The 72,089-nt window shown below is 43.6% G+C and overlaps 2 protein-coding genes across 2 annotated transcripts; both read left to right on the top strand.

The window, feature by feature from the left end:
- The first annotated feature begins 3,861 nt into the window (after nt 1–3,861).
- On the top strand, nt 3,862–5,687 carry LOC132097447 (fibroin heavy chain-like). Its single transcript, XM_059503163.1, has 4 exons — nt 3,862–4,044; nt 4,274–4,417; nt 4,580–4,807; nt 4,898–5,687. Exons 1-4 carry the CDS (start codon nt 3,951–3,953, stop codon nt 5,557–5,559), a joined length of 1,128 nt encoding a protein of 375 aa, XP_059359146.1. The 5' UTR covers nt 3,862–3,950; the 3' UTR covers nt 5,560–5,687.
- Nucleotides 5,688–19,314: 13,627 nt separating this feature from the next.
- Nucleotides 19,315–44,688, top strand: LOC132098245 (protein qua-1-like). Its single transcript, XM_059504422.1, is given in 5 exon segments — nt 19,315–19,474; nt 32,182–32,301; nt 32,584–33,123; nt 42,186–42,653; nt 44,576–44,688. Coding segments are annotated over 5 exon segments (1,335 nt in total). The 5' UTR covers nt 19,315–19,380.
- The last annotated feature ends 27,401 nt before the right edge of the window (nt 44,689–72,089 follow it).

Here is a 72,089-nt window from a genome sequence, read left to right on the forward strand (position 1 = left end):
ACGGGGTTTCGTTTTCAGCGGTGTCTGCACCACTAACGCCTGTTTTGTCCGTCTGCATCTTTCTTGTGATTTTAGCGCCAGTTTGCCCTCCTGTCCATTATTTACTGCCGTAGTTTCCAGGGAGCGATTTATTTTTTTTATTTTTATTTTTTTTTACTCAGTAATTAATGTGTTTTAAAATGTAGCGAAGTACAATACTTCAAATAAAATATACTTAAGTAAAAGTAAAACTACAGATTTTAAAAATTACTTTAAAAAGTATTAGTACACAAAAAAGCTACTCAATTACAGTAACGCGAGTAAATGTAATTCGTTACTTTCCACCTCTGGCTAACTGCCATCTGTGCTTTAAGTTCCTCTCCTTGAGACCTGTTCCTTTAGCCAAGTATTGCATTTCAGCCTGAGCCCTATGGGCCCCAACTTAAGACATCGGGACAGTTTTCACGTCATAGCTCAGACGTGGGTGGGGAATCGGGGTTGTTTTGTTCTTCCTTGGATCTATGTTTTTAAATCTCCATCAATTATGGTGACGAAAAGGATTGCCCTCACTGGTAGAAACGACACCAGACCTATACCGCAACTGTCAAGAGAGGCTCGACTGTGATTGGTGTCCAGCAACAGCAGCGAGTGCTGGAAGAGTTCCACATAAAAGCGCACGCAAAGCTTGCCGCAAAACCCCAGCAAGTTAGAACCATAATGTGTCGGGGCCAGGGGAAAAATTATATTTGCTGAGTTTCGGTTAGGTTTTGTGAAGGGCTTTTGCTCAAAACTTGCAACGTATGCCGGTATTGTAAGTGCTCTAAAATAGAGTCTCTACATTAATGTAATTGCTCTTATGAGCAAAAATGATGGTTGTTTCCACTGTAAGGAAAAAAATGCAAATGATTTTGCTTGGCGACTCCTAGTCCGGCAAAATGGCTTTAAGCTTTCACTCTCTGCACAAACTATTAAATATGCGCCTAATATAGCACACATCTATATAGGTTAAATGTTTAAACTAACATTGTGATTAAGTATTTTATGTATAGATTTTATTTTGGTTAAGTAGTGAGTGATTTGAGAAGGCTAAGTTGATCAAACATTGGTTAACTCACTGGCCGCTTGGTCGTTCGGCTACTTGAATATACAAAAGCTTGAATTTAACAAAAAATGTTCCAAACATAATTCTTAAAGTTCTGGAGAAAACATTGGCTCTGAGGCATCATTTTTGGAAGACTTAAGGCTTTCTCATAACCTTCTTTGTGCTTCAGCTTCATTGGAGAACATGTATCCTTCTGGAGCTCCCCTGCACGAGACAGACTCTTCTGATGTTCCTCTACAGAAAAATTGTACTCGGAAGCACTCATTTGAGTTCCTCTACATTATACTTATTTGTCTGTGTGACGAGTGGGGCGGGGCCGAGGGACATGGGAGCGAGGCCGGTGGAGTGATTGGAGATGAGCTACACCTGTTCGACCCACCGGTCTCGAGGCCCACGGAGGAGATGGAAGGATATAAAACTGGAGCGACGACAATGAAGGACGAGAGAGGACCAGGCCTGGGCGTTATTTTAGGTTTTGGTTTCATTTTGTGCGCACCAGTCGTCCGTGAGGGGCTGGTGCGATGTTTTGTGTTTGTTTTGTAATTAAAGTTTCATTTTGATTGTCCGCCGGTTCCCGCCTCCTTCCCTCTTCCTTCTTCCGGATGAATACAAAGGTTTTATCGTTACAGTGGTGCCGAAGCCCGGGAGAAGGAGGGACGCGCTGCTGAAGATCCCTCGCCGCTGTGGTGAATCCGCGGTGCCAACGAGCAGGCGAGGAGTGTGCCGCCATGGACGCTCGAGGCGGTGGGCTGGAGCGAGTTGCCAGGGACGGGCGAGCTCGCTACCGGCCGCCCACGATGTGGAGAGACGGCTGCCGTCCGTGAGGGAGCGGAGGAGTCGGCGCCGTTCGCCAGGTGGCCGGAGCCTGTTGCCATCCGCCGGAATGGGGAGGAGCAGGGAACGGGGGACTCCTGCCGGCTGCCCAAAACCGGAGGAGCCGTCGCCGTCCACCGGGCGGCGGAGGAGTGTCGTGCCGTCCGCCGAGGGCCGCCCAGTGCCACCGCCCAGTGCCACCGCCAGGCACCGCGGAGGAGATCGCCCAGCTGGTGGAGGGCCGAGCAGCGGTGCCTCTGGGAACCGGAATTTTTTTTTTTTCTCCTCTCTCCCCTCTCTCGTCTCTGTCGCTCCTCCTTCCATCTCCTTTTCTCTCGCCTCGCCTGTCCTACCCCCAGGTTCCCGCAGGTCCCCGTGAGCGGTCTGACCTCTACTCCCCCCCCCCCTCCCTCCGGGGGGGAGTAGAGCGCAGTCTCGGGAGTACCCCCCGGCCTGCGAGGGGCGATGGGGGTATGTGACGAGTGGGGCGGGGCCGAGGGACATGGGAGCGAGGCCGGTGGAGTGATTGGAGATGAGCTACACCTGTTCGACCCACCGGTCTCGAGGCCCACGGAGGAGATGGAAGGATATAAAACTGGAGCGACGACAATGAAGGACGAGAGAGGACCAGGCCTGGGATTTTAGTTGTGTTTTGGTTTTATTTTGTGCGCACCAGTCGTCCGTGAGGGGCTGGTGCCACAAAATAAAACCAAAACACAACTAAAATCCCAAATCCCATGTCCCTCGGCCCCGCCCCACTCGTCACAGTCTGGAGTATGTTTTCAAAAGAAACATCCTTCTGAAGGAACGTCTCTGTATGCTGGGTTCAGTGTCGTACCTCACACCTTAAAGCCCCCCGCAAAGAACAAGATGGCCCCCCCCACCAGCAGTAATGTCATAGTTATTGTGCACCTGCTGCAGGTCTCTTCCATTTACATAGCTAACTGACTTATCAGTCGTGAATGTGGTGAATAATCAGTTCAAACAATGTCCTAAGACTCGCTAACTGTCAAAAAAAAACATAATTAAATGAATAACTATATGTGCTAAATTTTGAGAAAAATGAAATTTCAATATATTTACATGGGCATTTACATCCGCAAGACGTATTATTTAGAGTGTTTGCTCATCTGCAATATTGGATGTTTCCTTTTAGATGTCAAATATATATATATTTCTTTTTTGTAGAATAAAAATAGATGTCTCTTAGAAGTCTTTAAGATGTTTATGATTTAGAACGTATGTAAAACTGACATCTGAAAGACATCTGTCAGATGTTTGTAGACAGCAGATGCTTTCCAGATCAAGAGATCTTTAACAGACATCTAGCAGACGTACATGTGCTATAATGTTTGTAAACATTTAGATTTGACAGTATTTTAGCCTCTCAAAACAATTTTTTTTAATCTATGCAGCAAACATTTTAAATATCTTGAAAAATGCTTTAATGTCTTTAAAGCTTTGGCCATTTTTTTCTTTCTTTTTTCTCTCTCGTTTAAATCTGGCCAAAATCTAGAAAAAAATGATGCTGGCTATGACTAAGTGCAATTTAGGCTAAGACTCTCTTTGTTTTTTGTTTTTTGACACTATGAAAAAATGACGCCAAACATCTTTTCTACTAAAACGGGTTTCGGAACAGTAATACAAAGAAACGCACGAATAGAGATGGTAAAATACAGATTCTGCTCTGAGTGAACCGATATTTCTTTCTCTCTTTCATTTTTAAGCCCTGCCTACAGCATATGGAGCAAAAAAAAATAGGCTAATTATTATGGCATGGCGTGAACACAGCATTTAGCTCATCCAACCCCAATCAAACAAACCTGAACAAGCTAATCAAGGCATTCAGATTACTTGAAAGCTAGAGGCAGGTGAATTTGATCAGGGTTGGAATTGACCTGCTCTCCATGGATCTTTAAAACCCCATTTTACTGAGGTAGATATTACAGCACCACTTATTCGTTTGATTGTTGTGCGCTTCGCTGTCCGCTTCTCCTGACGCACCAATTCAGCGCGTTTTCCAGCAGAGATCGTTGTGAGATCTCAGGACGGGAGGATGACAGCTCGAGTGTATTTCTCGTTGATTGCTGTTTTATTGTGTCTGTTCGGATACTTGAACCTAACTCACGCTATTCAAAGACGAACCACAGGTGAGAAGACCTGTTGACTTTAAGATTATTAACACCATTTAGGAATGAGTAGTAGGTTTTAAAGGATGGCTTTACAAAAAAAATAAAAGAAAAAGCAGTATAATACTTAGAACATAATTCACTCTGTAGGTAAAACCTGCAATTCATGCTTCGAGTGTTTCATGTTGTATTCTGAAGTGGCATACTGTCTATATGCATAAAGTAAAACTGACTATCTGTGTCCACACAGTGAAGCCGGGTCAATGTCCAATACCGGAGATGATTCCACTGTGTGCTAAAAGCTGTTTCCATGATGGCCAGTGTCCGACCCGACAGAAGTGTTGCCCAACCACTGGTGGCTTTGCATGCAGTGAACCATGTGGCCAGGGAAGAGGTCAGGGAAGTTGCCAGGGAAGTGGACAGGGACAGGGAAGTGGCCAAGGACAGGGCCAGGGAAGCGGTCAGGGACAAGGCCAGGGACGGGGCCACAGACAAGGCCAGGGTAGTGTTCAGGGTCAGGGACAAGGCCAGGGTAGTGTTCAGGGTCAGGGACAAGGCCAGGGTAGTGGACAGGGTCAGGGACAGGGCCAAGGTCAGGGACAGGGAAGCGGTCAGGGACAAGGACAGGGACAGGGAAGCGGTCGGGGACCGGGCCAAGGTCAGGGACAGGGAAGCGGCCAGGGACAGGGCCAGGGACAAGGCCAGGGTAGTGGTCAGGGACAAGGCCAGGGACAGGGTAGTGGCCAGGGACAAGGTCGGGGACAGGGTAGTGGCCAGGGACAAGGTCGGGGACAGGGTAGTGGCCAGGGACAAGGTCGGGGACAGGGTAGTGGCCAGGGACAAGGTCAGGGACAGGGTAGTTGCCAGGGACAAGGACAGGGTAGTGGTCAGGGACAAGGACAGGGAAGGGGACAGGGACAGGGCCAAGGTAGTGGACAGGGTCAGGGACAGGGCCAAGGTAGAGGACAGGGTCAAGGACAGGGCCAGGGTAGTGGCCAGGGACAGGGTCAGGGACAAGGACAGGGTCAGGGACAGGGAAGCGGTCGGGGACAGGGCCAAGGTCAGGGACAGGGAAGCGGCCAGGGTCAGGGACAAGGCCAGGGAAGTGGCCAGGGACAGGGCCAGGGTACTGGTCAGGGACAGGGTAGTGGCCAGGGACAAGGTCAGGGACAGGGTAGTGGTCAGGGACAAGGCCAGGGTAGTGGTCAGGGACAAGGTCAGGGCCAGGGTAGTGGTCAGGGCCAGGGAAGTGGCCAGGGACAAGGACAAGGCCAGGGGAGCGGTTATGGTCAGGGGAGCGGTTATGGTCAGGGAAGCGGTCAGGGGAGCGGTTATGGTCAGGGAAGTGGTCAGGGGAGCGGCCATGGTCAGGGGAGCGGGTATGGTCAGGGAAGCGGTTATGGTCAGGGAAGCGGTCAGGGGAGCGGTTATGGTCAGGGAAGCGGTCAGGGGAGCGGTTATGGTCAGGGCCAGGGAAGTGGTCAAGGGAATGGTCAGGCATGTGGCCAAGGAAATGGTCAACGCCGTGGTCGTTGAATTGTTAATAGGTATTCTGCCTAATACTTATTGGAGATCTTTTCAATTCTATGCTCTATTCATATGGCATGTTTTCCCTGTTCACTCGAACAGTTTAGAAATGTGTCTGCCCCCCCCCACCTCAAATAAAAAGAATTGCGTGTTTTGAAGAGTTGGTGTTTTTGGTATTATTTGGCTGTTTTCTCGCATCGCTAACTGCCATCTGTGCTTTAAGTTCCTCTCCTTGAGACCCTTTCCTTTAGCCAAGTATTGCATTTCACCCTGAGCCCTATGGGCCCCAACTTAAGACATCGGGACAGTTTTCACGTCATAGCTCAGACGTGGGTGGGGAATCGGGGTTGTTTTGTTCTTCCTTGGATCGATGTTTTTAAATCTCCATCAATTATGGTGACGAAAAGGATTGCCCTCACTGGTAGAAACGACACCAGACCTATACCGCAACAGTCAAGAGAGGCTCGACTGTGATTGGTGTCCAGCAACAGCAGCGAGTGCTGGAAGAGTTCCACATAAAAGCGCACGCAAAGCTTGCCGCAAAACCCCAGCAAGTTAGAACCATAATGTGTCGGGGCCAGGGGAAAAATTATATTTGCTGAGTTTCGGTTAGGTTTTGTGACGGGCTTTTGCTCAAAACTTGCAACGTATGCCGGTATCAGTGTTGGGGAGTAACTAGTTACATGTAACGGCGTTACGTAATTTAATTACAAAATTGTTGTAACTGTAATTAGTTAGTTACTAAGAAAAAAATGAGTAATTAAATTACAGTTACTTATGAATTTTTTTACGATTACAAAGGGGATTACATTTGAATATTTACACACATCCACATACAGATTTAACTGATTTCTTTCCCAAATTGCACTAACTATTCTGAGACATACCGCCCTAAAAATTTCCGGGATGCGGAAATACAGTCTGGTTCGTAGAATCCAGTCATAAAAACGAAATGCCTAACGCGGACGGAATATGCCACATTTTGGATGACTAAATCAAAAGTAGGTCAGTACACTTGAATCAAAACATGACATCGACTAGTGTCTGTGAATATAAAGCCCCAAAAATGCAATATATGACTTGCACATTCTGCGTGTTTGTGGAAATCAGGCGCGGACTGGACACCGGGAGAACCGGGACAATTCCCGGTGGCCTGGCAGCCGATTTTGCCCCACTATTTAATATCATTATTGTATAATTGCCTGCCGAATGTACTAAAGCGATCATTTGCGAATCCGCCATTTGATAATTAAATATCTAATAAGTCATGAATTGTTAGTCATGACTCACGCGCTCTCCGCGCCTCCGACAAACGGTTTGGATCAGACTCTGGTTACTATTGGTTAACTGTGACAACCAAAAATTGTAATTGTAAAAGTATTGTAGAAAATGTATTGTAAAGTATAGTTTTGTTCAATCTTGAGTATTAAAGTCATGAGAGAGATGGATAACAGGGCAAAATAAAGAGACTGAAGAGAAAAATGGAAGTGAAGGTGCAGTTCAGGAGAGAACTTTGCATGTCCCCAAATTAAAGATTTAAACCTTTTTTTATGTCAGGTCCCTACAAAAAAATAGTTTTGTCCATGAATTTGTTTGTATGAGTTTGAATTTTCCAGTCTGAATTTTTTTCCCAGTCCGCCCCTCCTGTAAATTAATGGCAAAGACATGGTTTCATTTACTACACATAGGCCTACTGAAGCTCACAGTGTTTTCAACCTCTGCCGCCTCAATATAGGAGTACACGGGCACATAAACATAATTTCTAGAACTGCTCTGTGTCACTTCATGTGCATTTTACTTATTTTGAGAAAACTATCATCATATACAGAGACAGCAGTTTCAAAAAAACACCAATGTTTCAGGAGTTTATTACACAGAATACGTCACATCCCAGACAGCATGGTAACATTGATTCAATGTTGAGTTTTGGTCCAAACCATCATTTTGGTTGACATCAAAATTTCAATGTTTAAAGTGTGTTGGATCAGCATTGAAATTTTGATGAAAGGGAACAGCACACATGGGTGAAGACAGTGACATTGTACTAACATTGAGTCTTAGTTCATGAGCACAATATCTTGCAGGCATGTATCTGTGCAAAACACTACTGGGTGTTTCCCAATCAGTGGGGCGTTTCAGTTTATGATGGGCACTTTCAATGGTGTTACCTCATTTGCTCTAATACACTGGGGGTTTGGTTTAGTGGTGGGCCCTCATGATTTTAGGAAGTCTTTTGAAAAATGGTTGAAAAACCAATTGTAGTTTGACCATTGGCACTTATTGGTATACGCCCATTTTGGTTTTCCATGTGGGCTTCTCAATAGTTAATTGATGCTTCCTTATTGAGAGAAAACACAAGGTGCATCCTATACGGAAGTCTTGACATGCATGACCTCTCTGAGTTTCTCTCTGGTGCATATAATTAATTTCTGTTTTTAGCATGCTTTTTACTTGCATTTTATTTATTGTTACTAAATCTACTAACATACATTAATTTTCAAAGTAAGTAAAAAGTGTTGAAATAAATTGCACAGTAGCATGGGGACATTGATACAATGTAGTGTTTTCATCCAAAACATGTTGAATCATCATTGATATTTTGATTAAAGGCAAGAGCCAAAATGGAAGTGGGTGATGAAAAATGATCTCCAATTCATCTTTAGCCTTGATTGATAAAATTCTACAATATTTAGCTGACTCTAGGAGCTCATGAGCATGAATATTAAACTTGACATAGCTTATGTTTCTGTTACTCTACAATTACTCCAAGGCATTCAGTAGGAGGGGTTAAGACTGATGAGGATGGATAATTAAAGAAAAGAGAAGCACACCCTTAATCATGCTGACATTGATCATACATTGAGTTGTAGTCCACAGCATAACTGCTTGTCACAAGATTGGATTGTATCCCATCTCCTGCTAGCAGATTTATTAGGTAAACATTCATATTCCTGAAAAAGTATCAAACGTAACAGTTCTAAAAGGTACAACTCAAAATCAAAGATGTTTTCATGTGATATTCAAATAGATTAATGGTTTAGCATTAGGTAAATCTGCAGCTTTAATGAAACAGCTTTATAATTAAGCTGTTCCCACAAACTAAATTCAGAACATTTCACTTGCTACAATAAATAGGTTCTTGGTAAATTAGGTGCAATAAAATCTACAAACCGTCAACATACTGAAGTCTTGTGTATTATAGCTCTTCCATTTGCAAATGTTCAAAGCACTAAATGTAAAATATATTGAAACAGTAATAGAGTTTAGATTATTTTAAATCCGTGATACTAAAATCATGTTCTAACTGTCTGTATTCATAAATAGTTAAAAGTAAATGTTATATTTTCAATATATTTTTTCAATATTCAATATTTTCAATATTTTCAATATATTTTTTATGTGACTTTATGTATGTATGTATGAGAACTTATTTTACTTTTTCAGAGAATCCAAAAGAAAAGAGGCACAGTCTGAGCCAGATTTTATCAAATTGAACAGTTGCACCACTTGCAGCAATAATCACTTCACGGTGGTCAAAGAGGCGTAAATTGAAATCAATGATTAAGTCCACAGAGTCAGAAATACTACAACAATTCAATGAAACCAGTGCACAAAATTCTGTGTCAGAAGAAAATCATGTTGAAGCAGTAAATGATTATGTTGAATACCCTAAAGTTGTTATAGACTCAGCTGGTTCAGATTGTAATGATTCAGTCACAGATGAGTTCCCTGGTGGGGTGTCTGATGAGGTTCTGTGGCATCCAACCAATATACACAATGTTAATAATGACACAGTCAACTTATCAGACGTTGACTCTGATACTGAGTCAGAAGCTCCAACGAGTGAGTTTCTTTTAAGGAGTTTGCGATATTGGGCCTCAACCTTCTCAGTCTCTCTTGCTGCACTCAGTGCACTTTTAAGTATTTTGAGAATGTTTCATCCAGAATTGCCCACAGATGCCAGGACAATTCTTAAGACCCAAACCCATGTATCTACCATAAAGATGGAAGGTGGGGAGTATTATCATTTTGGCTTGGCAAAGGGGATATTGTCATGTTTGAAAAGCTTAATTCTGCCTGAACAATTGAAAATAGTTAAAGTACAGTTAAATTTAGATGGCCTTCCACTTTTCAAAAGCTGTACACTTCAGTTCTGGCCAATTCTTGCCATTGTCAATTGTGACTATACTAAACATCCCTTCCTCGTTGGCCTTTACTCTGTTATGAAAAAGCCCAAGTGCATATTTGAGTTCTTAAAGCCATTTATTGATGATTTAGCTGATGTTCTTATGGGTGGAATTGTTTACAATGGTCAAAACATATTGGTAGAAGTGAGCTCTTTTGTGTGTGATGCCCCTGCCAGAGCCTTTGTTAAAAATATAAAATCTCACAATGGCTACTCAGGCTGTGACAAATGTGTTCAAGTGGGTGAGTGGCAAAATAAAATGACATACCCAGAAACTGATGCAAAGTTGAGGACGGATTCTGATTTTAATGATATGATTGATGAAGACAACCACTTTAACCAAAAACTTTCTCCTTTAGCTGGCTTGGTAAAAATGGTTACCATGTTTCCATTAGATTATATGCACTTGTGCTGTCTAGGCGTCACTAGGAAACTTTTGAACTTATGGATCAGAGGTAAAGTGCATACTACTAGGTTGTCCACTCAAACTGTAGCTGACATTTCTGAAAAGTTAAAGCTGCTGAGTTCCTACACGCCGGTTGAGTTTAGTCGGAAACCAAGAGGGTTATCAGAAATTGACTGCTGGAAAGCTACTGAGCTGCGCTCTTTTATGTTGTACACAGGCCCTTTTGTGCTTCAGAATAGCATTCAAATGCCGATGTATGAGAACTTTATGCTGTTTTCTGTTGCAATGCATTTGCTTTTATCCTCTGGAACCCCAGAGGCGATGATTGATTGTGCTCATGAATTGCTTGTCTCATTTGTATGCCACTTTGGACAACTGTATGGTAAACATGAAATAGTCTACAATATACACCAGCTCACTCATCTGGCTGAAGAGTATCGTCTCTTTGGACCTTTGGATAATGTGTCAGCATTTCCTTTTGAGAATTATTTAGGACAAATAAAACGTCTTTTGCGCCAAGCCTCACTTACCCTTACAGCAAGTTGTGAAAAGGTTATCTGAGATGCCAAGTCCAGATTCACCAAAGCCTCATGAGTGCAACTTAAGTCAGACACATTTTGACGGTCCAGTGCTCCATAGCCTTAGTCTTGGCAAACAGTTCAGAAAAGCTGTCACTGAAAAGTACACTCTGTCAATAGTGCAAGGAGATAATTGTGTACAAATAGTTGGCCACATTGTTATTTTAAGAAAAATCATTAAGGTAGATGGAGTAGGGATTTTTGTCCTGTTTCAAAAGTTTCACAATCAAGAGTAATTTTTCTCCTACCCATTTGAGTCAACCAGCATAGGTTGTTATAAAGTTTGGGAGTTGCATGACAATCTAGATATGGCCAGGCTCCAAGATATTAAGCTGAAATATTTCCTCTGTCCTGACAAGAATGTTTTCATTGCCATGCCACTCATCCATATGACATAATTAACTGTTTGTAGATTAAAACATGATTTTGCTGTTGTAAGAAAAGCTTGTACTTAACATAATTAGTTCCTGCTTTTCCATCTCCAAGGAAAAGTTTACATTTCTAATCTTGTATTGTAGGGGAGTTATTTTGTTTTAAAAAATGAAGCAGTGGTGCATCGTTCAATTTCAAAATGGTGGCACAGAAATTGTGCCACACAGCTGGCTGATTGGAAATAAGCTTCTTTGGCCACCATATCCACCCAAAGACACAGCCAAGATACGGGCTGCAGTGAAAAAATATGAGCTGCCTACTGAGGAATGGTTGTCCTATGAACCTGTTAGACACCTTGCAATTCGGGTTAAGTGTATAAATAAATATGAGTTGGAATTTGAATTATTGTGGACTTTATTACACTCACAACATATAACTTGCAGCCGCATATGAAGAAGCTGAGAAGGGTTTGAAAAGATACCTACAGGAGAACTGCGACACAAGTGACATTCAGTCTGAAGTAGAAACTGAGAAGTTAAAAAAAAGAAAATCCAGGTAACACAATTAATGAATGACAAAGGGAAATAATAATCATAACATGAAATTCCTAGATGTATCTGAAGTTTTATTTCTCTATTAGACACAATCCCATTTACAACACATCTGATACAGAAGAGGAAGTTAAAAAAAGAAAGCTCTGCCCAGCTCCTAGACTTCTATTTCCAGGTATAACAGTGATGTTATGTAACTAAGACTGAGTGGCACAATATATGCAATTGTTCCATTTATGTGGACATTCCAAAATGTAATTTTGCTAACATGTAAAATCTGTTTCACTGCAGTCTCCAATATAATGCAGGCTCCTGTTCAATCAGCTTCCAGAGTCCAGACCTTTGTCCAGCCCTCTAATCAAATTCTGCCTAACCATCCCTCCGAGTCCTCTGACCAGATGTGCAGCAGTTCTCCATACTTGACTGAGTCAAGTCAAAGTCAAAGTCACCTTTATTTATATAGCGCTTTAAACATTCCGTCAAAGCAACTGAACAACATTCATTAGGAAAACAGTGTCAATAATGCAAAATGATAGTTAAAGGCAGTTCATCATTGAATTCAGTTATGTCATCTCTGTTCAGTTAAATAGTGTCTGTGCATTTATTTGCAATCAAGTCAACGATATCGCTGTAGATGAAGTGACCCCAACTAAGCAAGCCAGAGGCGACAGCGGCAAGGAACCGAAACTCCATCGGTGACAGAATGGAGAAAAAAACCTTGGGAGAAACCAGGCTCAGTTGGGGGGCCAGTTCTCCTCTGACCGGACGAAACCAGTAGTTCAATTCCAGGCTGCAGCAAAGTCAGATTGTGCAGAAGAATCATCTGTTTCCTGTGGTCTTGTCCTGGTGCTCCTCTGAGACAAGGTCTTTACAGGGGATCTGTATCTGGGGCTCTAGATGTCCTGATCTCCGCTGTCTTTCAGGGATGTAGAGGTCCTTTCTAGGTGCTGATCCACCATCTGGTCTGGATACGCACTGGATCCGGGTGACTGCAGTGACCCTCTGATCTGGACACAGACTGGATCTGGTGGCCACGGTGACCTCGGAACAAGAGAGAAACAGACAAATATTAGCGTAGATGCCATTCTTCTAATAATGTAGCAAGTACATAGGGTGTTATGGGAAGTGTTTCCGGTTCCGGTTTACCTAATTAATGCAGCTTAAAAATCCTTTAACGGATTTGGATATTAAAAGCATATTAGTATGTTATGTGTATGCCAGGTTAAAGAGATGGGTCTTTAATCTAGATTTAAAATGGAAGAGTGTGTCTGCCTCCCGAACAATGTTAGGTAGGTTATTCCAGAGTTTAGGCGCCAAATAGGAAAAGGATCTGCCGCCCGCAGTTGATTTTGATATTCTAGGTATTATCAGAGTTTTGAGAATGTAGCGGACGTAGAGGATTATAATGTAAAAGGAACTCATTCAAATACTGAGGTGCTAAACCATTCAGGGCTTTATAAGTAATAAGCAATATTTTAAAATCTATACGATGTTTGATAGGGAGCCAGTGCAGTGTTGACAGGACCGGGCTAATATGGTCTTACTTCCTGGTTCTAGTAAGAACTCTTGCTGCTGCATTTTGGACTAGCTGTAGTTTGTTTACTAAGCGTGCAGAACAACCACCCAATAAAGCATTACAATAATCTAACCTTGAGGTCATAAATGCATGGATTGACATTTCTGCATTTGACATTGAGAGCATGGGCCGTAATTTAGATATATTTTTGAGATGGAAAAATGCAGTTTTACAAATGCTAGAAACGTGGCTTTCTAAGGAAAGATTGCGATCAAATAACACCTAGGTTCCTAACTGATGTCGAAGAATTGACAGAGCAACCATCAAGTCTTAGACAGTGTTCTAGGTTATTACAAGCGGAGTTTTTAGGTCCTATAATTAACACCTCTGTTTTTTAAGAATTTAGCAGTAAGAAATTACTCGTCATCCAGTTTTTTATATCGACTATGCATTCCATTAGTTTTTCAAATTGGTGTGTTTCACCGGGCCGCGAAGAAATATATAGCTGAGTATCATCAGCATAACAGTGAAAGCTAACACCATGTTTCCTGATGATATCTCCCAAGGGTAACATATAAAGCGTGAAGAGTAGCGGCCCTAGTACTGAGCCTTGAGGTACTCCATACTGCACTTGTGATCAATAGGATACATCTTCATTCACTGCTACGAACTGATGGCGGTCATATAAGTACGATTTAAACTTAGATTTATGCTAATGCACTTCCACTGATGCCAACAACGTGTTCAAGTCTATGCAAAAGAATGTTGTGGTCAATTGTGTCAAACGCAGCACTAAGATCCAATAAAACTAATAGAGAGATACACCCACGATCAGATGATAAGAGCAGATCATTTGTAACTCTAAGGAGAGCAGTCTCAGTACTATGATACGGTCTAAATCCTGACTGGAAATCCTCACATATGCCATTTTTCTCTAAGAAGGAATATAATTGTGAGGATACCACCTTTTCTAGTATCTTGGACAGAAAAGGGAGATTCGAGATTGGTCTATAATTAACTAGTTCTTTGGGGTCAAGTTGTGGTTTTTTGATGAGAGGCTTAATAACAGCCAGTTTGAAGGTTTTGGGGACATATCCTAATGACAATGAGAAATTAATAATAGTCAGAAGAGGATCTATGACTTCTGGAAGCACCTCTTTTAGGAGCTTAGATGGTATAGGGTCTAACATACATGTTGGTTGTTTAGATGATTTAACAAGTTTATACAATTCTTCCTCTCCTATGGTAGAGAATGCGTGGAACTGTTCCTCAGGGGGTCTATAGTGCACTGTCTAATCTTGTGACTCATGAGCCCTGCCTGCCATGTACCCCTGCCAGGAACCATCTTCCAAGGATCATGAGGGTATCCATTCCAGAAGTGCTTTGGCAGTTTTGCAATGAGACCAATATTTGCTTTGATTTTAATGTCCAGCTTCCTAATTTCAGGCAGTTTACACCAATATACAATAGTGTTACTTTATCCTAAAATATAATTTGGTTGCTAATCTGCGAGTCTGTTCACTAGCAATAGTTTTTTCTTGTTGCAGATGCAAGGGATTCTGCAAGAGAGTTAATGAAAGGCAAGTGCAGAGAAGTTTTCCTACTTTCCTTATACAGTATACATGTTAAATATGTTTTGACCTGTAATGTTTTTTATTCTCCACAATATGTTGCTTTACAAAAGTTGATCAGAACTGTAACTGAACTTGTAAAAGAAATGAAGGAACTGCGTGAGGAATGTCAGGAATTCTTCAGACAGTCCTTGCCCTCAAAGCAACTGCTGCAACCGTTGCCTGTCTCAGTCCCTCTGCACAATAGTGATGAGCTTGAGAGTGCAGAGGAGATATTAGCATCCAGTGAAGCAAGGACAATAATGGTTTGTGGTTCTATGTTGACCATTCTGTTGTTAACCCATTTTTTTTATTTTATTTTTTTTACATTTTACATGTTCTCTCTGCTTTGTGTTCACATTTTGTATGGCAGGTAAAACACTTCAGCATAATTGGAGGAACCTCATCGGAAGTTAGGGTCCGTCGCATGCTTTCTTGTGCACTGACCAATGAGCTGGCAACATCACTAAATTTGGCTGGGAAGATGGTTAAAAAGCAGTCAAGGCAAAAGAGGGCATTCAAGGATAAATTCTTGAATATGTGTATATTTGGTGAGTTATTACTATCAATGATTTTAATTGTCGTTCTGCCTTTTGTGTTCCCAGAAATTGACCTTACTTCATCCAATATTTCCCTGTTCCAGTTCATCCATTAATATATTAAATTGCATACATTTCATATCCTGTTGTTTTCTTTTGTTAGATGCTATGACTTTGCAGATGGGTGTGGGAAAAGTTTCCCAGTATGAATATAGTCAGGCAGTCCAGAAATGGCTCCGATATGCACCGTACCGTGTGGGCGGAACTGCACTTCAAACAAGTGAAACTGTACCGTCGGTGCCTCCAGATACAAATTCATTTGCTTTTTTGTTCATTGGTTTATTTGTTTACTTTTGAGTCTGTATGATGTTTTTTTTTTTTTTTTTTTTTTTACATGGAATTGAGTGCTTTGAGTTGAATGAATTAAAAGAACAAAGACTGGAAAATAAAGAAGAATGTGATTGAAACAGTGTTTTTATTGTTTTATTAATAAAGTTGGTTGAATATTGATTCAATGTTATAAGCATGATTTTGTCTTCAATATTAATAATGTTTCGAATGTGGGTGCAAAAGTGACGTTGAAACAACATCACTTTGTAATGTTGAAGCAATATTAACACCATTGATTTGTGGTTGAAATCTGAACATTATTTCAATATTAATTGAGGGTGCAAATGTGACGTTGAAACAACATCACTTTGTAATGTTGAAGCAATATTAACAACATTGATTTGTGGTTGAAATCTGAACATTATTTCAATATTAACTGAGGGTGCAAGAGTGATTTAAAAGCAACATCACTTTCTAACGTTATTTCCATTGTAATCAGCGTTGACACATCAACACTGACTCAACATTGTTTCAATGGTTACATGCTATCTGGGATGCTTATTAGATAACTGTATTTAAGTTGATTTATATGCTTTTATTTATTATTCTTTAATTTTCACAAATTTAGAAAAGTAATCAAAAAGTACTCAAAAGTAATTAGTTACATTACTTTAATAAAGTAATTGAAAAAGTTACACTACTATTACATTTTAAACAGGGTAACTTGTGATTTGTAACCTATTATATTTCCAAAGTAACCTTCCCAACACTGGCCGGTATTGTAAGTGCTCTAAAATAGAGTCTCTACATTAATGTAATTGCTCTTATGAGCAAAAATGATGGTTGTTTCCACTGTAAAGAAAAAAAATGCAAGTGATTGTGCTTGGCGACTCCTAGTCCGGCAAAGTGGCTTTAGGCCCTGTCCCAAATCGCGCACTTCATGTGGACTTTCGGTCTCGTGGACTTGAAATGCGCGTGCTCGCCGAGTCTACGAGTCCGTAGGCCGTCCCATTCAGCATTTTAACGCTCCGAAGTGTGCTCAGCAGCGCCCCCTTTGTACCCTTGAAGCGGTCTTCCGCGAAGCCCGCATAGAAGCAGGCTCCACGCACTTCAACTACCCAGGAATCCTTGCGAAAGACAAATCAGACAACAGATGGGAGGATATTTCGCTCACGGACTGTAAACATGGCTGAGAAGAGAATATTTAAGTGTAAAAGTATCAATGTTTTTTATGACATAGGCGTACATTTTACCAGTTGTTACTTACAGTTATACAAACATTATCAACCAGTTGATATCTCAAACATAATAATAGCGCGTTAAATAATACGATCGCATTATGATTCATTACATAAATAGAACCGAATGTCATGGCTTTATGAGTCATATAAACGTAGTATGAATATTGAAACCTATACATTTTTCTTAAACTCATTTTAATTTTGTGTTAAAATTTAACATTATATATTATTATGTACAAATGTATTTATCATTTAAATAACCATGACATCTATTCTAATGCCCAGGTGGCATTTACAATTATAGAACTGTAAAAGCAGGCTGTGTATTTCACATGGACATATTATTTGGGAAATTAAAATTAATCCTGTTCTCTATGCTAAAGACTGTAATTTGTTTAATGATATTTGTGATATTTTTCTAATAAAGGGAAATTAGAAAATCTTATTCAGCTCCGTATGGAGAGGGATAAGTCAACCAGACCTTCTTCCTGTTTCCGGCGTGACGATCGAGTCTGTCCCAAAATACCTCTCAATGCACCCTCGCGGACTCGCGCTAAGGGCCCTATAGGTCTGCACTACATGACGTCACCGAGGTGTGGACTCTGAGGAAGTCCACAAGTCCGGAGTGTGCCATTTGGGACAGGGCCTTAAGCTTTCACTCTCTGCACAAACTATTAAATATGCGCCTAATATAGCACACATCTATATAGGTTAAATGTTTAAACTAACATTGTGATTAAGTATTTTATGTATAGATTTTATTTTGGTTAAGTAGTGAGTGATTTGAGAAGGCTTAGTTGATCAAACATTGGTTAACTCACTGGCCGCTTGGTCGTTAGGCTACTTGAATATACAAAAGCTTGAATTTAACAAAAAATGTTCCAAACATAATTCTTAAAGTTCTGGAGAAAACATTGGCTCTGAGGCATCATTTTTGGAAGACTTAAGGCTTTCTCATAACCTTCTTTGTGCTTCAGCTTCATTGGAGAACATGTATCCTTCTGGAGCTCCCCTGCACGAGACAGACTCTTCTGATGATCCTCTACAGAAAAATTGTACTCGGAAGCACTCATTTGAGTTCCTCTACATTATACTTATTTGTCTGGAGTATGTTTTCAAAAGAAATATCCTTCTGAAGGAACTTCTCTGTATGCTGGGTTCAGTGGCGTACCGCACACCTTAAAGGCCCCCGCAAAGAACAAGATGGGCCCCCCCACCAGCAGTAATGTCATAGTTATTGTGCACCTGCTGCAGGTCTCTTCCATTTACAAAGCTAACTGACTTATCAGTCGTGAATGTGGTGAATAATCTTTGCATTGATTCATTTCATGTAGGTTAATGGCAAACACGTTTCAGTTCAAACAATGTCCTAAGACTCGCTAACTATCAAAAAAAAACATAATTAAATGAAAAACTATATGTGCTAAATTTTGAGAAAAATGAAATTTCAATATATTTACATCGGCATTTACATCCGCAAGACGTATTATTTAGAGTGTTTGCTCATCTGCAATATTGGATGTTTCCTTTAAGATGTCAAATATATATATATATATATTTCTTTTTTGTAGAATAAAAATAGATGTCTATTAGAAGTCTTTAAGATGTTTATGATTTAGAACGTATGTAAAACTGACATCTGAAAGACATCTGTCAGATGTTTGTAGACAGCAGATGCTTTCCAGATCAAGAGATCTTTAACAGACATCTTGCAGACGAACATGTGCTATAATGTTTGTAAACATTTAGATTTGACAGTATTTTAGCCTCTCAAAACATTTTTTTTTTTTTTTATCTATGCAGCAAACATTTGAAATATCTTGAAAAATGCTTTAATGTCTTTAAAGCTTTGGCCATTTTTTTCTTTCTTTTTTCTCTCTCGTTTAAATCTGGCCAAAATCTAGAAAAAAATGATGCTGGCTATGACGAAGTGCAATTTAGGCTAAGACTCTCTTTGTTTTGTTTTTTTGACGCTATGAAAAAATGACACTAAACATCTTTTTTACTAAAACGGGTTTCGGAACAGTAATACAGAGAAAGCACGAACAGAGATGGTAAAATACAGATTCTGCTCTGAGTGAACCGATATTTCTTTCTCTATTACATTTTTAAGCCCTGCCTACAGCATATGGAGCCACGCACATGCAGAAAAAAAATAGGCTAATTATTATGGGATGGCGTGAATGCAGCATTTAGCTCATCCAACCCCAATCAAACAAACCTGAACAAGCTAATCAAGGCATTCAGATTACTTGAAAGCTAGAGGCAGGTGAATTTGATCAGGGTTGGAATTGACCTGCTCTCCATGGATCTTTAAAACCCCATTTTACTGAGGTAGATATTACAGCACCACTTATTCGTTTGATTGTTGTGCGCTTCGCTGTCCGCTTCTCCTGACGCACCAATTTCCACTTATTCGTTTGATTGTTGTGCGCTTCGCCTGACGCACCAATTCAGCGCGTTTTCCAGCAGAGATCGTTGTGAGATCGCAGTACGGGAGGATGACGGCTCGAGTGTATTTCTCGTTGATTGCTGTTTTATTGTGTCTGTTCGGATGCTTGAACCTAACTCACGCTATTCAAAGACGAACCACAGGTGAGAAGACCTGTTGACTTTAAAATTATTAACACCATTTAGGAATGAGTAGTAGGTTTTAAAGGATGGCTTTACAAAAAAATAAAAGAAAGATAAAGCAGTATAATACTTAGAATATAATTCACTCTGTAGGTAAAACCTGCAATTCATGCTTTAAGTTTTTCGTGTTGTATTCTTGTAAAAGACTCTTAGGATACTGCTTATTCATAGGGGGAGCTGATTGCTTCTCTAAAGCAACCCTTTTTAAAGCCTTAATTGGATTCAGAATAGGGTGCAGCTGTCAACAATGGGTGGAGCAACAATTACTATGTCATGGGTTTTTCAACAAAGCCGCCCCAAAATATGACATAATATTTTCAATTCTAGAAAATCACAATGACATAATACTCAATACTAATCCTTAATAAAGGGTAAAGAAATAATCCGGCTTACAGGACGAACATAAGATTTCCCTTTGATTTCTATCTCAGACACTCTAACACGGCCGTCCTTGCCCAAGAAAGTTTTTAGCTAAGACGCTACGGGAAAAGTCTCTTTTCACGAAATACTGAAGCAAAAAATGATCCTTAATTTTGTATTTTTGTAAAGCGCATTTGCAGCAGTACACAGCCATAGGCGAGACGGCTCGTTCGCTCATTGGCTTGTTCTGCGGCAACTGCACAGCCTATCGAGCGCGGGCTGATGCAACATCAGACCAATAAGGGCGCTTCGCGCCCTTCTTGCCACTTCCCGCCGAAACGGGTGTGGCCCAACCTATAAAAGGAGCTCGAAAAGGCTGACTCACCTGATTTTTCATCTCTTCAGCGAAGCTCACGCATCGCTGGATCACGGAGGAAGCAAGCGCCGTCTGAGAAAGCACATCAGCAGGACGAGCCATTCTGAAGCTGCTGGCATCGCCGCCTTCCATTGCCGTTCCTGCTGCGCTATCCGGCGCCTATATCCTTTCAATCCTGTTATATACAAGCTGTTCTTTATGTGTGTGTGTGTGTGTTCGCCCTGCGACACACACTCGTAAAAGAGCTCGCGTCTTTTTTAAGATGCCTTCCTGCGGCTCGTCAGAGCCCCACTCAGCGAGGGAGACCGGTACGTCATCTGTGTCTCCTGCCTGGGTGAAGATCATGCAGCGCTCGCTCGCTGACGGCGGATGCCCCCACTGCGAGCTGTTGCCATGGTGACTCTGAGGACTCGCCTGGCCTTTTTCTCTGAGCCTGCAGTCTCCGCTGCACTGAGGCGCCGTAAAAGCATCGCTTCCAGCGGATTCCGGAACCGTCTTCAGCTCAACCGAGCTCGCCGGTTCGCCCTGCTTCACCGGCCCCCCCTGCATCGCTTCCCGGTGGGCAGCGCCCGCTGTTTGCCGGCGCGTCGTCCGAGGAAGTCGATCTCAGGGCCGCGTCGGGGGAAGAGGACACGCGCTCTCTGCTAGCTTCGGGCAGTGACGGCTGGGCGAGCTCCGAGGATCTCGCGCCTTCTGCTCAGAAGCCCAGCAGACGAGCTGACATCGAGAAGGAGCCGGGGCGAATGCTCGTGTTGGCCGCGATGAGTCTCGGCCGCGAGTGGTTTGCACCAGCGCCCCCCCCTCTCGTTCCCGGCTGGATGGTATTTCCAAGAGGTGGCGAAGGCTTGGAACGCTCCATATTCAGCACGAACTCGTTCGTCTGTCTCACTAGCATTCTCCACACTGATGATGCTAAAAAACAGGAACTACCACTCACTTCCGCCGGTGGAACAGGCGATAGCGACGCACCTTTATCTACACTCTGCTGGACGGCGGCAAAAGCGGTGTTGCCATCTAAAGCCTCCAGCTTCATCGAAGCGCCGGTGTACGAGTTCCGCTGCGGCTGGGCTCTCACCTAAGCGCGCCGCTGTTTCAGTTTCCAGAGATTGTGACTGTTTCAGCGTTGTTTGCAATGCGCAAGCCTGTACGGTTGCCCGCTTGCCTGCACACGAAAACCGTTATCACGGCTACCCAGATATTTCCCAAAAAAGGTGTAATTTCTGGTGTCCCGGCCACGGCCGATGGTGCTATAAATGTAGTGACGATGCCCACTGCTCAGTGCCCATCTCCGCATATAAGCACAGCCCTTCACACAGGGCTCGCGCCTATAAAAGCGACTCAAGTCGATCACACGCACTACATAGTAGACGTGCCCACTCCTCAGTGCCCACAATCACTATGTCACAAGCGTCATGTGGTTTCTGTAAAAACGAAACCCGTGCACGTTCGTCCGGCCACGGCCGATGGTGCTATAAATGTAGTGACGATGCCCACTCCTCAGTGCCCATCTCCACATGTAAGCACAGCCCTGCACACAGGGCCTGCGCCCATAATGTCGACTCAAGTCGGTCTTGCACACTGCATAGTAAACGTGCCCACCCCTCAGTGCCCACAATTACTATGTCACACGCGTCATGTGGTTTCTGTAAAAACGAAACCCGTGCATGCTCGTCCGGCCACGGCCGATGGTGCTATAAATGCAGTGACGATGCCCACTACCCAGTGCCCATCTCCACATGTAAGCACAGCCCTGCACACAGGGCTAGCGCACATAAGATCGACACAGATCGGTCGAGCGCGCCGCATAGTAAACGTGCCCACTTCCCAGTGCCCACATACACTATGTCACATACGGTGCGGGGCTTCTGTAAAAACGAGGCCCGTGCACGTACATTCTGCACAGGCAGACAGCGAGTTGAAAGTGGTAAAAGTGCACACATGCAGCCCACGGTTACTCGCAGATATATCGAGTCCCACGGGACCCGCTCAGCCTCCCTCCAGTCGGTTAAGCGCCGGAACGGGGTCGAGGAAGAGCAATCTGCCCGCTGTGATCAGCGCGCTCCCCGCCTCAGATGTGCAGCACACTCGAGCGCCGCCGTTGCCCAGTCAACAGAGCGCGTTTCGCATCCAGCCCTTAGCCATTCATGCAGATGCATGGTCAGTGCTTCCAGGGGTTTCGGATTGGGTGCTAGGCATTATAAAGAGAGGCTACTCGCTACAGTTTTCTCGACGCCCACCGTGCTTTTCAGCGCGCGTCGAAACTACGGTCAAAACAGAAGTAGCACACATACTTCGGGCCGAAATATCAAAACTGTTGAGCAAAGGGGCTGTAGAGCCTGTGTCTCAAAGCGAGGGGGGGCTGTACAGCAGATACTTTCTGGTGCCCAAGAGAGATGGGGGTCTCCGGCCCATACTGGATCTAAGACAGCTGAACAGGCATTGATGAAACGCAGTTTCAAAATGCTCACGACCAGGAAGCTCCTCGCGCAGATTCGCAGAGGGGACTGGTTCATGTCAATAGATCTGAAGGACGCGTATTTTCAAATACAGATAGCGTCAAACCACAGGCGATATTTGAGATTCGCCTTCGAGGGCCAGGCATACCAGTTTGCAGTCCTGCCATTCGGCTTGTCCGTAGATCCTCGTACGTTTACGAGGTGCATGGATGCAGCGCTCGCTCCTCTTAGACTCAGAGGCACACGAGTGCTGAATTATTTGGACGACTGGCTGGTTCTGGCCCGATCATGAGCGGAGCTCATGGACCACAGAGCCGTTTTACTCGTTCACCTCGAGAAGCTCGGCCTCAGTGTCAATTGGGTGAAGAGTTCGCTGAACCCCAGTCAGACGATCCTGTTTCTGGGTATAGTTCTGAACTCGTGTTCCATGATGGCGCGGCTGTCACCACAGCGCGATGGGCATTCAGCGTGCAGCGAGTTCTTTCCGCTGTGGCGCAACTGTGTCGCTCAAACACTGTCAAAAGATGCTGGGTTTCATGGCCTCAGCATCTCCGGTTCTGCGGCTGGGCCTGCTCCGCATGCGCCCACTGCAGTTCTGGCTGAAGGCTCGGGTGCCGCGCAGAGCGTGGGCGTCTGGCCGGCTGCATTTCAAGGTCGATCAGAGCTGTGTTGCGGCTCTAGCACCTTGGACAGCGAACGGCTGGTACCGATCAGGTGTAAGCCTGGGGACTTCCCCGAGTGTGAAAATGGTGTCGACGGACGCCTCCACTTCGGGATGGGGAGCGCTGCTCGAAGGCAGACCGTCCTTTGGCCTATGGTCAGAACGGGAAAAGCTCCATCATATCAACTGCCTGGAAATGCTGGCAGTGGAGAACGCGCTGACGCGCTTTTGTCCCCATATCAAGGATCACCACGTCATAGTCAGTTCGGACAACATGTCCGTGGTGTCCTACATAAATCGCCAGGTCGGTCTCGGGTCCCGAAACCTGTGCAGGCTGACGGAACACCTCCTGATTTGGGCTCAGCGCAACGTGTGCTCGCTGAGAGCAGTGCATGTGCCTGGACTGCAGAATCTGGGTCCAGACAGGCTGTCCAGAGGCAATGTTCCTACGGGCGAATGGTCTCTACACCCGCAAACAGTCCGGCTGTTGTGGGAGAGATTTGGCATGGCGGAGGTGGACCTCTTTGCGTCCCACGAAAACGCTCACTGCCCCGCGTTCTTTTCCAAGAACGAAAGCGCGCTGTCACGGAGATGGCCGTGCTGCCCGCTTTATGCATTCCCTCCCGTCTCCCTCCTTCCGCAGGTGATAGAACGGGTGAGAGAAACGAGATGTTCAATACTGCTTGTAGCAGCTCTTTGGAAGAACCAACCATGGTTCCCAGATTTGATGCAGTTAGCAGATGTCGCCCCGTGGCCGGTACCGTTGAGGAGAGACCTCTTCTTGCAGGCCAGGGGCTCAATTTGGCACCCTCAACCGGAGTTGTGGTCCCTCTATGTATGGGCACTCAATGGTTACCCGCTGATCTCGCAGTGGGAGTGCTAAATACCATCACTCAGGCTAGAGCTCCGTCGACACGATGTCTGTATGCCTCGAAGTGGTCGGTGTTCTCCAGCTGGTGCACAGCTCGAGGTTATTCACCCCTTAGTTGTGAGGTGACGGAGGTCCTCTCCTTCCTTCAGGAGCTGTTGGATAAGGGCAGAGCCCCATCCACGCTCAAAGTTTATGTGGCTGCCATCGCGGCGTTTTCTGAAACGGCGTCCGGTCAGTCAATAGGAAGGAATGATTTAGTCATCCGGTTCCTCAGAGGAGCTAGGAGGCTGAATCCTCCCAGACCTCCGTCAGTCCCTATGTGGGACCTCGCGGCGGTTTTGGAGGCCTTGAAAGGTCCCCCTTTCAAGCCTATCCAATCGATTAGCCTTCAGCATCTGTCGTTCAAGACAGTATTCTTGTTGGCTCTCGCTTCTGTGAAGCGTGTGGGTGATTTGCACGCGCTCTCGGTGAGCCAGTCGTGCTTGGAGTTTGGGCCCAATGACTCAAGAGTCATACTCAAACCTAGGCACGGTTATGTGCCGAAATCCCTCAACACACCGTTTCGGGCTCAGGTTATTGCCCTGTCTGCCCTGCCGGTGTCAGGGGAGGATGGAGACTCGAGTCTTCTTTGCCCTGTCAGGGTTTTAAGAGCTTATGTGTCTCGCTCTGCTGCCTTTCGGCAGACGGAGCAGCTATTTGTCTCGTTCGGTGGGCGTTCCAAGGGAATGGCTGTTTCGAGACAGACTCTATCCAGATGGATAGTTGACGCCATAGCGTTAGCTTACGCTTCCAGGGGCCTTCAGTGCCCGTTGGGCGTCAGAGCACACTCCACAAGAGGCATCGCCTCGTCGTGGGCGTGGTCTACTGGGATCTCCTTGCAGGATATATGTATGGCGGCAGGTTGGGCCTCGCCATCTACATTTATCAGGTTCTATAACCTGGAGGTTCCCGCCTTGCAAGCAAGGCTGCTGTCGGTATAGGCGAATCAGGGCCCTGAGGGGAATTCTGAGTTCACGAGCGCTATGCGCTGCCGACTGTTATATGGGCAGTATTGCGTAAGACCCGCATTGCCACATTGGTCAGGCCTTGCCTCGGCTGTGTGACGTCATATTGCCGCATCTACGGATGCTGCTAGATATGGGACGGAGGGCTTTTTCCCTTTTCTGTCCTGGACTCTCTGTGAGTCCCTCAGGTGACTGTGCACTGTAAATTCTGGGCGTTGCTTCAGGTTTATTGGTGTGTGATCCCTGCGCGCACGGCGTTTTACATTGGGTTCCCGTAGCGTCTTAGCTAAGACGCAGTACGAGAGAGCTCTCGTAAGAGAACGTACTCGGTTACTAAACGTAACCTCGGTTCTCTCTAGAAGAGCGAACGAGTACTGCGTTCTCTGCCGTGCGCACGATTCACTCTGGTTCGCTTCGGCGATGAAATAAATCAGGTGAGTCAGCCTTTTCGAGCTCCTTTTATAGGTTGGGCCACACCCGTTTCGGCGGGAAGTGGCAAGAAGGGCGCGAAGCGCCCTTATTGGTCTGATGTTGCATCAGCCCGCGCTCGATAGGCTGTGCAGTTGCCGCAGAACAAGCCAATGAGCGAACGAGCCGTCTCGCCTATGGCTGTGTACTGCTGCAAATGCGCTTTACAAAAATACAAAATTAAGGATCATTTTTTGCTTCAGTATTTCGTGAAAAGAGACTTTTCCCGTAGCGTCTTAGCTAAGACGCAGTACTCGTTCGCTCTTCTAGAGAGAACCGAGGTTACGTTTAGTAACTGAGTACGTTTTTAATACTTTACCAATGGGCCATAAAGCATGGGGAAGTCGAGGGTCCAAGATCATGACTACATCAGAATCTTTCAGGTTACCTTGATCTTGCTGCCATTTTTGGCGAATTTGTAGATTTGGCAGATAATTCCTAATAAAACTGGTCCAAAATTGATCTGCCAGAACCTGGCTATGTGTCCATCTTCTCTGAGATAAAGTATTAGAATCTGCATAAATCACTTGGGGTAACGAAGCATCCCGCCGCACCATTAGAAACAAATTAGGAGTAACAGGATCCAAATCATCAGCACTAGAAGAAACATATCCTAAAGATTTGAAATTCAATATTTCTTCAACCTCCACCAATACAGTTGTTAGAACCTCCTCAGTAACTACTTGACTTCCTAAAACAGATCGAAGTGCACCCTTGATGGATCGGATTTCAATCTCCCACGTTCCTCCAAAATGTGGAGCATAAGGAGGATTATAGGTGAATTTAATCTGATGATTAGACAGCTTTTCTTGCAAGACTGGGCTTAATTGGTCAAAGGCACTTTCAGTTCACTTTCATCCCCATGAAAATTAGTTCCTTGATCACAAATCACTTCATAAGGTTGTCCTCTTCGAGCTACAAAATGGCGGAGTGCCATTAAAAAACTATCAGTGTCAAGACTAGTCAGCAGTTCTAAATGAACACATCTAGTGGTCTGACATTTGAAAAGTATACCCCATCGCTTCTCAGTCTTACGACCAGACTTGATCACAAATGGCCCAAAACAGTCCATTCCTGTGGACCAGAAGGGAGGTTTGAACAGATTGAGCTTAGATGGAGGAAGATCAGCCATCCTAGGAACTATTGGTTTTCCTTTCCATTTGGCACACTCCAGACACTTTCTTTGATATTTCCTTACAGCTTGTCTACCTTTTAAAATCCAGTAGTAGCACCTAAGATGAGCATAAACTCTATCTACTCCAGGATGACCCCAATTTGGCATCTACAGCTGCAATCAAAAGTTGAACAATAGAATTTCTTGAATCAAGAATAATTGGATGAATGGTTCTTGACTATGTCGAAATCGCCCTCCCACTCTAATAACTTCAGCAATGGGATCGAACTCAGGTGCAAGCTTGTACAATCGACTACTAGATGGAACACTTTTTCCAATTCGCAATGCACCATACTCCTCTGGAAAGTCTTTCCTCTGAGCCTGTCGCAACAGGAGAAGTTCGATCTGAGCCTTGTCCAGCAAAGAGTTAACTGCCACAGCTTCAACAAGCTCATTCCACGACTTGTATCGCTGAACATCAAGATTCACAAGGTTATCTTCAACATCAGTCAGGCCACAGAACAGAGTCTTCCTTAACTCTGTAGCACCAGAGTCTCCAGTCATACCAGGGAATTTTGGCCACTGATCAGGGTCAGAATAAAGGAAAGAAGGGCCTCGAGTCCAATGATTAGGTTTGGTTAGATCAGTCAGATTCTTGCCCCTAGTGATATCATCAGCTGGATTGCTAGTGGTATTAACATAACGCCATTGATCAGGAGCAGAGTACTCTAAGATTTCAGTAATACGATTTGCAACAAATACTTTATAGCGGCAAGTGTCCGAACGAATCCAGTTGAGTACTGTCATTGAATCAGACCACAGTATTGTTTGTTGAATGAGCAGATCAAGTTCCCTCTGCAACAGATTTGCCAATTGAACCCCGGTGAGGGCAGCACACAATTCTAGACGAGTTATAGAAATTGACTTACGAGGTGCAACTCTGGATCGGGCCATCACAAAGGAGACTAGAACTTCACTCTCCTGATTGACAGTCCTTAAGTAGGCCACTGACCCATAAGCCAATTCTGAGGCGTCACAAAATACGTGCAACTCCCACCTAAGGGAATTTCCATCAAGATCAACAGGACCATACGTTCTTGGTAATTCAATGGATGTGATAGCAGGAAGTTCACTCTCCCATGCTACCCAGGCCTTCTTAATACCTTCAGGTAGTGCAGGATCATCCCATTGTCTTCCTTTACTCCACATTTGTTGAAGCTGGACTTTGGCTCTAGTGGTAAAAGGTAGAAGGAACCCTATAGGGTCATATTGACTTGCAAAGACCCTATAAACATTGCGCAAGGTAAGAGAATCATAAGCAACAGGACGATGTTTGTAACCGAGAGTATCTCTGGCACAGTGCCAAATTAATCCCAGCATGCCTTCACTAGGATCTGAACAGTCTTGACTTAACCAAAGGGTGTACTTTGCGTCGCTGGACAGATCCTCCACCACCTCTGAAACATTACTTGCCCACTGTCGAATTTCAAAGCCTCCATCTCTCAAATGGGTCCGTAACTTCCCAACCAACTCCTTTGCTGTGGGGATGTCCATAACACTTTGTAGACAGTTATCAACATAAAAAGCCTTGGTGATAGACTCCTTAACATCTTCACAATCCTCTGGTAGAGCTCTTACATGCTTTTGCAAAGCATAAACCGCACAGCAAGGGCTAGAGGTACTTCCAAATGGCAAAACTTGCCATTCATAAACATCAGCTGGCTTATCCTGTCTCATGCTTCGCCACAGAAAACGCAGGAGAGGTTTATCAGAAGGCAACAGACAAACTTGATGAAACATGGACTTAATATCACCACTAATTGCCGCAGGACGTTCCCTAAAACGAAGGAGTACACCTAATAAGGATGACCCTGAGGTCGGACCAGGCAGTAGGTGAGTATTCAGTGATTCTCCTTTATACATATAGGAACAGTTAAACACTAATCGATTCTTTACATTATGCTTTACGAGATGGTGAGTTACAAACCAGGACTCACTACTTTGAAAGGCTTCTTCATGACTCAACTTTCTCACATAACCAGAATCAACCAGTTTCTGAATCTCTCCTTCATAGATAAGGGCCTGCTCTGGATTTCGTGTCAGTTGGCGCTCTGTCCATCGGAGGGATGACATAACTGCCACTTTAGGAGCATTGAACAAGGGTGCATGCTTTGAGCAAAGTAGAGGAGTGGCATATTTAGAGACACCATTCACAGTCTCTCTTGTCGACAACCGGTTAAGACAATCTAGGGCATACTGGTCTTGTTTGGACCGTATAATTGTTTTTTCACTCTTATAGGGGAACACGTCCACTTGCCATAACCGCTCTACATCCTGTTGGAGTTGAGAGGTAATGGAAACTCCAGAAAGAAACAGACACTGGGTTTCAGTCTCATTTGATTGAGCTGACGATACTGGACCTTGAAGAGCCCATCCCAATCTGGTATGAACTGCGGCTGGTCCCCCATGAGGGCTAAGATGAACCTTCTCCACTGGAGCTAGAAGATACGGATGATCAGCACCAATCAAAAGCATAGGCTGGACTTTATTAAATGTTTCCAGTGGAACTCCCTTTAGATGGTTGAATCGTTTTAAAAGGCTAGAAATGTGATAGGATTGCTCAGGAAGGGCAAATCCCTGTGCAGTGAAAGCCCCTTGGATCTGATATTTCTTATGAGAATTTGCTGGAGAAATTGTAAAGCTTACACTGGCTCCTCTCAGGACCTCTGTGTCTTGACGCACAGTTCTTAGCACCAATGATTCAGCTGTGCCCTTCAATCCAAGTTGCTGTGCTGCTAGAGGTAGAAGCATTGTTCTTTCAGAACCGTCATCTAAGATGGCATAAGTCTCCATACATCTACCATTATGGCTCAGCAGGACTTTAACTACTTTCAGTACAACTCTTGGGGAACAGCTTGGGCGACTAAGCAAGAAAACCCCAGAGTCTGGCTTCTTCTGATTCACCTCATGTAGAATTCCCAGGTGTTTACCTTTACATTTTGGACAGCCTTTCTTTAGGTCACACCGAGAGGCCTGATGAGCCCTACCACATCTCCAACAGCAATGATGCTCTTTAATCCATTTTCTCATATTCTCCAGATCAAGCAGGCTAAAAGCTTGGCATCTACTGAGGTGATGATCATCACTTTTACAGAATGGACATGGGAACCTCAGCAACTCCTTTCCCTCAAAACTGGAATTTTGGATGGGACTAAAAGAATCACTGATCTTTTCTACAGGAACACCACTTACTCCATGAATAATAGTTGTAGTTGGTGGATACTGCCTTAGTTTCCTCCCCATCTGGTAATGGTCATTAGGTTTCGGCCGGACAACACCGACTTGTCCTACTATTGCTTGACAGTCTGCTTCCTCTTGCAGCCATGAAGAGAAATTCACCAAGTTATTGGGTTCTCCTGGTCTGAATGGCAGAGGATGGTTAGAATAAGCCAAAACTAAGTTGCGTGCTGATTCTAATTTTAAATGGTCTAGGAGAATATGGTATTTGTACTGCTCAGTCTCATCTGGGGGTAGTAAATTCTCCAGAGCCATCTTTAACATTATGAATTGTTTAGGATCCTCCTTATAAAGATATGGAAATGAAGGACCTTCAATTCGAGAAGATCTTGAAAGATAGCTTACTTGGGCTCTTGGATCATATCCTGTTTGAAAACTTGAAACAGGCTGTTGGACTGAAGACTGAGATACACAAGGTATAGGATTATTCTCTTGTATCTCGTTACTTTGTTGTTGCACAATAGGTCTCACAAGAAGAGGTGAAGGTAAACTGGGCATAGCTAATGGTAGTGAAGACTGAACATCTTGATTCCCCTGCTGGACACAATTGGTCATATTTCCACTTGTAATGGGTACAGATGGTGTAATCGTGCCAGAGGCCAGATATGTAGAAGAAACAGGTAATTGACTAATAGGAGGTTCAGATCTAACCACCGAATTATGCAAAGCCTGCTGTGAAAATGGTGGATACTGAGATCACATAAAACCCTGGGAATCTTGTGCTTCTTGATGAACAGCATTCATAGGAACTGACAAATGGCTTGGATACAAAGGACCTGGTACTGGTGGCCAAAAACCAGGATAAACTGGGCCAAACAATGGTGGATTCATAGCCCAAGGAGGGATTGGTAGCTGCACTGCAGGTATAGATGCATGAGACTGTCCTGATAACTGATGATACGCATCAACCCAAGGGTTTAGAGCATACAAATCAGGGGCCATGAACTGACTTGCCGGATGCTGTGAACTTCCCATCAAAGTAGACAAATGAGGAGCATAAGGGCTCCGAACTGTAAGTAATTGCCTTGACACTGGATGGCTAACAACATTCACATCAGTAGCGACTTGATTTACGTGTGAAACATTCAAATCAGGAGCCAAATGGGATTGAGAAGTCAACACCATAGAAGAAGGTGGAGGAAGAGAGGACGCTCTACTTATACATGGTGGTGACTTTAACTCGGAACCAACTTTCCCATGATGTTGTTCCTGTAGATGAACTTGAAGTTCTTGAGCTAATGCTGCAGCTGAATCAGTCACCGTACAAGGGACGAGAGAATCCTCATCAGGTAAGGGCGGTGCAGATAAATCTTTACTACCTTCTTCAGATGACCAAGAACTTCCTGAAGAACACATCCGATTCACTTTGGAATTTATCTGCTTCACACTTCGGCCCAATTCCATTATGAACTCCTTTAACTGCTTCATTTCCAGTAAGACAGGGTCACAAGGTTCAGAATGACTCTCTCTGGCATATTCAATACTGCTTTGGACTGGGGCTGAGGAAACTGGCTGACTGGCTCGAAGAGGCTTCGAGGGCAGTAACGTAGTCTCATAGTCCTCAAGATAGACTGGAGGCTTGGTCTGTCTTGAAGACTCTCGCAGAGGTGGTACATGGCATTGGTTAGTATGTTGCTCTTGGTCCATTGGAATGCTCATTTCCGGCTCAAAGGGCCATGTAAAAGACTCTTAGGATACTGCTTATTCGTAGGGGGAGCATCACAATGGGATGTCAGTTAAAACACCTTGAGACAACATCCATTTGCACGTTTATTTCACCAATGCCAGTACATCATTCTTTCCACAGGTGTATCAGACTGGTTTCTGAAATCTGTACACAGCCACAACACCATATGAAAGAATCCAGAGCAGTCAACAAGGAGTGAACTGATTGCTGCTCTAAAGCAACCCTTTTTAAAGGCCCTTAATTGGAGTCAGAATTTGGTGCAGCTGTCAACAATGGTTGGAGCTACAATTACTATGTCATGGGTTTTTCAACAATTCTGAAGTGGCATACTGTCTATATGCATAAACTAAAACTGACTATCTGTGTCCACACAGTGAAGCCGGGTCAATGTCCAATACCGGAGATGATTCCACTGTGTGCTAAAAGCTGTTTCCATGATGGCCAGTGTCCGACCTGACAGAAGTGTTGCCCAACCACTGGTGGCTTTGCATGCAGTGAACTATGTGCCCAGGGAAGAGGTCAGGGAAGTTGCCAGGGGAGTGGACAGGGTCAGAGACAGGGAAGTGGCCAAGGACAGGGCCAGGGAAGCGGTCAGGGACAGGGAAGTGGCCAAGGACAGGGCCAGGGAAGCGGTCAGGGACAAGGACAAGGCCAGGGACAGGGCCACGGACAAGGCCAGGGCAGTGGACAGGGACAAGGCCAGGGTAGTGGCCAGGGACAAGGACAGGGAAGCGGTCAGGGACAAGGCCAGGGTAGTAGACAGGGTCAGGGACAAGGCCAGGGTAGTGGACAGGGTCAAGGACAGGGCCAGGGTAGTGGCCAAGGTCAGGGACAGGGAAGCGGTCAGGGTAGTGCCCAGGAACAAGGTCAGGGACAGGGTAGTGGTCAAGGACAAGACCAGGGTAGTGGTCAGGGACAAGGACAGGGAAGTGGCCAGGGACAGGGAAGCGGTCGGGGAAAGGGCCAAGGTCAGGGACAGGGAAGCGGCCAGGGACAGGGCCAGGGAAGTGGCCAGGGACAGGGCCAGGGACAAGGCCAGGGTAGTGGTCAGGGACAGGGAAGTGGTCAGGGACAAGGACAGGGACAGGGTAGTGGCCAGGGACAAGGTCAGGGACAGGGTAGTGGTCAGGGACAAGGCCAGGGTAGTGGTCAGAGACAAGGTCAGGCACAAGGACAGGGAAGTGGCCAGGGACAGGGCCAGGGAAGTGGTCAGGGCCAGGGAAGTGGACAGGGAAGTGGCCAGGGACAAGGACAGGGAAGTGGTCAGGGACAGGGAAGTGGCCAGGGACAAGGACAAGGCCAGGGTAGTGGACAGGGTCAGGGGAGAGGCCGTGGTCAGGGGAGCGGTTATGGTCAAGGGAGCGGTCAGGGGAGCGGTTGTGGTCAGGGGAGCGGTTATGGTCAGGGAAGCGGTTATGGACAGGGAAGCGGTCAGGGGAGTGGTTATGGTCAGGGAAGCGGTCAGGGGAGCAGTTATGGTCAGGGAAGCGGTTATGGTCAGGGCCAGGGAAGTGGTCAAGGGAATGGTCAGGCATGTGGCCAAGGAAATGGTCAGCGCTGTGGTCGTTGAATTGTTAATGGGAATTCTGCCTAACACTTACTGGAGATCTTTTCAATTCTATGCTCTATTCATATGGCATGTTTTCCCTGTTCACTCGAACAGTTTAGAAATGTGTCTGCCCCCCCCCCCCACCTCAAATAAAAAGAATTGCTTGATTTGAAGAGTTGGTGTTTTTGGTATTATTTGGCTGTTTTCTCGCATCGCTAACTGCCATCTGTTCTTTAAGTTCCTCTTCCTTGAGACTTGTTCCTTTAGCCAAGTATTGCATTTCAGCCTGAGCCCTATGGGCCCCAACTTAAGACATCAGGACAGTTTTCATGTCATAGCTCAGACGTGGGTGGGGAATCGGGGTTGTTTTATTCTTCCTTGGATCTATGTTTTTAAATCTCCAATTATGGTGACGAAAAGGATTGGCCTCACTGGTAGAAACGACACCAGACCTGTACCGCAACTGCCAAGAGAGGCTCGACTGTGATTGGTGTCCAGCAACAGCAGCGAGTGCTGGAAGAGTTCCACATAAAAGTGCACGCAAAGCTTGCCGCAAAACCCCAGCAAGTTAGAACCATAATGAATGTGTCTGGGCCATGGGGAAAAATTATATTTGCTGAGTTTCGGTTAGGTTTTGTGAAGGGCTTTTGCTCAAAACTTGCAACGTATGCCGGTATTGTAAGTGCTCTAAAATAGAGTCTCTACATTAATGTAATTGCTCTTATGAGCAAAAATTATGGTTGTTTCCAATGTAAGGAAAAAAATGCAAGTGATTGTGCTTGGCGACTCCTAGTCCGGCAAAGTGGCTTTAGCTTTCACTCTCTGCACAAACTATTAAATATGCGCCTAATACAGCACACATCTATATAGGTTAAATGTTTAAACTAACATTGTGATTAAGTATTTTATGTATAGATTTTATTTTGATTAAGTAGTGAGTGATTTGAGAAGGCTTAGTTGATCAAACATTGGTTAACTCACTGGCTGCTTGGTCATTAGGCTACTTGAATATACAAAAGCTTGAATTTAACAAAAAATGTTCCAAACATAATTCTTAAAGTTCTGGATAAAACATTGGCTCTGAGGCATCATTTTTGGAAGACTTAAAGCTTTCTCATAACCTTCTTTGTGCTTCAGCTTCATTGAAGAACATGTATCCTTCTGGAGCTCCCCTGCACGAGACAGACTCTTCTGATGATCCTCTACAGAAAAATTGTACTCGGAAGCACTCATTTGAAGTTCCTCTACATTATACTTATTTGTCTGGAGTATGTTTTCAAAAAAAAAACATCCTTCCGAAGGAACTTCTCTGTATGCTGGGTTCAGTGTCGTACCGCACACCTTAAAGGCCCCCCCCTCCCACCAGCAGTAATGTCATAGTTATTGTGCACCTGCTGCAGGTCTCTTCCATTTACATAGCTAACTGACTTATCAGTCGTGAATTTGGTGAATAATCTTTGCATTGATTCATTTCTTGTAGGTTAATGGCAAACACGGTTCAGTTCAAACAATGTCCTAAGACTCGCTAACTGTCAAAAAAAACACAAAAAAACATAATTAAATGAATAACTATATGTGCTAAATTTTGAGAAAGATGAAATTTCAATATATTTACATCGACATTTACATCTGCAAGACGTATTACAGGTCCTTCTCAAAAAATTAGCATATTGTGATAAAAGTTCATTATTTTCCATAATGTAATGATAAAAATTAAACTTTCATATATTTTAGATTCATTGCACACCAACTGAAATATTTCAGGTCTTTTATTGTTTTAATACTGATGATTTTGGCATACAGCTCATGAAAACCCAAAATTCCTATCTCAAAAAAATTAGCATATTTCATCCGACCAATAAAAGAAAAGTGTTTTTAATACAAAAAAAGTCAACCTTCAAATAATTATGTTTAGTTATGCACTCAATACTTGGTCGGGAATCCTTTTGCAGAAATGACTGCTTCAGTGCGGCGTGGCATGGAGGCAATCAGCCTGTGGCACTGCTGAGGTGTTATGGAGGCCCAGGATGCTTCGATAGCGGCCTTAACCTCATCCAGAGTGTTGGGTCTTGCGTCTCTCAGCTTTCTCTTCACAATATCCCACAGATTCTCTATGGGGTTCAGGTCAGGAGAGTTGGCAGGCCAATTGAGCACAGTAATACCATGGTCAGTAAACCATTTACCAGTGGTTTTGGCACTGTGAGCAGGTGCCAGGGCATGCTGAAAAACGAAATCTTCATCTCCATAAAGCTTTTCAGCAGATGGAAGCATGAAGTGCTCCAAAATCTCCTGATAGCTAGCTGCATTGACCCTGCCCTTGATAAAACACAGTGGACCAACACCAGCAGCTGACATGGCACCCCAGACCATCACTGACTGTGGGTACTTGACACTGGACTTCAGGCATTTTGGCATTTCCTTCTCCCCAGTCTTCGTCCAGACTCTGGCACCTTGATTTCCGAATGACGTGCAAAATTTGCTTTCATCCGAAAAAAGTACTTTGAACCACTGAGAAACAGTCCAGTGCTGCTTCTCTGTAGCCCATTTCCTGCACACGCCTGTGCACGGTGGCGCTGAATGTTTCTACTCCAGACTTAGTCCACTGCTTCCGCAGGTCCCCCAAGGTCTGGAATCGGTCCTTCTCCACAATCTTCCTCAGGGTCCGGTCACCTCTTCTCGTTGTGCAGCGTTTTTTGCCACACTTTTTCCTTCCCACAGACTTCCCACTGAGGTGCCTTGATACAGCACTCTGGGAACATCCTATTCGTTCAGAAATTTCTTTCTGTGTCTTACCCTCTCGCTTGAGGGTGTCAATGATGGCCTTCTGGACGGCAGTCTTACCCATGATTGCGGTTTTGAGTAATGAACCAGGCTGGGAGTTTTTAAAAGCCTCAGGAATCTTTTGCAGGTGTTTATAGTTAATTAGTTGATTCAGATGATTAGGTTAATACCTCGTTTAGAGAACCTTTTCATGATATGGGAAACGGTGTCAGTCGCTGATACAGCTTGGGAAACGGGGAAATGGGAAACGGTGTCAGTCGCTGATACAGCTTTCTCTCCTGCATTCAGCTTAGCTGACGCGTGACCATTTTCCACCTCGCACTCAATGCTAAGTTTGGACTGCTGATCTGCCCGGGGTGGTTTAACTTCGCACTCAAACTTGCTTGAAAAGTGCAAACTCAATCAGCTGTTTCCTGTTTCCGTGGATTACTTTGGGCACATCGCTAAAGACCAACAATGCATGGCATGTACCTCCTGCTTTGCATTGTTCTCCTATTAATGACTTTTAATATTACCACATATATTGTTCCATTTGACCAAGTCCCTGACGACATAAATGGCTTTTATCCTGAACTCTCCTATATTGCACTTATGCATTTTTCGTGCACTGCATTCTACCAGCCAGTCATTTTATTTCCTTTTAACTTATCATTTTGTGTTCCTAGTAAAACTGTCATTGAAATGTTTGATGTTTTAATATTAACTGGCCAATCGCATAATCATGATTTTCACAGTTTCAAAGCTGTTAGATTAAAATATCGTCTTTTAATAATTCTACTTCTTTTAATGTCAGGTAACATTAAGCCAAATCCTGGCCCTACACCCCCATGTATTAATTTACCTACCCCATCTGATTTTAAAGTACGAAATGGTCTTGGCTTCCTCCATATGAATGTTAGAAGTCTCGTGCCAAAAATGGACCTTGTCAAGGTCTGGGTGTCTACCTCAGACCCCAATGTTTTGGTTTTATCTGAGACTTGGCTGAAGAAATCGGTTTCTGATTCCTCTATTCATATTACTGGTTATAATTTGTTTCGTAGTGATCGTCAAAGTAAGGGCGGTGGTGTTGCCATTTACATTAAAAACAAGTTTAATTGCAAAGTAAGTAAATGTATCTCCCGTCCTAAAATATTTGAGTTTTTGTCTATAGATATTTCTTTTTCTTCCACATCACTCCTTACAGTCATTGCCTGTTATAAGCCTCCTTCTGCTGCTAAGGAGGCCTTAAATTCTTTAGTTGATGTATTAGTCGAATTACGGGATCGGGAAATTGTGCTTATGGGAGATCTGAATTTCGACGGGCTCTCTGCTAATTCTGACTGCCTGAAAAATTATTTGTAATGAGCTAAATCTTACTCAGCTTGTTTCCTTCCCTACCCGTCCTAATATAAAATTTCCAGATAAGTCAACCCTAATAGATCTAATACTCACCAATACTCCACAAAAATATAAAGAGATAGGGGTATTCTCTAACGACATTAGTGACCATTGCACCATAGCATGTGTTAGGGACACCAAGCTCCCTAAATGTAAGCCTCGCATCCTCATTAAAATAAATTTTAAAAGATTTGTAGAACAAGCCTTTTTACATGAATTAAACAGCTGCGATTTCTCTAGAATCAGCCTTATACCGGATATTAATGTGGCATGGAACTACTTTCACTCACTTTTTCTCTCGATTACTGATAAACATGCCCCTCTAACATGCTATAGAATTAAAGGTCGTGATAACCCCATTTCTCTCTGATCCATGAGAGAAATGCAGCCTGGGCTTTAGCAAAGAACACAAACCTCCAATCTGACTGGACTAATTTTAGGTATCTTAGGAACAAGTGCACTTACCTTGTAAGAAAGTGCAAATCTGATTATTACCTCAAATCTATGTCCTCAAACCTAAATAATCCATCTAAATTTTGGAAGACAATAACATCTCTGAAACTATCTCCCAGTGACTCTGTTCTCCCCAAGCATATAGTTAAAGACACCGAACAGATCTCAAACAAGAATGATATTGTTAATGCTTTCAATGACCATTTCATCAAGGCAGGTGACATTTTTAAAGAAACATATCCAGAAGAGGTCTCACTTAGCCATGTCTCCTCACCCCTTCAACACAATTCTCCTGCTTCTCTGGTCAGTGAGGGATTTGATTTTGAATTCATTCCCTCATCTGCAGTGCTTAAGGCTCTTAAGGAAATTGATACTAGAAAATCAGCCGGTCCTGATGGCCTAGATCCTGGTTTACTGAAATTATCAGCACATATCATAGTGGATCCTATTACATACATTTTTAACTTGTCTTTGTCTTCAAATGACTTACCAGATGTTTGGAAATCTGCCCATGTGCTGCCCCTGCTGAAAGGGGGGGACCCCTCCATTCACGATAATTATCGCCCAATATCTAAATAGTCTGTGCTTGCAAAGGTCCTAGAGTCTTTAGTAAATACCCAACTTAAGGGCTTCCTGCAAAATCATCACATACTCTGCCTGGAACAGTCAGGCTTTAGGGCCAAGCATAGTACCATTACTGCAGCTACCAAGGTGCTTAATGACATAATCTGTGACCTTGACCATAAGATGAGCTGTGCTGCCCTGTTTATTGACTTGTCAAAGGCCTTTGACACAGTAGATCATTGTATCCTCTTTAAGAGGCTCCGGGGCATTGGCTTGGGCACTAAGGCAATAGACTGGTTCAGAAACTATCTTGAGAACAGAACAAAGACTGTAGTTGTCGATGGGCATAGTTCTGCTCCACTGGGGGTCCGTCGAGGTGTCCCTCAAGGGTCTATCCTTGGTCCGATCCTATTCACCATTTACATTAACACCATTGCCTCTGTAGCAGATAAATGCAAAATACATCTCTATGCAGACGATACAGTACTATATTGTTCCACCCCCACTTTAGCTCAAGCTTATCAATCACTACAACAGTCTTTTAATTTATTACAGACCACCTTCATTGAACTTAAACTGGTATTAAACGCTGGTAAAACTAAAGTGATGCAGTTCTCAAAGTCTCGCATTATACCCGCATCAACCACCCTAGCCATTTCCACACTAGATGGGAAGTGCGTGGAAAATGTTTCATCTTATAAATATCTTGGTCTGTGGATTGATGAAAAGCTAACCTTCAAGGTTCATATTGAAAAATTAGTGAGAAAACTGAGAGTGAAGCTCGGTTTTTACTTTAGGAATAAATCCTGTTTTACTATCCAAGCTAGGAAGAAATTGATCAGTGCCACTTTCCTGCCAGTCTTGGACTATGGGGATGTTATTTATATGCATGCTGCCTCTACCACGCTGCACACACTTGACACAGTCTACCATGGTGCATTACGTTTCATTACTAATGCCAAGTCACGTACTCATCACTGTTGTCTTTATGAGGAAACTGGTTTTAGCTCTTTAGGCCTGCGTAGATGGTTCCACTGGCACATTTTTATTTTTAAAGCAATTAATGGTAATTTACCCAGCTATCTTTCTAGTTTGTTGACCAGGAATCATCACCTTTATAATCTTCGCTCCGCTAATATTCTGGCTCTAAATATGCCACGTGTAACAACAGAATTTTGCATGAATGCTTTTAGTTATGCTGCTCCTTGGTGTTGGTATTTACTCCAAAAAGTTTTGAAGCTTTCTGTTCTTATCCCACTTAAACATTTTAAACAATTGCTTAAACAATCGAAATTTGAACAATGCACATGTTTTCAATAAGCCTTTTTATGTTATTTTGAATTGTTTTACATGTACTGTAAATCAGTTTTAATTGCTGTGTCTGTTTTTGGGATTCTGTGTAACTTGTGTACTGTTGCTCCAGGGCTCCCTTGTAAAAGAGATTTGACTATCTCAATGGGACATCACCTGGTAAAATAAAGGATAAATAAATAAAAAAATAAAATAAAACTATGCTAATTTTTTGAGATAGGAATTTGGGGTTTTCATGAGCTGTTTGCCAAAATCATCAGTATTAAAACAATAAAAGACCTGAAATATTTCAGTTGGTGTGCAATGAATCTAAAATATACGAAAGTTTAATTTTTATCATTACATTATGGAAAATAATGAACTTTTATCACAATATGCAAATTTTTTGAGAAGGACCTGTATTTAGAGTGTTTGCTCATCTGCAATATTGGATGTTTCCTTTTAGATGTCAAATATATATATATTTCTTTTTTGTAGAATAAAAAAAGATGTCTATTAGAAGTCTTTAAGATTTTTATGATTTAGAACATATGTAAAACTGACATCTGATAGACATCAGTCAGACGTTTGTAGACAGCAGATGCTTTCCAGATCAAGAGATCTTTAACAGACATCTTGCAGACATACATGTGCTATAATGTTTGTAAACATTTAGATTTGACAGTATTTTAGCCTATTTTTAGCCTCTCAAAACAATTCTTTTTTAATCTATGCAGCAAACATTTTAAATATCTTGAAAAATGCTTTAATGTCTTTAAAGCTTTGGCCACAAAGTGCAATTTAGGCTAAGACTCTCTTTGTTTTTTTTTGACGCTATGAAAAAATGACCCTAAACATCTTTTCTACTAAAACCGGTTTCAGAACAGTAATAATACAGAAAAACGCACGAACAGAGATGGTAAAATACAGATTCTGCTCTGAGCGAACTGATATTTCTTTCTCTCTTTCATTTTTAAGCCCTGCCTACAGCATATGGAGCCACGCACATGCAGGAAAAAAAATAGGCTCATTATTATGGCATGGCGTGAACGCAGCATTCAGCTCATCCAACCCCAATCAAACATACATGAGCAAGCTAATCAAGGCATTCAGATTACTTGAAAGCTAGAGGCAGGTGAATTTGATCAGGGTTGGAATTGACCTGCTCTTCATGGATCTTTAAAACCCCATTTTACTGAGGTAGATATTACAGCACCACTTATTCGTTTGATTGTTGTGCGCTTCGCTGTCCGCTTCTCCTGACGCACCAATTCAGCGCGTTTTCCAGCAGAGATCTTTGTGAGATCGCAGGACGGGAGGATAGCAGCTCGAGAGTATTTCTCGTTGATTGCTGTTTTATTGTGTCTGTTCGGATACTTGAACCTAACTCACGCTATTCAAAGACGAACCACAGGTGAGAAGACCTGTTGACTTTAAAATTATTAACACCATTTAGGAATGAGTAGTAGGTTTTAAAGGATGGCTTTACAAAAGAAATAAAAGAAAGATAAAGCAGTATAATACTTAGAATATAATTCACTCTGTAGGTAAAACCTGCAATTCATGCTTCGAGTGTTTCGTGTTGTATTCTGAAGTGGCATACTGTCTATATGCATAAACTAAAATTGACTATCTGTGTCCACACAGTGAAGCCGGGTCAATGTCCAATACCGGAGATGATTCCACTGTGTGCTAAAAGCTGTTTGCATGATGGCCAGTGTCCGACCCGACAGAAGTGTTGCCCAACCACTGGTGGCTTTGCATGCAGTGAACCATGTGGCCAGGGAAGAGGTCAGGGAAGTTGCCAGGGAAGTGGACAGGGTCAGGGATGGGGAAGTGGCCAAGGACAGGGCCAGGGAAGCGGTCAGGGACAGGGAAGTGGCATGTATCCTTCTCCGACTCTTCTGATGGTCCTCTACATAAAAATTGTACTCGGAAGCACTCATTTGAAGTTCCTCTACATTATACTTATTTGTCTGGAGTATGTTTTCAAAAGAAACATCCTTCCGAAGGAACTTCTCTGTATGCTGGGTTCAGTGTCGTACCGCACACCTTAAAGGCCCCCCGCAAAGAACAAGATGCCCCCCCCCCACCAGCAGTAATGTCATAGTTATTGTGCACCTGCTGTAGGTCTCTTCCATTTACATAGATAACTGACTTATCAGTCGTGAATGTGGTGAATAATCATTGCATTGATGCATTTCATGTAGGTTAATGGCAAACACGTTTCAGTTCAAACAATGTCCTAAGACTCGCTAACTGTCAAAGGTCAGGGACAGGATAGTGGTCAGGGACAAGGCCAGGATAGTGGTCAGGGACAGAGTCAGGGACAAGGACAGGGAAGCGGTCTGGGACGGGGCCAAGGTCAGGGACAGGGAAGCGGACAGGGTCAGGGACAAGGCCAGGGACCGGGACAAGGCCAGGGAAGTGGCCAGGGACAAGGCCAGGGTAGTGGCCAGGGACCAGGCCAGGGACAGGGCCAGGGACAAGGCCAGGGAAGTGGTCAGGGACAAGGTCAGGGACAGGGAAGTGGCCAGGGACAAGGACAAGGCCAGGGTAGTGGACAGGGTCAGGGACAAGGACAGGGGAGCGGCTATGGTCAGGGGAGCGGCTATGGTCAGGGGAGCGGTTATGGTCAGGGAAGCGGTCAGGGGAGCGGCCATGGTCAGGAGAGCGGCTATGGGCAGGGAAGCGGGCATGGTCAAGGGAGCCGTTATGGTCAGGGAAGCGGTCAGGAGAGTGGTAATGGTCAGGGAAGCGGTCAGGGGAGCGGTTATGGTCAGGGGAGTGGTTATGGTCAGGGAAGCGGTTATGGTCAGGGCCAGGGAAGTGGTCAAGGGAGATCTTTCCAATTCTATGTTCTATTCATATGGCATGTTTCCCTGTTCACTCGAACAGTTTAGAAATGTGTCTGCCCCCCCCCCCCCCCCACCTCAAATAAAAAGAATTGCTTGATTTGAAGAGTTGGTGTTTTTGGTATTATTTGGCTGTTTTCTCGCATCGCTAACTGCCTTCTGCCATCTGTGCTTTAAAGGAACACTCCACCGTTTTTTGAAATGGGGCTGTCAAATCGCTCCAATCACCACCTCTCTCCTATTAGACACGGGATATATATATATATATATATATATATATATACATACGTGGCACTACTGCTCGGTAAGTATGCTCAAACTGCTCACGAGAGCCATTGCTCGCTCAGGAACTATCAGACGGCGAATCTCCATAGGAAGTGTTAAATCAGGTTTTGGCATGATTCCCACAGAGTATCTCATCAGATTTCAGTCGTGAACTTAAGCAAATTTGCTGTGTTGTTTGTCAAGCAACAGACTGAATTGATATGAACAAGCTCTTGATATAGATACTTCGCACGCGATTCATCGAGTGTACTAATACGACCAACTCACAACTTTACACGAGATCTGCTACCCACTGGAAGAAGCTATATATTCAAAATTCAAAATCAAAGCATCCACGAACAACTGGCAATTTCAATTTAATTCATCTCTGGACATCTTCACAAAGCTAAGCAAAGTTGACGAACATGCTTCAGACTTTGCTTATTGTAAAAGCTATTGTTCAGTTACATTGCGAGGCATGCTATCATATTACCACACCGGTAACACAGTTAAATCCAGAGCTGGGTATTAATGGATTACATGTAATCCAGATTTTGTAATCAGATTCCAAGACTCAAGTACTTGTAATTAGAGTAAACTACTTTTAAGTCGTTCACAATTCATTGATTCTCCTAAGTTTATTTTATTTTTTACGTTTATATTTTTTTTCAATAAACCTGCCGCTTGTATACGTTCGTGATTCTTTTAAGTTTTTCTGGTGGAGAGGGGGAGGGGAGTCAGAATCAAGCTCAGAAGAAATCAGCAACAACATAAAAGGAAAATGGAGGGGAAGGCAGTCTTTAATCCCTGTATGTTCGGGCATCATTTAATTTTTAAAGAAGTACATAGGAAAATGGACTATTCAGTGTAAACTCTGCCTACCACAGATTAATTTGCTGTCCATGGAATTCTTTTACCTAGCAAGTGAAGTTGTTGCTGGAAATTTCATGTTCTTTAATATATCCAAAAGTAATCAGATTACGTTACCAAAAATGTGTAATCTAAGAGATTATATTACTGCTAAATTTTTTTTTTTACGTAATCTGTAATCATTAACTGATTACAATTCATAAGTAATCTACCCAGCTCTGGTTAAATATACCCACGAGCCTCGTTAATCTGTGGTCAAGGCTGTCTGCTGCTTCAGGCTTATCTATTGGGGATGCTTTCATCAAACTTATCTGACTACTCCAACACACTGGGTTTAATCAGTGATCTGCTGTTGCTCAAACACGATCAAGTGTTTAATACTACATGTACAGATCGTAATTTTGCTCGTATCAATTCTAAAACATATCCGACAAGGGTTTATGCTGTTGCCTAAATTAAAGTCTGACCGTGGTGCGTTTGTGTGGTACACCCTCTTCCTCCAGCGTTTCTACCCCTCACCAACGGATCCATTCTTCACTGCCTCCAGCACCATCACTTTACCCAGCACTACCCGCTCCTCTTCTTGTGCCTAAATAAACTGTGTTTCTGTTACCCACAGCCTCCTCTATTGGTATTCTGTAACAGAGGATGAGAAGAATGAGGAGGAGGAGGAGAAGAATGAGGAGGAGGATGAAAAGAAAATAGAGAAGGAGATGAAGACTGAAGAGGAGGATGAGAAGAAGGAAATGGAGAATGAGGAGGAAGATAAGAAGAATGAGGAGGATAAGAAGAATGAGGAAGAGGCTGAGAAGGATATGGAGAAGGAGATGGAGAATGAGGAGGAGGATGAGAAAGATGAGGATGAGAAGGATGAGTAGGAGGATGAGAAGAATGAAATGGAGAAGGAGATGGAGGATGAGAAGAATGAGGAGGCAAATGAGAAGGAGATGGAGAATGAGAAGAACGAGGAAGGAACTGCTGTTTTCTCCAGCTGGAGAGAAAACCCTCGCTGCTATGTAAAAAAAGGGGGGGCTGCTGTTTTGTTAATGGAGATTGAGAAGGAAAAGTTGAATGAGAAGATGGAAAAAAAAAATATATATATATATGAACACCTCTGCTACTTAAATCGAGATGAAGGTAAACTTGAATGAGAAGGAGATGAGAAAAAAATGATAAAGGAAAAGGGGCTGCTGTTTTTACCCGCTGGGAGGTCACCTCTTGCCGTGATACCTGGGGGGTTCTTCTTCAAGCAGTAATACCTCTCATTATGTTTTGGGGGTTAATGTTAAAGCTCTTGTATGTTCAATTATTCTGGGAGCAAGAACCCCCATAAGGAACCATACCGCCAAAGATAAATTGTGTTCAATAAACTCAAGTTAACTTGCCAAAGTGGTTCCTGTCTGAAATCGAACGCAGCGTTAGTTCAGTCAGGCCACGGAGGCAAGGCTGTGAACAGCAGATGCGGTCATCTGTCAAATCACTCCAATCACCACCTCTCTCCTATTAGACACGGGACATATATATATACGTGGCACTACTGCTCGGTAAGTATGCTCAACGGATCGCAACCCTCCCTCCCTTCTGGCTGTCGTCTTCTTTGTTTCAGATCACTAAGGCTTCCAAAATCTTAGCTGGTACGGACCTCACTGCTGAGAGACACTCATCTTCATAACCAGGCTAAAGGATAGACGTACCACTGCCACATCTACATGATTATCAATGTTTGCTTTAAAGACTTTATTAAAAGTCTTAATTATTATGTATTTCTAAATTCATGGTTCCGGGTGGTTAATGTTAAAGCTCTTGTATGTTCAATTATTCTGGGAGCAAGAAGCCCCATAAGGAAATATACCGCCAAAGATAAATTGTGTTCAATAAACTCAAGTTAACTTGCCAAATCGATACTGGACGCTGTTTATCCTGTTCAACTTGTTCGACGTTCATATCATTCAATCGAATTCCGCCAGCATTATAAAGTTAGTTTTCATTGTGATATTAGTTTAAAATTCGCCTGTGGTGGAAAGAGGTCATGTAAAAGTAACGCATTTAACATGTTTTTAGCATAGTAACATGTCGCTCAACCATGTTACGTGTAATAAAACCCTCAGTAACCACAACACACATCATGTATCTCCCGTCGTAACTGTAGTTTTTGTATTTGTAGTATAAACATGGTACCATGCTTTTTACCACAGTAATTGTGTACAAATGTCTTGCATGCATGACCCTTTTAAGACATGTTGCCCCTTTAAGATGTGTTGCCCTTTTAAGACTTTTCGGCATTTTGCCATTGCACAGCAAAGTTGAAGAGAAGAGATATTAGCCAATCCAATACAAGCATAATATGTGTGCGTGCATCCTATAAGTGAGTTGTTCTTGTTAAATTATGCTTAATATTGAGATTAAGTTGTAATCTTGCCGGCATTTGCAGATATGATAATTATTTTCGATTGATTGTGCGGGCATAACCAGCGTTTATTTATATGCACGTTATGTCTGCCGTGATATTTTACAATAGCTTTATTTCTACTGTTTTCATGGTCTACATTGAGATAGATTGTTTTTAGTTAATCTGTCTACTGTGAATTGCAAGTATAAGTGTGTTAATGAAGATTATGTGGTAAAATGTCCTATTCAGATGCTAATATGCCAATCCATTGAGCTGTAGCATTTCACTTATTTTCAGTAATATTGCTAGAAATGTTAACTTGCTCGATTAAAATTAACCTTGGAAAATCTTCTGCCACCTGATAGTACTGAGATGTTCAAATATCAAGTACTGGTTGACCACTTGAAATTAGACGATGCTTGTCTAATAGCAGACTCCTTCTTGCACTCCCCTACACCTTACCGAGACACCATGTTGGCCCTGAATGAGCGGTTCGGTCAACCTTTTGCCCTTTCGGAATGAAACGGAGTGCACAAGGTCAAAGCAGGACCAAAGGGTCATCGAACTACTGGAAGCCAAAACAATTCGCATAAAGGTGAATGGAATACGCCGGTATGCAACACCCTTGTTACGTAAAGGTGACATGCCCCATCTTCACACCACTATGGAAGCAGTCATGCCAGAGACCCACAACAAGCTGATGCCTATTCCACCGAAATCCAGAAATTGGTTCAGTCAGGAGCAATCAGAAGGCTCAGTCCAGAAGAAAGAGAAGGAGGTAGTGAGTGCCGGTTTATTCCACATCACATGGTGCACCATAATGCCAAGAATCGTGTGGTGTTTGATTGCCCATTTCAGTTTAATGGTCTCAGTTTAAATGATTCACTCCTCGCTGGCCCCATCTTGGGTTAATCTCTCCTGGGGGTCTTACTCAGATTCCGTGTCTGAACCCGTATCAGTGCGGATATCCGGGGCATGTTCCACCAGGTCCGCCTTCTTCCTGAAGATAGACCACTTCTTCGGTTTATCTGGGGTGACTCCAAGGAAAAGGGCACCCCTGATGTCTTTGAATGGCAAGTTCTGCCATTTGGGACAACGTGCAGCCCCTGCTGTGCAACCTTTGCCTTAGAGAAGCATGTAAAAGACCATAGCCAACCGGGTGATGATGCAAGGTTCTCCATAGAACGATGCTTTTACGTTGACAATTGATTGCAGAGCTTGCCATCACCAGAGGAGGCTAAGCAATTGGTTGACAAGCTAAGGGGTCTGTTAGCTGAGGGAGGCATTGAATTGAGGCAATGGGCCAGCAATATTCCAGATGTCATTACCCATCTTCCACCTGAAGCAAGATCGGATGGGTTTGAACTCTGGCTAGCCCATGAAAAGACTGATGTCCAAGAGTCCACATAGGGCCTTAGCTGGAATTGCCCAGTAGATGTCCTGACTTACCGTCACCGACCCATCGATCATGGGGCTCCAACCATGAGGATTATTTATAAAGTTTTAGGCAGTCAGTATGACCCCGTAGGATATATCCTCCCATATACTACGAGGGCTAAGGTACTGGTCCAACAACTTTGGAACAAGCAGCACAGCTGGGATGATACTCAACTTCCCCAAGCTTTGGTTCAGAGTTTCCCAAGATCATATGTACCAGCTTCAGTCGATCAAACAAAATCTATTACAGACCTTCACGTGTTCAGTGATGCTTCAGAGAGCGCATATGGAGCAGTCGCCTACCTGCACACTTAAGATCAGCAGGGTAAGATCCATCTGTCATTCGTATTGGCACGTTCTAGAGTAGCACCTAAAAGAGTCCTGTCAATACCCCGCTTGGAGCTCTGTGCTGCGGTAATTGGTGCACAGTTAAAAACCCAGTTGCAGAAGGAGTTAACATTACCACTTCGCCACACAGTTCTCTGGACAGACTCTACTACAGTGCTGTCTTGGATTCAGTCAGAGTCTTGCCATCTCAAGGTTTTCGTCGGTACCAGAGTGGCTGAAATCCATGAGCTTACCAACACCACCACTTGGCGATACGTGGATTCAGCTCAAAATCCAGCGGACGACCTTAAAAGAGGAAAGGCTCTAAAAGACCTTGCTAAGCTAAACAGATGGAGCCATGTGCCCCCATTCCTGCTCCTTTCCTCAGAGAACTGGCCAGCAAACCTTACAGAGTGCCCAGAGATCGACAAGTCTGAGTTCAAGAAATCTGCATTCTGTGGAGTTGTAGCTGTAAACAGACAATTTGGCAGTGAGTAAAAGACCTGGACAGAGCTGGTGAAGGCCATTGCAAAGGAGCTACATGGGGTGACTGGAGAGTCAGGAGAACCTACAGCAAGCACTTACCAAACAGCAGAGACATTCATACTCCAGAAGGTACAAAGTGAGAGTTTCCCTGAAGAATTACAACAGTTGAGATCAGGCAAACCTCTTCAACATAATAGCCCCTTACTTACCTTAACTCCAGAATATGACACATCCACCAATCTAATCCGGGTTGGTGGTAGGTTACGACCTGCAGAAACCTTAGATCCTGCCCTGAAATATCCAATCGTACTAGATTCTAGACATCCAGCCGTGAAATTACTTCAATTCAATTCAATTCAAGTTTATTTGTATAGCGCGTTTTACAATACATATCGTTACAAAGCAACTTTACAGAAAATTATGTTTTTACAATATTTAGTAGTAGCTAGTAGTTTGTGCACGTTTGACAGGATTTTAGAAAAAATAAAAAATAATAATAATAATACAAGATGTAGTCAGCTAGACGATGAACTATCAATATTATTAATTAATAGTAATTATATGATGCAGTCACACATGCAGAGGTGGGTAGAGTACCCAAAAACTGTACTCAAGTAAAAGTAAAAGTACTTCTAGAAATATTTACTCAAGTAAAAGTAAAAGTACTAGTCTTGAATAGTTACTTGAGTAAGAGTAATAGAGTATCGGATAAAAAATCTACTCAAGTAGTTAGTTACTAGTTACTTTGGGTCATATATACTGAGCCTATTTTTATTTAGATATATAGATAAAATGTATGTAATGTATGTGTGCGTGTATAAATGTATATATTTCATCAGCCTTTACTCAAATTTATGTAATTTATTATAAAACCCTGTCTGTTTACTTAAGTAACAGATATAGGTGTCATGCCATAACATATTTTTAATACGACTGACTTTATATTAAATGTGAATTTAACATTGAAAGTAAATGTGATATAAATATTGCTACTAATCTTTCATTGTTCAGAAAGAGAGCAAATAACATTTACATTATTAAAGATAATTTTCACTGACAGTCTAGATTTCAATCACTCCCAGAAGCTCCCATTAAAATCACTGAAACTGTTAACACTGTGAAATCAATATCTTAATTAAAGATTCGTACACACATCTGCACTTTGTTGTTTCTGACGAGAGAATTCGCCAGAAAGAGGTCTCCAGTCAGCGAGCGAGTGAAGGAAGCACCGGCATTTTAGCGATGACTCATCTGAACGCCTCTGATTGGCCAATGCTTTAATAAGCTCAAAAGAATCATGTGTGATTGGTTATAATGCGCAGCGCTGTAAAAACGCGTCTGTCTCTGGCTCAGCGCCAGCAAGCAATCACAGATCTGAATTTAGCAGCTTATGATATGACTTGCTGAACATACTCACGCCGGAGTGGTTGTATTAAAATTAATAAAATCTTAATCGGCTATTTTTTGTCTTTTGGAAGCTGCATTCAACTTGACTCCCCTCTGTTATAAGCCACACACGTACAACAAACTAATGTCACAGTGGTATCGTGTACTGTAATCGAATGTAGCCCAAGTTATTACCTGTTAAACAGTAGACAGCACACGCGGTGTTCATCTAATAAGGATCTCCATCGCTAGCAAATAATAGCCTTTGCAGATTTCAATTCAGTGCAGTTCCAGCCACGTTTTCAACGCTCTTTCTGTTCTTAAATGTTACAACTCTGAGTGAACCACTTCAGATGCTCAGCGCGTGCGGCAGGGAACTGAACGACTCATTCAAACTGATTCATGAACCAATTCACTCGTTTGCCAATTGGTTTGATCAAGCCTTTGAACAGAATTGACTCAAAAGAATGAATCATTCGCGAATGGGCATCGCTCATTGCCCAGAGAAAAGTAGACGGCGCGTTTGGAATAAACTGAAGCATTTATAACATTTATTGCATTAAGATAAAGTAACGAGAGGAGCGTCGCCCACAGTAACGAAGTAAAAGTACAGATTTTTCCCCCAAAATTTACTCAAGTAAGAGTATAAAGTACCCATCTTTAAATATACTCCGAAATATACTCCATCCAGTCGCTCGCCGGTCTTCATCTGGAACAACACCAACACATGCTGGCGATCAAGGAGGAGCAGGACAAACGCTTCGAGGCGCTCCTCCGGGCCCAGCATGAAGACCGCGAGCTGTTCCGGAGCTGGGTAGACCGGGAGGTCCGGGCCACCCCCTCATTCAAAGACAGCACATCTCCTCTGCCACTCAACAAGATGGGACCTCATGATGATCCGGAGGCCTTCCTGGATCTTTTCGAAAAGTCGGCAGAGGCTCGAGGGTGGCCCCCCGGGGACATGGCCCATGACTGGCCCATGATTCCTGCCGCAAGTGGTTGATGGCCGACAGTAGCGACGTCTAGGACGTGATCGATCGTGTGGTACTGGAGCAGTTCGTGGCCAAGCTGCCGAGGAAGACAGCGCAGTGGGTCCAGTGCCACCGCCCAGGGCTCCTCCCAGGGGTGGGAGTTCGCCCACGGGATCCTTTCGCCAAGCCACGCCCTCTCCGCTCTCTCCTCACCTATTGATAGGTGTCCGCTGATGGAGGTGGGGACATTGATCCGAGTCCCCGACGCGCCACAGGCTGCCCTCGATCAAGCTGGCCTATACCAAATACCCGTGAGTATCAAGGGGGGTACATATCAGGCTTTGGTGGATTCAGGATGTAACCAGTCCTCCATCCATCAAAGTCTGATTCATCTGAGGGCATTGGATAATAGCCGCATGGTTAAGGTTCGGTGTGTACATGGGGAAGTGGTGAATTATCCTATTTTGCCTGTGGATATTCAATTCAGGGGAGAAAAGCATAGAATAGAGGTAGCAGTTAATCCGCACATCAGGCATCCGATAATTTTGGGTACGAATTGGCCCTCATTTAATAAATTATTGGGGTATTTGTGTTCGGATGTCTCTTGGGGGAAACGAGAGAAGGCTAGAGTAGCGGTTGCGCAGGTGGGAGAGGCTGAACCGGAACCTCCGGAGCCTGTTGCAGGGGAACCGAGTGCTCTCGAGCGGAACATCCTCCCTGAGCGCGATGATTTTACCCTGGAACAGTCCTGTGATGAAACGCTGAAAAATTCCTTTGATCAGGTTCGTTCTATCGACAGACAGCTTCTCCACCCTGATCAACCGCTCTCTTATCCTTATTTTTCACTTTTAAAAGATAAGTTGTATCAGGTGATCCAAGACGCCCAGACAAAGCAAGATACAACCCAGTTATTAATACCTAGAAGCCGTCGGGAAATGCTTTTCCAGGCGGCTCATTGTAATCCAATGGCCGGGCATTTAGAGCAAGCGGCTACACTAAACCGTCTCATGGCCCGCTTCTTCTGGCCGGGCATTCACGAGAATGTGCGCAGGTGGTGCGCGGCTTGTCGTGAATGTCAGTTGGTGAATCCACCGGCCACCCCAAAAGCACCATTGTGCCCCCTACCGTTAATGCAGGTCCCCTTCGAACGAATTGGCATGGACCTCATCGGGCCATTAGAGCGGTCAGCACGGGGACATCGCTTTGCATTAGTTCTGGTGGACTATGCAAAGCGATATCCTGAAGCAGTGCCTCTCCGCTCTATTTCCTCTAAGAGTGTGGCGAGTGCACTTTTTCAATTAATCTCTCGGGTGGGGATCCCAAAGGAGATCCTCATCGATCAAGGCACGGCGTTTATGTCACGTACTATTCGCGAGCTTTACGAGTTATTGGGAATTAAATCGATTCGAACAAGTGTTTATCACCCACAAACAGACGGGCTGGTCGAATGATTTAACTGCACGTTAAAATCCATGATTCGTAAGTTTGTTCAGGAAGAAGCCAAAAATTGGGATAAGTGGCTAGAACCCCTCTTGTTCGCTGTACGGGAGGTCCTGCAAGCCTCCACGGGGTTTCCCCCTTTGAGCTTCTTTACGGGCGTCAGCCCCGCGGGGTCCTCGATGTCCTTAAAGAAACTTGGGAGGATGGACCTTCTAATAGTAAAAATGAAATTCAATACGTCATGGACCTGAGAACAAAACTCCACACGTTGGGGCGGCTGTCAATGGAGAATTTGTTGCAGGCTCAAGACAAACAGAGTCGGTTGTACAACAGGGGGCTAGACTACGGCAATTTGCACCGGGAGATAAAGTGCTTGTATTACTCCCTACGTCTAGTTCAAAGTTACTTGCGAAGTGGCAAGGACCCTTTGAGGTCACACGGCGAGTTGGAGATCTCAACTATGAGGTAGCTCGAACAGATAGGGGCGGGGCACATCAAATATATCACCTCAACCTACTCAAAAAATGGTCTGAGGCTGAATCAGTGATGCTGGCGACGGAAGTGAGTGGGGAGGAGGATCTCGGTCCAGAAGTGAGTTCAAAATCCCAATCTCTCGCTCTGGCCCCTGGAGGAGACCACCTCTCGCCCTCGCAGCTCACTGACATAAAGTCCATTCAAGCAGATTTTGCTGATGTGTTCTCGCCCCTGCCTGGTCGAACGAATCTCATTCAGCACCATGTTGAGACGAATTGCTTGATCGACTAGGCACTGCTCGCTTTTATTCGACGCTGGACTTAACTAAGGGTTATTGGCAGATCCCCTTGTCTCCCATGACCAAAGAAAAAACAGCTTTCACAACGCCGTTCGGTTTACACCAATTTGTTACTCTTCCGTTTGGTTTATTCAGGGCTCCAGCCACCTTTCACCGTCTGATGGACAAAATTCTCCGTCCGCTTGCTGCATATGCCGCCGCCTACCTGGATGACATCATCATCTACAGTGGTGATTGGCAGCGACATATGCAGCATTTGCGAGCGGTCCTGAAGACGCTGAGGAGGGCTGGGATGACAGCTAATCCGAAGAAGTGTGCAATTGGGCGAGTGGAAGTAAGATATCTGGGTTTCCACTTGGGTCATGGACAGGTGCGTCCCCAAATTGATAAGACGGCAGCAGTTGCAACTTGTCCAAGGCCCAAGACCAAAAAGGAGGTTAGACAGTTCCTGGGGCTGGCAGGTTATTATAGAAGGTTTGTACCTAATTTTTCGGATACTGCTAGCCCGCTGACTGATTTAACTAAAAAGGAGGCACCAGATAGAGTCCAGTGGACGGAGCAGTGTCAGCAGGCTTTCACCCAGATAAAGGCTGCTCTGTGTGGCGGACCGCTCCTAAATGCTCCTGACTTTTCTCTCCCCTTTATCTTTCAGACAGACGCGTCGGACAAAGGGTTGGGCGCGGTCCTGTCCCAGGAGGTGGAGGGGGAAGAACGGCCGGTGCTGTACATCAGTCGTAAGCTCTCTAAGAGAGAGACGACGTACAGCACCATTGAAAAAGAGTGTCTGGCTATCAGATGGGCTGCTCTTACCCTCCGGTATTACCTCCTGGGGCAGTAGTTCACCCTCTGTTCGGACCACACTCCCCTGCAGTGGCTCCACCGCATGAAAGATACCAACGCGTGGATCACCCGGTGGTATCTAGCTTAACAACCTTTTAAATTTCAGGTGATCCACAGGCCGGGTGTACAGATGGCTGTGGCTGACTTCCTCTCCAAGAGGAGGGGGGGAGGCTGCAGGCCGGATGGCTCCCCGGCCTGAGTTGGGCGGTGGGGGTATGTGGCAAGGGGGGCGTGGTTTGGCGGAATCTGCAACGGGAGAGAGACGAGGGAGCAGAGCGAGGCGTAAGTGGATCGAGTGCAAATAACGAACACGTGTGTTTGATTGCAGTAATTGGCGTGGAGAGACCGGATATAAGCCGAGACACCACAGAGAGAGAGAGAGAGAGACGCTGGGACCTCGTGCAGTGCTGGGAAAAAGCGACAGAAACCGAATTCTGAGTTATTGATTGTGATTGTGCAGTAGTACGCTGTTTATGCCAAGAGGGCACCGTTACTTGTTTTATCTTCAAATAAACGAGCGTCCCAGCAACAAGCCGACCCCTGTCTTCTTCCTTCCTACTAAGACTGTGTAGAACCACATCACACTCTGCCATCCAGGCCCTGATCGGGATTGCTTCGGCCCTTTCCTTGTAAAGATTGGTCGACGAGTAGAAAAGAGGTGGGGAATCCTCTACAAGTGTCTTACCACACGAGCTGTACACGTGGACCTGCTGAACAGCTTGGACACAGATTCCTTTCTGATGTCACTTCATAGGTTTATTGCTCAAAGAGGTTCCCCAGTAGAATTATTGTCGGACCAAGGAACAAATTCCAGGCCATGTCACCTGATCTCCAGCGAAATCTTGCACCACATAAGATAGCATTCCATTTTAATCCCCCTGCAGCATCACACTTTGGGGGAGTGTGGTAAAGGGAGATAAGATCCATTAAAATGGCAGTATCTACAACTATTGGTGACCAAACAGTACCGGGGGAGGTACTCAGGACTGTTCTGATCGAAGAAGAGAACATCCTTAACTCCAAGCCCTTGGGAATGTGTCTTGTAATGTGGCTGATCCTGATCCAGTAAAACCCAACCTTCTTCTCACAGGGCGGCATGACAACTCCCTACCTACAGTCATATACCCTAAAGAAGAGGGCTTGAGTCGTTGCTGTTGGAGACACTAGTGTTAGCTGACCACTTCTGGTCCTCTTTTATCCGCCATTACCTTCCGAACTTGCAAGTCAGACAGAAATGGCACCATACATCCCCTAATATGACCACAGGCACAATAGTCATGATAATGGATCCTCATCAGCCCAGAGCCCATTGGCCAATTGGAAAGGTAGTCCAAGTGGACCCCAGTCAAGACTCGCAAGTGAGATCAGTGGATGTCCAAGTACAAGGGAAGGTTTATACTAGACCTGTAGCTCGACTTGTGGCCCTACCCCCATTCCAGAAGATGATACAGAGGAGCCCAATACACCAAAAGCAGCAGCAGTAACACACATGCAACCTTCTCAAGTGTCAAATTGAACACAATTTGGGGGTTGCTGTACAAACAGCTTGCATGCATGACCCTTTTAAGACTTGTTGCCCCTTTAAGACTTGTTGCCCTTTTAAGACTTTTCGCCATTTTACCATTGCACAGCAAAGTTGAAGTAAAGAGATATAAGCCGATCCAATACAAGCATAATATGTGTGTGTGCATCCTATAAGTGAGTTGTTCTTGTTAAATTTTTTGATTGTGCGTGCGTGCATAACCAGCGTTTGTTTACATGCACGTTATGTATATCTGCCATGATATTTTACAATTGCTTTATTTCTACTGTTCTCATGTTCTACATTGAGATAGATTGTTTTTAGTTAATCTGTCTACTCTGAATTGCAAGTATAAGTGTGTTAATGAAGATTATGTGGTAAAAATGACCTTTTCAGATGCTAATATGCCAATCCATTGAGCTGTAGCATTTCACTTATTTTCAGTAACATTGCTAGTAATGTTAACTTGTTGGGTTTATAATCTGTATTATTCACCTTATTGTATTTGTTATCTTTATACAGACCACACCTATTACATGCTAAATGGGAAAGTAAAGTCCTCAAAGAAAGAACTGTTGTTGACTGAGTTCCTGGGTTCTGACCGGCCTACCAGTGCAAGTGATCCCTTCCACAGTCTTTTGATGATAACTCACATTCCAAATCCTACAAATTGTGTTTAGTGTGTACTCCTTAGTTAAGTAACCCAGTAAACACATAATTTGCCATGCCTTTAATACTTTTTTGTAATGTACTTGTAATGCAGTGTTTTTTTCCCTTTCTGTTTTGCAGTTTCTTCATATCACACACACACACTCACACACACACACACACACACACACACACACACACACACACACACACACACACACACACACACACACACACACACATCTCCAGCTCCTACAACAACATTCTCTCTCTCTCTCTCTCTCTCTCTCTCTCTCTCTCTCTCTCTTCTCTTTCCTTTCCTATTTTCTGAACTGTTATTCATAATTTAGTAACACATATTTTTCTTTCTTTCTTTCTCTTGTTCATGGTGGCATATTTTCAAAGGCCAGAATCAGATTTTGATCAGTTCTTGTATTAACAGGTAACTTGAACCTGAAGCTCAATGATGAACTTGAAAAAGTTGTCAGGGAAGCTGAAGTCCTTCAAAGGTTTAAGACTTCACAGGTAATGTTGAAGACATTTAGTTATATCTGATTTACTTTAATGTATCCTTACTTTGTGTTAATAACCTTCATTGTAGTCCTACCTTTCAAATATTTTGTTCACAGTTCATTTCCAACACACTCTCAACATGTATGTATTAAAACAACAACAACTTTTTCCTTTTTATTTATTTCAACTTAAAAGGAAGAGCATGGGCCTGTCAAACTCTATTCAAACCCGTCTTGTTTGTGGAGAGGGATGAATTTCACCATCTTGTGTGTTTTATGGAGAAGACTAAAAGCTGCAAAGGCAAACATTTCCAGTGGTACGTCTGTGTCGATCTGAGCACCTCGACAGAACTTTACTGCAGTTACATTTTGCACCGAATGTGATGGTGTTTTTTTTTTACATACCTCACGACCCCATCAGTACAAGCCCTGTGCTACGTCAAAGTAGTAAATAATTCAAACAATTTCAGCCAATTCATATATTGTACAAGCGTAATCTCAAGCCTTTCCGCCTGCTGTCATTGACCATCGCCTCAGCTCCCATGCAGACTGTGCCCATTGTAAGTAGGCAGAGCGTTTATATCCTAAAGTTTATATTGAGTCCACTGTATTCTTTATTAGCACTGTCTAAACCCGTTTTAACAGTACATGATGTCTGTCCACACCTCACAGTCTGCCTTTATTTCCATGTTGATTTTAATTGAACACATCTCTCTAAAAGCAAGTCTGGAAATGCTGTATAACTTGTCATGTGACATATCAGATCTTCAGTTTATTTGCACAAATTAGATCATTTAAGGCTGTTCACACCCAGAATAGTAACTACAACTAGAAAAAAAAGTATGTTGAGACAAACTTTAAGTTTGCTTGAGAAAGCCTGACCAAAAAGTTTGAGGAAGTTTAAAGAAGTTAGAAGTTTATAGTTTAAAGTTAGATTGATAGATTAGTTGAAAGAAAGAAAGATATATTAGTTAGAAAGAATGACAGATAGATTAGTTAGAAAGAATGATATAGATTAGTTCAAAAGAAAGAATGATAGATAGATTAGTTTGACAGAAAGAATGCATGCGACTAGCATGTTGCTAACATGTTTCTAGCATGATAAGCATGTCGCTAGCATGTTTCTAGCATGATTAGCATGTTGCTAGCATATTGTTAGCATAGCATGCTGCTACCATGTTTAGCAAGATACTAGCATTTTGTTAGCATTACTAGCAGGTCGCTAGCATGTTTCTAGCATGATTAACATGCTGCTAGCATGTTGCTAGCATGTTTCTAGCATGATTAGCAAGTTACTAGCATGTTGTTAGCATGACTAGCATGTTGCTAGCATGTTTCTAGCATGATTAGCATGCGAATAGCATGTTGTTAGCATGACTAGCATGTCGCTACTATGTTTCTAGCATGTTTCTAGCATGATTAACATGCTGCTAGCATGTTTCTAGCATGATTAACAAGTTACTAACATGTTGTTAACATGACTAACATGCCTCTAGCATGACTAGCATGCGACTAGCATGTTGCTATCATGTTTCTAGCATGATTAGCATGTGAATAGCATGTTGCTAACATGTTATTATCATGACTAGCATGTTGCTAGTATGTTTCTAGCATGATTAGCATGTGACTAGTATGTTTCTAACATGATTAGCATGTTGCTAGCATTTCGCTAGCATGTTTCTATCATGATTAACATGCGTCTAGCATGTTGCTAGCATGATTAGCATGTTGTTAGCATGTTTCTAGCATGATTATCATGTCGCTAGCATGTTTCTAACATGATTATTATACGACTAGCATGTTGCTAGCATGTTTCTAGCATGATAAGCATTTTGCTAGCATGTTTCTAGCATGATTATCATGTGACTAGCATGTTTCTAGCATGATTAGCATGTTGCTAACATGTCACTAGCATGTTTTTAGCATGATTAGCATGTTGCTAGCTTGTTTCTAGCATGATTAGCATGTTGCTAGCATGTTTCTAGCATGTTGGTAGCATGTTTCTAGCATGATTAGCATTCGACTAGCATGTTTTTAGCATGATTAGCATGTTGCTAGCATGTTTCTAGCATGATTTTCATGAGACTAGCATGTTTCTAGCATGATTGTCATGTGTCTAGCATGTTTCTAGCATGACTAACATGCGACTAGCATGTTTCTAGCATGACTAGCATGCGACTAGCATGTCGTTAACATGTTTTCTAGCATGATTAGCATTCGACTAGCATGTTTTTAGCATGATTAGCATGTTGCTAGCATGTTTCTAGCATGATTATCATGTGACTAGCATGTTTCTAGCATGATTATTATGTGACTAGCATGTTTCTAGCATGACTAACATGCGACTACCATGTTGCTAGCATGTTTCTAGCATGACTAGCATGTGACTAGCATGTCATTAACATGTTTTCTAGCATGATTACCATTCGACTAGCATGTTTTAACAGTAGCAGATAGATAGATAGATAGATAGATAGATAGATAGATAGATAGATAGATAGATAGATAGATAGAAACAGTCAGATAGATAGATAGATAGATAGATAGATAGATAGATAGATAGATAGATAGATAGAATGGTAGTTTAATTAAGTCTAGGGCTTTAAGGAGTTTAGATTTGAATTTTTGGCTTGTGCACTAATGGGCCACTGTAGTCTTGGCTCAATTTGAGCTCTCTGCAATGTAAGTCTATGGGGTTCTCTTACGAGAGCTCTCTCGTACTGCGTCTTAGCTAAGACGCTACGGGAAAAGTCTCTTTTCACGAAATACTGAAGCAAAAAATTATCCTTAATTTTGTATTTTTGTAAAGTGATTTGCAGCAGTACACAACCATAGGCGAGACGGCTCGTTCGCTCATTGGCTTGTTCTGCGGCAACTGCACAGCCTATCGAGCGCAGGCTGATGCAACATCAGACCAATAAGGGCGCTTCGCACCCTTCTTGCCACTTCCCGCCGAAACGGGTGTGGCCCAACCTATAAAAGGAGCTCGAAAAGGCTGACTCACCTGATTTTTCATCTCTTCAGCGAAGCTCACGCATCGCTGGATCACGGAGGAAGCAAGCGCCGTCTGAGAAGCATATCAGCGGGACGAGCCATTCTGAAGCGGCTGGCCTCGCCGCCTTCCACTGCCGTTCCTGCTGCGCTGTCCGGCGCCTATATCCTTTATATCCTTTGTATCCTTATATATCCTGTGTGTGTTCGCCCTGCGACGCACACTCACAAAAAGAGCTGCGTCTTTTTAAAGATGCCCTCGTGCGGCTCATGCAGAGCCCCGCTCAGCGAAGGAGACCGTCACGTCATCTGCGTCTCCTGTCTGGGTGAGGACCATGCAGCGCTCGCGCTCGCTGACGGCGGCTGCCCTCATTGTGAGCTACTGCCTATGGTGACTCTGAGGACTCGCCTGGCATCCTTCTCGAAGCCTGCATCATCCGCTGCGCCGCAGCGCCGTAAGAAGCGCCGCTCGCAGCGCCTACCGGAACCACCTACCGGAACCGCCTCCAGCACGGCCGAGCTCGCCGGTTCCCTCCCCTTCGCCGGCCTCCCCTGCATCGCTTTCCGATGTTCAGCGTCTGCTGTCTGTCGACGTGTCATCCGAGGAAGTGGATCTCAGGCCCGCGTCGGAGGAAGAGGACACGTGCTCTCTGCTTGCTTCGGGCAGTGAGGGTTGGGCGAGCTCCGTGGATCTCGCGCCCTCTGCTCAGAGGCCCAGCAGACGGGGGGATATCGATAAGGAGCTGATGCGAGTGCTCACGCTGGCCGCGGCGAGCCTCGGCCTCGAGTGGTCTGCACCAGCGCCCCCTTCACGTTCCCGGCTGGATGGTAGCTATCTCCCGGATGAGCGTTCTTCTTCAAGCTCAAAGCGAGCCCCCTTTCTTTCTGAGATTCACGAAGAAGTGGCGAAAGCTTGGAACGCTCCATTTTCGGCGAGAATCCGTTCATCTGTTTCGCCAGCATTCTCCGCACTGGACGGTGCTAAAAACAGAGGCTACCTGTCACTTCCACCGGTGGAACAGGCTATAGCAGCGCACCTTTGCCCGCCCACTGCTGGACGGCGGACTAAGGCGGCATTGCCGTCCAAAGCCTGCCGCATGACGTCATCGCTGCTCGCACGGATCTTCTCTACTGCTGGGCAGGCTGCGTCTGCGCTACACACCATGGCCACGCTGCAGATTTTCCAGGGCGATCTCCTCCGCAAGCTGGGTGAGATGGGACCTGAAGCGATCTGTCTCGCGGATCTGAGGAGTGCTTCGGATCTCTCCCTCCGCGCTACTAAGTCCGCTGCACAGGCCATGGGACGGGTTATGGCTTCCGCTACGGTGGCTGAGAGGCATTTGTGGCTGACGCTTTCTGACATCAAGGAATCTGAGCGCGCTGCGTTCCTCGACGCGCCGCTGACTCCTGCTGGCCTCTTCGGATCATCTGTCAACGAGTTTGTGGAGAGATTCGCCGAGGCCCAGAAAGCTTCGCAGGCGTTCAAACACTTCTTGCCGAAGTGCTCCGGTTCTGCAGCTAGCCGCTCTAGGCCGGCCCCACAGAGCTCTCAGCCATTCACCGCCTCCAAATGCGTCATCGCGACAGCGTCAGCAACGCAGCTCGGGACCCCGTTCTCGCTCTTCAAGCCGTCGCCCCGCACCGCGGGAGCCGCAGCAGAGGATTGCGGTGAAGCCAGAAGCCCCGAAAGCATCCTAGCACTGCTGGGAAAGCCCCGGTGTTCGAGTTCCGCTGCCGCCGAGCTCTCACCCAAGCGCGCCGCTGTTGCAGTTCCAAGAGTTGTGACTGCCTCAGTGTCTTCTGCACACAAAAGCCGTTATCACGGCTACCCAGATGTTGCACGAAAAGAGTGTTTTTTCTGGTGTTCCGGCCACGGCCGATGGTGCTATAAATGTAAGGACGATGCCCACTCCTCAGTGCCAATCTCCACATGTAAGCACAGCCCTGCACACAGGGCCTCAAGTCGAGTTAGACAACAAGTCGATCGCGCACACTGCATAGTAAGCGTGCCCACCCCTCAGTGCCCACAATTACTATGTCACACGCATCATGTGGTTTCTGTAAAAACGAAACCCATGCACGCTCGTCCGGCCACGGCCGATGGTGCTATAAATGCAGTGACGATGCCCACTCCTCAGTGCACATCTCCACATGTAAGCACAGCCCTGCACACAGGGCTCGCGCACATAAGATCGACACAGATCGGTCGAGCGCGCCGCATAGTAAGCATGCCCACCCCTCAGTGCCCACAATTACTATGTCACACGCGTCATGTGGTTTCTGTAAAAACGAAACCCGTGCACGCTCATCCGGCCACAGCCCATGGTGCTATAAATGCAGTGACGATGCCCACTCCTCAGTGCCCATCTCCACATGTAAGCACAGCCCTGCACACAGGGCTCGCGCACATAAGATCGACACAGATCGGTCGAGCGCGCCCATAGTAAACGTGCCCACTCCCCAGTGCCCACATACACTATGTCACATACGGCGTGCGGCTTCTGTAAAAACGAGGCCCGTGCACGTGCGCTCTGCACAAGCAGACAGCAAGTTGAAAGTGGTAAATGTGCACATATGCAGCCCACAGTTACTCGCAAACATATCGAGTCCCGCGGGACCTGCTCAGCATTCCCCCGGTCGGTTAAGCACCGAGACGGGGTCGAGGAGGAGCGATCTGCCCGCTGTGATCAGCGCGCTCCCCGCCTCAAATGCGCAGCACACCCGAGCGCCGCCGTTGCCCAGTCAACAGAGCGCGCTTCGCATCCAGCCCTTAGCCATTCATGCAGATGCATGGTCAGCGCTTCCAGGGGTTTCGGATTGGGTGCTAGGCATTATAAAGAGAGGCTACTCGCTACAGTTTTTTCGACGCCCTCCACGCTTTTCAGCGCGCGCCGAAACTACGGTCAAAACAGAAGTAGCACACATACTTCGGGCCGAAATATCAAAACTGTTGAGCAAAGGGGCTGTAGAGCCTGTGTCTCAAGCTCAAAGCGAGGGGGGGCTGTACAGCAGATACTTTCTGGTGCCCAAGAGAGACGGGGGTCTCAGGCCCATACTGGATCTTAGACAGCTGAACAAGGCATTGATGAAACGCAGTTTCAAAATGCTTACGACCAGGAAGCTCCTCGCGCAGATTCGCAGAGGGGACTGGTTCATGTCAATAGATCTGAAGGACGCGTATTTTCAAATACAGATAGCGTCAAACCACAGGCGATATTTGAGATTTGCCTTCGAGGGCCAGGCATACCAGTTTACAGTCCTGCCGTTCGGCTTGTCCGTGGCTCCTCGGCACGTCTACGTTTACGAGGTGCATGGATGCAGCGCTCGCTCCTCTCAGACTCAGAGGCATGCGAGTGCTGAATTATTTGGACGACTGGCTGGTTATGGCCCGATCACGAGCGGAGCTCGTGGACCACAGGGCCGTTTTGCTCGATCACCTCGAGAAGCTCGAGAACCTCAGTGTCAATTGGGCGAAGAGTTCGCTGAACCCCAGTCAGACGATTCTGTTTCTGGGTATAGTTCTGAACTCGTGTTCCATGACGGCGCAGCTGTCACCACAGCGCGTGAGGGGCATTCAGCGCGCAGCGAGTTCTTTCCGCTGCGGCGCGACCGTGTCGCTCAAACACTGTCAGAAGATGCTGGGCCTCATGGCCTCAGCATCTCCGGCTCTGCAGCTGGGCCTGCTCCGCATGCACCCCCTGCAGTTCTGGCTGAAGGCGCGGGTGCTGCGCAGAGCGTGGGCGTCTGGCCGGCTGCATCTCAAGGTCAATCAGAGCTGTGTCACAGCTCTGGCACCTTGGACAGCGAACGGCTGGTACCGATCAGGTGTAAGCCTGGGGACTTCCCCAAATGTGAAGATGGTGTCGACGGACGCCTCCACTTCGGGATTCGGAGCGCTACTCGAGGGCAGACCGTCCTTTGGCCTATGGTCAGAACGGGAAAAGCTCCATCATATCAACTGTCTGGAAATGCTGGCAGTGGAGAACGCTCTGATGCGCTTTTGTCCCCAAATCAAGGATCACCACGTCTTAGTCCGTTCGGACAACATGTCTGTGGTGTCCTACATAAATCACCAGGGCTGTCTCGGGTCCCGAAACCTGTACAGGCTAGCGGAACGCCTCCTGGTTTGGGCTCAGCGCAACGTGCGTTCGCTGAGGGCAGTGCATGTGCCTGTGCTACAGAATCTGGGTCCAGACAGGCTGTCCAGAGGCAATGTTCCTACAGGCGAATGGTCTCTACACCCACAAACAGTCCGGCTGTTGTGGGAGAGATTTGGCAGGGCGGAGGTGGACCTCTTCGCGTCCCACGAAAACGCTCACTGCCCCGCGTTCTTTTCCAAGAACGAAAGCGCGCTGTCACGGGAATGGCCGTGCTGCCCGCTTTATGCTTTCCCTCCCGTCTCCCTCCTTCCGCAGGTGATAGAATGGGTTAGAGAAACGAGATGTTCAATACTGCTTGTAGCACCTCTTTGGAAGAACCAACCATGGATCTCAGAGTTGATGCAGTTAGCAGATGTCGCCCCATGGCCGGTACCGATTAGGAGGGACCTCCTCTCGCAGGCCAGGGGCTCGATTTGGCACCCTCAACCGGAGTTGTGGTCCTTCCATGTGTGGGCGCTCAACGGTTACCCGCTGATCTCTCAGTGGGAGTGCTAAATACCATCACTCAGGCTAGAGCTCCGTCGACACGACGTCTGTATGCCTCGAAGTGGTCGGTGTTCTCCAGCTGGTGCACAGCTCGAGGATATTCACCCCTTAGTTGTGAGGTGACGGAGGTTCTCTCCTTCCTACAGGAGCTGTTGGATAAGGGCAGAGCCCCATCCACGCTCAAAGTTTATGTGGCGGCCATTGCAGCGTTTTCTCGGTTACTAAACGTAACCTCGGTTCTCTCTAGAAGAGCGAACGAGTACTGCGTTCTCTGCCGTGCGCACGATTCACTCTGGTTCGCTTCGGCGATGAAATAAATCAGGTGAGTCAGCCTTTTCGAGCTCCTTTTATAGGTTGGGCCACACCCGTTTCGGCGGGAAGTGGCAAGAAGGGTGCGAAGCGCCCTTATTGGTCTGATGTTGCATCAGCCTGCACTCGATAGGCTGTGCAGTTGCCGCAGAACAAGCCAATGAGCGAACGAGCCGTCTCGCCTATGGCTGTGTACTGCTGCAAATGCGCTTTACAAAAATACAAAATTAAGGATAATTTTTTGCTTCAGTATTTCGTGAAAAGAGACTTTTCCCGTAGCGTCTTAGCTAAGACGCAGTACTCGTTCGCTCTTCTAGAGAGAACCGAGGTTACGTTTAGTAACCGAGTACGTTTTTATGATTTTGTAATATTATTTTTTTTAAAAACTGAAAGTCAAATCAGTCTGAAAAGATATAGCATACCAAGTCAAAACAGTCTGAAAGTCTGACCCGAGTTTGGAGTTTGTAGAGTTAAAACTCTAGGAGGAGTTAAGAGTTGCAAAATTTTGGGTCAGAAGAATAAGAAAAAAAAGAAGAACTGGATAAAAAAGTTTGTCAAGACAAACTTTAAGTTGGCTTGAGAAAGTCTAACCAGAAAGTTTGAAAAGTGTGAAAAGTTTGAAAATGTGAAAAGTTTAAAAAGATTTAAAAGTATAAGAAGTTTTAAAAAGACAGTGATTAACATATTGCTAGCATAACAAGCAAGTGACTACCATGTCATTAGCATGATTAGCAAGTGACTAGCATGTACTTAGCATGATTAGCAAGGTATCTAGCATGTCGCTAGCATAATTAGCAAGTGACTAGCCATGGAAGTTACTAGCATGTCTCTAGCATGTTTCTAGCATGATAAGTATGCGACTAACAAGTTGTTAGCATGATTAGCATTTTTCTAGCATGATTAGCATGTGACTAGCATGTTTTTAGCATGATTAGCATGTTGCTAGCATGTCGCTAACATAATTAGAAAGTGACTAGCCATGTCGCTAGCATGCGACTAGCATTTTGCTAGCATGATTTTAGCATGATTAGCATGTTGCTAGCATGATTAGCATGCGATTAGCATGTTTCTAGCATGATTTTAGCATGATTAGCATGTTGCTATCATGTTTCTAGCATGATTAGCATTCGACTAGCATGATTAGCATGTTGCTAGAATGTTTATAGCATGATTAGCATGCGACTAGCATGTTGTTAACATGATTTTAGCATGATTAGCACGTTTTTGCTAGCATGTTTCTTGCATGATTAGCATGTTGCTAGCATGTCGCTAGCATGTCGCTAGCATGATTAGCATGTTGTTAGCATGTTGTTAGCATGTTTCTAGCATGACTAGCATGCGACTAACATTTTGCTAGCATTATTTTAGCATGATTAGCATGTTGCTAGCATGTTTCTACCATGACAAGCATGCAACTAGCATGTTGCTAGCATGAGAAAGCCTGACCAGAAAGTTTGAAAAGTTAAAAACGTTTAGAAAGTTTGAAACTGGGAAAAGTTTAAAAAGTTTAAAAAGATTTAAAAGTTTGAAAAGCTCAAATTTAAAAAAGAAAGTGATTAACATATTGCTAGCATTACAAGCAAGTGACTACCATGTCATTAGCATGATTAGCAAAGTTGCTAGCATGTTGCTAGCATGACTAGCAAGTGACTAGCATGTAGTTAGCATAATTACCACGGTATCTAGCATGTCACTAGCATGATTAGCAAGTGACTAGCATGTAGCTAGCATGATTAGCAAGTTACTAGCATGTTGCTAGCATGTTTCTACCATGATTAGCATGTTGCTAGCATGTCGCTAGCATTGTTTCTTGCATGATTAGAATGCGTCTAGCATGTTGCTAGCATGATTAACATGTGACTAGCTTGTTGATAACATTTTTATAGCATGATTAGCATGTTGCTAGCATGTTTCTAGCATGATTAGCATGTGACTAGCATGTTTGCTAGCATGATTAGCATGCGACTAGCATGTTGCTAGCATGTCGCTAGCATGTTTATAGCATGATTAACATGTTTGCTAGCATGTTTCTAGCATGATTAGCATGTTGCTAGCATGTTTCTAGCATGATTAGCATGTTGCTAGCATGGCGCTATCATGTTTCTAGCATGATTAGCATGCGACTTGCATGTTGCTAGCATGATTTTAGCATGATTAGCATGTTTCTAGCATTTTTCTAGCATGATTAACATGTTGCTAGCATGTCGTTATCATGTTTCTAACATGATTAGCATTCGACTAGCATGTTGCTAGCATGTTTCTAGCATGACTAGCATGCGGCTAGCATGTTGCTAGCATGATTTTAGCATGATTAGCATGTTTCTAGCATGATTAACATCTGACTAGCATGTTGCTAACATTATTAGCATGCGACTAGCATGTTGCTAGCATGATTATATCATGATTAGCATGAAGCTAGCATGTCGCTACCATGTTTCTAGCATGATTAGCATGCGACTAGCATGTTGCTAGCATGATTTTAGCATGATTAGCATGTTGCTAGCATGTTTCTAGCATGATTAGCATGTTGCTAGAATGTCGCTATCATGTTTCTAGCCTGATTACCATGCCGCTAGCATGTTGCTACCATGTTTCTAGCATGACTAGCATGTGACTAGCATGTTGCTAGCATGATTAGCATTTGACAAGCATGTTGCTAGCATGATTATAGCATGATTATAGCATGATTAGCATGCGACTAGCATGTTGCTAGCATTATTTTAGCATGATTAGTATGTTGGTAGCATGTTTCTAGCATGATTAACATGCGACTAGCATGTTTCTAGCATGATTAGCATGTTGCTAGCATGTTTCTAGCATGACTAGCATGCGACTAGCATGTTGCTAGCATTATTTTAGCATGATTAGCATGTTGCTAGCATGTTTCTAGCATGACTAGCATGCAACTAGCATGTTGCTAGCAATATTTTAGCATGATTAGCATGTTTCTAACATTATTAGCATGTTGCTAATAAGCTAGGATAGATAGATAGATAGATAGATAGATAGATAGATAGATAGATAGATAGATAGATAGATAGATAGATTAGAAATATTAGATGAGTGATTATTGAATGAGACTGTAAATTATAAAGGTAATGGTAAAAATAATAGATGTTTGTGTGAATATTGTGAAATGGTTAAGAGTCTTCGAAATAGTCCGTTAGCATCTTAGCAGTTTTCAGGTAGGCTAACTTTGAGCTCTTGTTTATGAAACTGGGCTTTTAATCAAATTTCGTGTGTGTATGAGATATTTTGATGGCTCTGTGAATGTTTTGCTGGTGATTTGTCAGTGTTTTTTTTGGAAAAGGTTGATTTACTAAAAGGTTTGATTAAGTTTTGAGAATTACATAAATATTAGTTTTCAAAAAGTTTGCTGCTAAACTGCTTTTAGATCTTTGTTTCAGTTGTTTGTTTCTGTGATGTACTGAAATATAATTACAAGCACTTCATACGTTTCAAAGGCTTTTATCGACAATTACATGACATTTATGCAAAGAGTCAGTATTTGCAGTGTTGGCCCTTCTTTTTCAGGACCTCTGCAATTCGACTGGGCATGCTCTCAATCAACTTCTGGGCCAAATCCTGACTGATAGCAACCCATTCTTTCATAATCACTTCTTGGAGTTTGTCAGAATTAGTGGGTTTTTGTTTGTCCACCCGCCTCTTGAGGATTGACCGAAAGTTCTCAATGGGATTAAGATCAGGGGAGTTTCCAGGCCATGGACCCACAATTTCAACATTCTGGTACCCGAGCCACTTAGTTATCACTTTTGCCTTATGGCACGGTGCTCCATCGTGCTGGAAAATGCATTGTTCTTCACCAAACTGTTGTTGGAAGAAGTTGCTGTTGGAGGGTGTTTTGGTACCATTCTTTATTCATGGCTGTGTTTTTGGGCCGAATTGTGAGTGAGCCCACTCCCTTGGATGAGAAGCAACCCCACACATGAATGGTGTCAGGATGCTTTACTGTTGGCATGACACAGGACTGATGGTAGCGCTCACCTTTTCTTCTCCGGACAAGCCTTTTTCCAGATGCCCCAAACAATCGGAAAGGGGCTTCATCGGATAATATGGCAGCGAATGAAAGCCAATGAAAGGCAGCGAAAAGCATTTCTGAAGGATCACGAGACACTGAAGAGTAATGATGCTGAAAATTCAGTTTGATCACAAAAATAAACTACATTTTAAAATTTATTCAAATAGAAAACAGTTATTTAAAATTGTAAAAATATTACACAATATTACTGTTTTTGCTGTAATTTGGATCAAATAAATGAATCCTTGGAATGAATCATGAATTACATTCTGCAAGATAAAATATAAAGATTTCACAGTGATCTTCTGTAATTTGTTTTTAGTTACTACTACATTACTGTATTAAAACCATGTTTTACTACATTTTATTCATGTGAGGACGAGGGGAGAGTATACCATAACATGATTAGCCTAAATTTTAATAAATTAAGTGTATCAGCAATCATAAATCAAAGAGGAAATTTCTTAGAAATATGTTAACTAGGTGACGAGGATCACTCGTCGCTTTGTGTAAGTTCCAGTACGAAACAGCGCGGGGGCGCACCTGTTATGATTTTCCGATGGTAAAAACAGAGAACGGTATTCCTGCTCAACCGGAGGCTGCAGTTTCAGGACAGCAGTTCTGGTACCGCAGCTTTAGGACCCTAGTTTTTTTGTGACAGGGCCACCTACCGTACTTGATCAACACTAATTAAAGATGGACGACGTGGACAGCAATCAGACGGTGAGTACCGATATTTAATTACGTTTTATTTTATAACTTTTCAACGATGCGAAGTTTACATAGTTAGAACTGCTAACTATGAATTAATAATTAATTGCCACCAAATTAAGAATTTGTGAGCTAGTTTTATTAATTACTACGACGTTAATTCGTGGCCATGATTTCATAAATCCTTGTTGAGTTTTAATGACGAAGTATTATAAGTGAATCTAGCCTGCACATTAATTAAACTTATCAGATGACAAGAGCATGGTTGATGTAAGGTTTGTAAGATTTACCTGCATCTTAATGTATTGGTGTGAATACTGGTTTAATAGTCGTTGTTTTACCATATTTATGTATAAAATATCTTTCATAATTAAACTGCACTGACTGCCTAGTTGCAGTATGTGTTAGCCTGTTGTTTTGGCATTGTTTTGCAATGATGAATGAGGCGTTTGGCAGTGTTAATAGCTTGTTACAATTTGGCCTAATCTGCAGGTCTACTCCACATACAGTCCATTGATATCATGTGTTAGTTTCTGTCATGTTCTGCATGGCCAATATGAAGTGATTTTATGGATTTGGTTAGGCTCATTGTAGAACAGATGATTAAAAAAGGCACTAGGGATATTTTCATGATCTCAAAATATTCTAACAAGTAGGCTCTCTTTTTTTCTAGATACATATAACAATCCAAAATGACATTTTGGACTGTCATTTTGCATTTTGAATCCAAAATGACAGTCCACATGCTGCAAGGACTTGAACTTTTCATATATATATATATATATATATATATATATATATATATATATATATATATATATATATATATAATATTCCAGTTGAATATGTTAAACAAATGTTTCTTATTTCTGTCTCTCTGTCTCTCGCTCTCTCTTTCTCTAGAGTTGAAGCCTACAGCCATTCTATCCATGCAGCAACTGATGGAAAAGGGGTTCGCTTTGGTGCTGTTGTGATGTTGTCGCAAAAATGACATATATATTCAGTACAGACCAAAAGTTTGGAAACATTACTATTTTTAATGTTTTTGAAAGAAGTTTCTTCTGCTCATCAAGCCTGCATTTATTTGATCAAAAATACAGAAAAAACAGTAATATTGTGAAATATTATTACAACTTCAAATAATAGTTTTCTATTTGAATATACTTAAAAAAATAATTCATTCCTGTGATGCAAAGCTGAATTTTCAGCATCATTACTCCAGCCTTCAGTGTCACATGTAACATCCAGTCTATCACATGATCATTTAGAAATCATTCTAATATTCTGATTTATTATGAGTGTTGGAAACAGTTCTGCTGTCTAATATATTTGATGAATAAAAGGTTCAAAAGAACTGCATTTATTTAAAAAATAAAAAATAAAAATTATAATAATATATATTCTAATAATATATTTTCTTTACTATCACTTTTTATCAATTTAACACATCCTTGCTGAATAAAAGTATTGATTTTATTTAAAAAGAAGAAAGTAAAAAAAATTACTGACCCCAAATTACTGACCAGTAGTGTATATTGTTATTACAAAATATTTATATTTTAAAAACATAGCTTCTTTTTTTTTTTTTTACTTTTTATTCATCAAAGTATCACATGTTCTGAAAAAATATTAAGCAGCAGAACTGTTTCCAACTTTGATAATGAATCATCATATTAGAATGATTTCTAAAAGATCATGTGATAATGATCCTAAAAATTCAGCTTTGCATCACATAAATAAATGATAATTTATAGTATAATAAATTTAAAAACAATTATTTTAATAATTTAATAATATATCACAATATTACATTTTTTCTGTATTTTTGATCAAATAAATGCAGGCTTGATGAGCAGAAGAAATTTCAAAAACATTAAAAATAGTAATGTTTCCAAACTTTTGGTCTGTACTGTATATATATATATATATATATATATATATATATATATATATATCAATAAACATTCTTGAATCATTCTTGTGTCTTGTCTTGCCTCTCAACAAATTTTTAAATATCAGCTGTAATTTAGTGACTCCATACGCTGATTCCAACTTTAACTTACCTGATAATGAGCTAATTCACCTTAAGGAGGTTAATCAATATACTGTATAATTCAAGAGACTAAGACTTTTAAGGTTCTTCATTTTTTACAATTGTTTTACATACATTTTACAAAATTGATATTTCATTTATATTTTGTGTAAATTCATGTTTAAATTTAAAATTGTGACTCAAAGCATTAACCTCTGCTGTATTTTGAATCAAAAATCACATTTAAAAACAAATACTACTGAGATTATTATATTGATGCTATATACAAAGTAACGTGACTGCAAACTAAACCAACAGGGTACTAGAACTGCGGTCCTGAAACTGCAGCCATCGCCATATCGTCCAGTACGTTAGGTGGCGCTGTCACGAAAAACTAGGGTCCTAGAACTGCGGTCCTAGATCTGCGGTCCTGAATCTGCAGCCTCCGGTTGTGCAGGAACATACTATTCTAAAAACAAATTATATGTTGTTGTATTACTTATCAATATATAGTTTTTGACCAGCGAATGTGTGCAAATGTGATTTTTTTTTTTGTCCGTCATTAAAAAAGGAGTCTAAACTTTGACACATTGGGCGGCTGTACTGCGTTTGAGCTCCGTCACTATATTCTTTTCATTGACTATTTTTAACTCAAAAATCAATTTTATACATCATCGTCTCCGTTTATATAACGTGTGAATATATCCTCTATTGTATTCTACAACAAAAACAATCAGAGCTCCTCGCTATCACTAGTTTTATTTTGATCTCCCGGGTCCGCTATTAGCTTTTAGCCCGTTAGCATCAGCGGCGTGGTTGCA

The sequence above is a fragment of the Carassius carassius genome, chromosome 21 (assembly GCF_963082965.1).
Source record: "Carassius carassius chromosome 21, fCarCar2.1, whole genome shotgun sequence".
Taxonomy (NCBI): domain Eukaryota; kingdom Metazoa; phylum Chordata; class Actinopteri; order Cypriniformes; family Cyprinidae; genus Carassius; species Carassius carassius.

Coding starts and splice junctions, on each gene's coding strand:
- LOC132097447 (XM_059503163.1), top strand. CDS start 3,951: ATGACAGCTCGAGTGTATTTCTCGTTGATTGCTGTTTTATTGTGTCTG. Junction 4,418..4,579: donor ACCATGTGGCCAGGGAAGAG/GTCAGGGAAGTT, acceptor GTCAGGGACAAG/GCCAGGGTAGTGGACAGGGT. Junction 4,808..4,897: donor GGGTAGTGGCCAGGGACAAG/GTCGGGGACAGG, acceptor GCCAGGGACAAG/GACAGGGTAGTGGTCAGGGA.